This window comes from Papaver somniferum, chromosome 4 (genome assembly GCF_003573695.1).
Source record: "Papaver somniferum cultivar HN1 chromosome 4, ASM357369v1, whole genome shotgun sequence".
In the NCBI taxonomy this organism is placed as follows: Eukaryota; Viridiplantae; Streptophyta; class Magnoliopsida; order Ranunculales; family Papaveraceae; genus Papaver; species Papaver somniferum.
In genome coordinates, this window is record NC_039361.1 from 38,107,547 (window position 1) to 38,179,635 (window position 72,089).

Consider the following 72,089-nt stretch of genomic DNA (forward strand, 5'->3'; position numbering starts at 1 on the left):
TTTTGCTTCACCTACAAAAGGAGGAAATTCATGAGGAAATGTATGTTGTCCCTAATGAAGTGTCTAGTCCCATTCATGTAAATGATGTTGAATATGAACCTAATTTAGAGGAACATGAATCGACTAATGACACCACCACTGTTAATGAGGACCAATATGCATGCTACCATGATGATTATTATGATGATTATGATGATATGTTAGAAGAACATGAAAATATTGTGGAACCTGTTGGTTAAATAACATATGGCTTCTTGCCCTCGACCTTCATGAATGTTGTTTTTTCTAATACTCATTGTAATTCATATGATTTTGATATTGACATGGGATTCGTACAATTATTCTGCGAAGATGAGCATGACATAGGAATAGTTGAATCTTCTGTAGACACTAATGCTAATATGCATGAAAATATATTTGATGTGTCTGATTCTCTACCTAGGTCACATTGTGATATTTCTCCTGATTTGCCGATGCATGAGAATAAATTTGTTGATGATGTTGATGACTCTGATTGTGATCTGGCCAATTTGTTTGATGATTGTGAGCATGTTGTGACACGTGTAGAAGACTTAGGAGATGTTGATGTGATTAGTAATGATGTGCCTATCGTCCTACATAAGTCACAATCTGATGGCCTTCCACCCAACCTAGATTTGGTTTGTACCCATATTGTCAAACCGACTTTTCTGAGAGTCACTAATCTAGGTTTGGAACTGTGTGCTTCCCAAGTCCTTTTGGACTATTTTGCATATAAGTATAATATCTTTGAGGAGCCACAGTTGGAATTAGCATGTTTGCCCGTCCCTAGCACAGTTCATTTCGAGCTAGACCTTGTGCATGATGAACCCCCAAAACTGCGAGATTTTGTTTCCAAAATTTTGTCCGTTGAAAAATCCAGGTTTGTGGGTAGCTCATTTTGTTTCGCAGTTTCACTTGCCTTTATTTCCTGTTATATTTGTGTGAAGCTGTTGAAACCTCTACACTTTGTCTTTTGGGTTGGTCCTCAACTCTTTAGATTGTTAGTGTATGGTGAATTTTTGTATATAATCCAGTAGATAAAATTTATTAAAACCCTTTTGTTCCTTTTGTATATATTTTGCTAATCCAATATGATCTCGGCTGACATATGTTGGATTCTTGCCTTGAATAACGGAGTTCTAATATTGCTTTCGCCGAAATCGGGTATTCTCTTTCCTTTTTCTCTACTCAACATGATCCTCTTCATATGTTGTATTATAATTTTGTTCATATTTTGAAACATTGAGGACAATGTTTAGTTTAGGTTTGGGGGTGAAAAGTAGATACTTTGATAATATGCCATAATTGAAAACAAGAACTCCTTCTTTTTGAAAAAAAATGAAAAAATCAAAATGAAAAATTAAAAATTGAAAAAAACATAAAAATGGAGCTCATTTACCTTGAAATGTTGACTCTTGTGCATGTATGTAAACATAAGGATTCTTAGTCTAGATATTTAGGCACCCCTGATTCTAGCACAATTCACATAGTGATAAGAAACTTGCACGCGCACGATCTACCAATACATGTATAGCCTCATCCTTGAGGTGTTCTATCGGAAGTTTTAGTTGCCAATCACTTTAGAATACTGAACGAAACTTGACTAGCTTGTTCTTTGGTTGGTTGGGATAGAAGGTGGAGGTTACATTAAGAAAGACAACCATCGAATTTAACTGGGTGCATCAAAAAGGGCTACCTCTTGCAAAATGTCATGTAATTTTTTTTGTTTCTTTTTGCTTATGTATCAAAAGTGTTTCCTTATCAAAAAAAAAAAAAAAAAAAAAAAAAAAAACGATGTATATATTCAGAAAAAAATCAGAAAAATTCAGAAAAAAAAAATCAAGTATTTATCAATTCCATCCTCTCTTGTTCCAAAAATAAAAGAGAGTAGTCTATGTAAATAAGAGTCATGTAAAGAGTCATCTTTTGTTGTATTATAATAAGAAAGGAAGGGTGTATGTCATTGATATACAACGCGAGTAATTGTGAAATACCTCCAACTCATTCACAATTCTCGTAAAATCCGGACAACTAGCTAGATTTCGACCTCGGTTCTTAGCCTGAGAAACTATCTCTTGGTGATTAGTAGTCATAACATCCGATCTTTCTTTACACATGTGTAGATACACTTTACACTCTTATCACATGTCTTTATTTGTTATCAGTGCTAGGATTGTGCCTTTGATAGCTAGATTGACATCTACATTTTGCTGTGAGCTTCTACTATCTTGCACATGTCACATTTCATGGAATCTGAGCTTATATTTTATCCTAGAAATTTGTAGGTACGTTCTAAGAAAACCTTCACGAGAATTCACTCGTCCACTAGGGACACTTAGTGGTTTAAAAGGCTTATTGCATTCGCTAAATGCAATCGAGAGACCAGCGACAGTGGTATAGGTAGGATTTCCTTAGTTTTGTTTTACTTAAGGACAAGTAAAATTCAGGTTTGGGGGTATTTGATGAGTGCTAAAAAGTGCATATTTCTATATATTTTTCTTGGCATTTAACTCATCTTTTGTGCATTAATTCTACATTTTATCCCATATTCTGTGTTTTCGTTGTTTTCAAGAATAAATATTTTTATTAATTAATTTTGCATTTTTAGGTTATAAATAAAGTTTGGATGGAATTACGGAGCGAAAAGAGCAGAAAAGTGGTGGAAGCCGAGAGGAATCACGCAAGGAAGTTGCGAAGAATGTTGTGCGCAAGACCAAAAGGCTAGAAATGGGCTTAACAAGGAAGAAATTGTTCTTAAAGAAGATATGGGCTTGGCATACCCAAGGCCCAAAACCCTTACCCAAATCCATTTCCATTATCCATACCCACTTCTCCTGTAGCCGTCATATTGGATCCTCAGCTGAATCCAACGGTCGCTTCATCGCCAATACATCAAATTTGCTACAACCGCTTCACACCACAACACCTAACTCCATCTTGGACCGTCAGTTTTGATGTATCCATCATCCAACGGTCGCTCCACATCCATCCCCATTGCGCCTTTGGATTATTCCCTCATTTTTCCATCCAACGCCTTTCCCTCACAAAACATCAAATACTGATGCGTCCGCTAACACCCTAGTATCGAATACCCTATTCCCAAAACAAACAGACCCTTTCCTCTTCCCCATCGGTTCTTTCTTCTTTCCCCAAATTCTCTTTTCCTCTGCAAACCAGCTCCTCCTTCCACCCGACCATGGCAGCCTGCAACTGCTGCTCCTCGAGCTTCACTACACTCCTCTCTGCCTCTACCAAAACCCGTACGCACCACAGTTTTCTCTTCCTAGCCTAGTCGTTTCCCCAAACCCACATCTCTCTGACCTAGGTGTGGAGTTGATGAAACAACTCGAGCTAGGGTTGCAGTACATCAATTGGAGCAGAAAGAGCATCAGAGGGACATCAAGAAGCATGGGTCGAAGCCAATTTACACATGGGTATGTCGAATTTGATTTTCCCCAAAAGTTAGGGTTTGCAAATTTTAGTGTTTTGTGAAATTAGGGATTTTGTTGTAAGCTATAAAAGGGAAACGATGTAGTATGTTTAGGGTATGCCTGGATTAGCCAGAGCACAACCCATTAGAGGCCTGGACTAGCCAGTGCTCTCTACTATCACTTCTCAATCTACTGTTAAATTCTGTTCAATTTCAATTCAAGTTCATAATTCAGTTAATTTCAATTTCAAATATTTATTATGTTAAACATGTTCTAAATCCACAACTAGGGTGAGAAGACCCTTAAGCCATGTTGGTTATCCTTTAGGTTGATTCTTGTAGAACTCAAAATAGTCTAGGCTAGCTAAATTCCTAAAAGCCTCACTGACTTGTGATTAGTGGTGCTGTAAAAAGACCACTAATGCTAGGGGTTAGTGGTAGCTCTAAGGGATTAACCAGCCATATTAGTTAGAGACCTAGAAACCTAAATGACCTGTCATTGTTTATGCTTTAATCAGATAGGCAATGCTAGGGGTTAATCTAAGGATTTTAGTTTAGATAACTTGCCACATGAATTGCCCTGGCCAAGAGACTAGCTTGAACTAGACCCTCTTGTCCATTAGGGACAAGGATTTAACCTAGGTGAACTAGCTAGGTGAAAGGGAAATCTTAACCCTAGAATCACACCTTCATTCCCACTGCCACTGTTACCTTTACTTTCTGTCACTATTTCAGTTACACCAAAACAGCTCAGTTGTGTTTCAACACAACAGAAAAATCATTATCTGTCACTTTGTCACATAGAATCAGTTAGTAAAGACCATTAGAAGCATCAACTTACACCCACCTTGTCCCTGAGGATCGACCTGTGCTTTCCCTGTGTTACATTGTGACACTGTGCACTTGCAGTTATAGTTGTAGGCATCTTTCCAAGCCTTCCATGGACCATAGCAGACATTAAGGGTATAAGTCCTACTGTTTGTATGCATCAGATCTATTTAGAGGAAGATACCAAACCTTCTAGGGAGATGCAACGTCGACTAAACCCCAATATGAAAGAAGTAGTTCGAACTGAGGTTCTTAAGCTATTAGATGCAGGCATTATCTACCCTATTTCAGACAGTAAGTGGGTCAGCCCCGTTCAGGTTGTTCCCAAGAAATCTGGTATTACTGTTGTCCAGAATGATAACAATGAGTTAATCCCGACCCGAGTGACCACGAGTTGGCGTGTTTGTATTGACTATAGGAAATTGAACAAGGTCACTAGGAAGGACCACTTTCCCCTTCCCTTCATCGACTAGATGCTAGAGAGATTAGCTGGACATAGTCACTACTGCTTTTTTGATGGCTACTCTGGATATAATCAGATCGTTATTGCCCCAGAAGACCAGAAGAAAACCACTTTTACCTGTCCCTTTGGTACCTTTGCGTATAGACGCATGCCTTCCGGGCTATGTAATTCCCCTGCGACTTTTCAGCGTTACATGATGAGCATATTTTCTGACATGGTAGAACGGTTCTTAGAGATCTTTATGGATGATTTTTCAGTGTTTGGTTCGTCTTTCGATGAGTGCTTGCATCATTTGTCATTAGTTTTGACTAGGTGTAAGGAAAAGAATTTAGTGCTTAATTGGGAGAAATGTCACTTTATGGTTCGTTCAAGAATTGTTCTAGGGAATATTGTATCTTCAAAGGGTATAGAGGTAGATAGAGCCAAAGTTGACCTTATTAAAAGTTTACCGGTCCCAAAAAATGTAAGAGATATTAGGTCATTCTTAGGGCATGCTGGTTTTTATCGTCGTTTCATTAAGGATTTTAGCTTGATGTCTAGACCTCTTTGCAATTTGCTTGCAAAAGATGTTAATTTTTTCTTTGATGATGCTTGTTTAGAGGCTTTTGAGAAGCTTAAGACATTACTCACTACCGCCCCCATATTCCAGGCACCCAACTGGAACCTACCCTTTGAGATCATGTGTGATGCTTCAGATTATGCTATTGGTGTTGTGCTAGGTCAGCGAGAAAATAAGTTACTTCATGTGATTTACTATGCTAGCAAAACTCTGAATGATGCCCAGTTGAACTATACCACTACCGAGAAGGAACTATTACCATTGTGTTTGCCTTAGACAAGTTTAGACCCTATCTCTTAGGTTCTAAGATCATTATATATACTGATCATGCTGCTTTAAAATATCTTTTTTCTAAGAAGGATACTAAACCTAGATTGATTAGGTGGATTCTGTTGTTGCAAGAGTTTTCTCCAGACATTAGAGACAAAAAGGGTGCCGAAAATGTTGTAGCAGATCACTTGTCTAGGCTAGTTGTTAGTTCCCCAGATGATTCCCTTCCTATAAGGGATAGCTTTCCTGATGAAAAATTGTTCTTTGTTACCCAATTACCTTGGTATGCGAATATAGTGAACTATCTTGTTACTGGTCGAATGCCCCAACATTGGGGTAAACAAGATCATTCTAGATTTTTAGCTGAGGTTAAGCACTTCTTTTGGAATGATCCTTATTTGTTCAAGTATTGTCCAGACCAGATTATTAGGAGATGTATACCTGAGAGTGACCAGTCCAATATTATTTCCTTTTGTCATGATCATGCTTGTGGGTGTCACTTTAGTGCTAAGAAAACTGTTGCTAAGATATTGCAGTGTGGATTCTATTGTCCTTCGTTGTTTAAAGACTCCCACAGTTACTGTGTTACTTGTGAACGATGCCAGAAATTATGAACCATTTCCCGTAAGAACATGATGCCCTTGAACCCTATTTTAATTGTTGAGGTCTTTGATGTGTGGGGTATTGACTTTATGGGTTTGTTTCCTAATTCTTTTGGTAACCTATACATCCTTGTCGTCGTAGACTATGTCTCTAAGTGTATTGAGGTGGTTGCGTGTAAAACCAATGACCATAGGGTTGTGATTGAGTTCTTGAAAAATAATATACTTACACGTTTTGGTACACCACGAGCTATAATTAGTGATGGAGGGTCGCACTTTTGTAATGGGCCTTTTAAGCTTCTGATGAAGAAATGTGGTATTACACATAAGATAGCTACCCCGTATCATCCACAGACTAGTGGTCAGGTAGAGGTTTCCAATAAGGAGATAAAACGTATATTAGAGAAAACAGTTAATCCTAATCGGAAAGACTGGTCTTCTAGGATTACTGATGCCTTGTGGGCTTACTGTACTGCGTTTAAGATCCCCATTGTAATGTCGCTTTATCGGCTTATTTATGGCAAGGAATGTCACTTACCTGTTGAGTTAGAACATAGAGCTTATTGGGTTGTTAAGCAGCTAAATTTTTCACTTGACGAGGCAGGAGCCCATAGGAAACTCCAGCTCAATGAGTTGGACGAGATTCGTATAGATGCTTACGATAGTGCGAAGGAGTATAAGAACAAAATGAAACTTGTGCATGATAGAAACATTTTACGGAAGTCATTTCTCCAGGTCAAAAAGTTCTTCTGTATGATACCCGCTTGCATCTTTTCCCTGGGAAGTTACGTTCTCGGTGGACGGGTCATTTTATTGTTCGCATTATTTTTCCTCATGGACCTGTTGAGATCGAGACACCGGATGGTAGTAGTTCTTCAAAGGTTAACGGTCAGAGATTGAAACCATTTTTAAAGCCCTTTCCTACAGGTGATGTTGAGGAGGTCCCTCTGGAGGACCATGTTTACCCTTGATTGACCATCGAGGCAGTTGTATGTTGTATATTAGTTTTTGATTTTCTTCACCCAGGTATTATCTTTCCAACTTCTCCTCATGTTATTTTACTTTTGGTAATGCTCTTTAATTAGAAACATTGAGGACAATGTTAGATTTAAGTTTGGGGGTGGGGAAGAAACTTTTTGTTAGCTTTTAGTTGCAATAAATAAACTCCAGAGCCTAGAAATTTATGCGTATTCAGGATGGAACTAACTAATCTAAGTGGATGGAAGCATCTTGGTTGTAGGAGTTGAGGAACCAATCTGATTAGATGGAAACATATATAGAGTCTATTCATAAAACACAGAGCTCAGGTGTTAGAAATAACATGATAGTTGCACCATATCTCGTTGAGTCCTTTTCATTTTTTTTTATTTTTTTTTTTCATTTTAAACTATGTTTCTCTAAGTGATTAGGTGGGGCACACGATTCAAGTTGTTACCACTGCTAGGGTGAATTAGAGTGACTGAGTTACTAAAAAAAAAAAAAAAGACCGGACCAGTTAGACCCATCGTAATAAGTATTAACACTTGGATAGCAATATGCGTGTGTTCTCCCTGTTTCCGTCGCCTAAGCAAGCGTGGAATGCAGGACCCGTGGGAATTATCGTGTAATCTGCTGACAAGAAGATCAAAAAGATCTATTCATGCCGTTAAGTTAAAAAAAAATGGTTATTGTTCTGTGTAGTCAACTGCTAGTTCCATTGTATTTGCCAGTTTGTTGATCTAGATTTAAGTTATTGACCACTAGTTCCCTTGTATATGCCAGTTGTGTTGATATTAGTCAGACCGGTATCTCAGTCCATTAGGATAGGTTCATTCTGGCAGTGGCCTTCAGACAGATATGTGAAACATCGATCATTTGGTTAACATCAAAACCATCTACATTTTTCTATTTCCATCTCCTTTTTCTATCCATATGATTAGTTTGACTCTGAATATGATGTCCATAGTGCAACTATCTGAGTAGAGCTCTGTCACTTTATATGAATTTTAGTATGCTTGAGTGTAAACTCGTGTACAACAATTGGAATTTCGCATCAGGGTACTTCCTCCTGTAGTCAGTGATTGTAAGCCAACCAAGGAGATTCTTTAGTGCCTTCCAAGGTTCGACATAGATAGCTAGGGTCTGGATGGTTTTGTGGGTACACTTCTGGTAAACCCTCCCGAGATTAACTCGGTTTTATTTTTTATTTTTGCTCGAGGACTAGCAAATAATAATTTTGGGGGTATTTGATAAACGCATTTATGTGTCTAATTTGTCCTCAATGTTTCGTATTGTTAGTACTTATTTTCGTCCTTATTATGGTGTTTTGTGTGTTTGTAGGTATTTTTGGAAAATAATTATTATTGGAAAATTCGGCTCGAAAAGTTGCACGGAGCACCTCCGGAGGACAAGTGCTATTCGGACTCTCGCTTTTGGATAAGGGGTAACCTAATTACTAAGGGGCACCCCCAGGTCACCCCCAAAGCAGCTGCTATTTGCACCCCAGTTCTGGTTAGGGGGAGGACATCTTCTTCCCAAATTCAAAAAACCAAAAATTGGCGGGAAAAAAGTACTATCAACTGGCAGATGTTTTGTTGGAATTTTTGAACGTGTTCTAGGGCGATTCAATGGATGATTTTTGGTAGGAAGTTGTGATATGTCCTAGCAAACACGTTTTGGGCTTTTGGTTCGATCAAATTTGGCCAGAATTAGCTGGATAATTCACGGAATGCAAAACAGGGAAACACGGGTTGGACACGGGATTGGAGAAGATTTGAGCGTGTTCTGCTCATGCATGAGGGCTATAGCAACATTGTGGGTCGTGTGTAAACATTTCTAGAGTGACCAGGATGGAAATATACGCGTGAGAATCTAAATGAGGGAAGAAAATATTCCCAGAATATTTTTTCATCAAACCGAGTTAAGAGAGAATTATCTCGAGTTATAGCGAGACTTCTTGATCCTGTGGAGTATATATAGAGTGCTTGGGACTCATAGAAGAGGGGAGAGAGAATTGGGAGAGGTTTAGAGCACTACAGAGCAAGAAAATTGAAGTTGCAGAGATTCTGGTTCTGCTGCTGCTGCTGCTCGAGGAGGAAGAAGAAGAGGAAGAACAGACTACCAAAGGCAGTCGTTTACCAACAAAGACAACGACTGTCGCTCGTGGGTCATAGTTTTCCAACGACAACAACACTTCATCTCTATCGTTGATTCTGGACGCCTTATGTGGGTCGCAGAATCCTGTTTTATATCATTTTCTTGTCTTTCTCTTCATTGTAAAACACTTTTGAGCATCAATGAAATATTTTGAGATGTTTTTCATCATGAGTATCTAAACCCAATCCTAGGGGTGACAGAGGAAGCCATTCTCACAATAATTATGTGGTAATCTCTATTTTATTAATTTATGCAATATTTTTATGTGATTAATTGCATTGATAAAAATGAATTAAATGATTTTTATTAATCAACTGTGTTTTCCCTTGATAATGCATGCTTAGTTTTAGACTCTTGATGCATTATACTTGTGATTAACATTTGATATTTTGGAAATCTGCTTTTGGCAATATTTTGAATCAAACCAATTATTTAAATTGCATAGTAAAAAAAATATTAGATCATATAAGTATTGTTGAATGGTGGAATCTTAAAACCCTATTTGTCCATAAAATTTCACATCACTTTGCTATTTAATTTTGCTACATTCTTAAGTTTTAAAAAATCTAAAAATTTTATTCCCTTCACAAATCTGAAAAGAACCTATTTTTACCACTATAACTACAACCATTTGAAAATACATCAGTTGTTTGTATTCCAATTAGATTAATTATAAGTTCTCTTGTAATTAGTCTAGTTGAGTTTTCATATATTCCACAAATTCTTGTGTTGAGTATATGAACGCCTATACTAATCATGTTTTATTGGTTGATGTAGTCGTATATTCCGTAAGGTTTTCCTTATGTTGAGTATGTGAACGATTAAGCTAGTCATCTCCGTATGATTACCTTAGTTGTAGCTCCGTAAGTTTACTTATGTTCAGCACCTTCAATTAAATTGATCACTTTTGTGGTTTGATTTAGTTGCGTATTCCAATTGAGTTAATCATGGGTTTACTTGTGATTAATTAGGTTGAGCTTTGGATATAGAAAATCATTTCTATGGTTTTTGGTGTCCAATTTAAAAATCCTTCTTTTCTTTCGAAATTAAGGTCGTTCTTGTTGTTCTTTCGGGAATGACATCAAATGGGGGAGAGTTCTTTTGTACTTGTGCTTAATGGTAATATCTTGCGGGGTATGCGGCTGTGGAATTTTATAGGGGTTATCTTGTATCTTAAAACTCCTTGATGAATGCATTTAGCTTCGGATTTATGATTGCATCTAAATTAAGTTGGTATGTATTTTTCTTTTAGTATATGAAATGTCTCTTATGGAAATTTCATTATGATCCCGTTCTTGTACCTTTGCCAATTTTATTGACAAAAAGGGGGGGAAATAATGTAGTTCACACTACAAATACATATGGTTTTCGGATCATTGTGTAAGGGGGAGTGGTTTCCATGATCGAGATGGAGTATTGACTAAGGGGGAGTGATACATATCACCGTAGTATTATTGTTAAAGTCGTGATACATTGGACTTTAATGTTACATAATAATTCTATGTCACTGTATAATGATGATCGAGAATCTCTATTTCTCTCATTGTTATAGCTACGGAACTTCAACAATGGTGATGCTAAACTTACAACCTTTGGGATCATTGAAGTACTTGGAAGGACGAAGATTTCAGGGAACATTGAAGATTAGACTATGGAATAGAAGCCACTAAAGTTTATCTTTTTTGTATTCCATATGTATTAATAGTTTTGTCACTAAAATTGACAAATGGGGAGATTGTTAGAGTCTTGATTTCTAGCCTACATATCTATCTCAAGCATGTTTGTCAATGTTAGTGATCAAAACTATGAGTCTTGATTTATAGCCTACATAGCTAAGTCTCAGACTAGGATAGAAAAGTGTAGTTGAGATCAAGGACTTCATGGAGATTCATCATACAACGACGAAGATCTATACAAGGAACCGTGGAACTTCATCAACAAAAAGGTATGTGGAGACTTGAACTTATCTATCACTCAAAAGTCTATCTCTTCTACCTCCTAATTCTTATGAGACAAAAGTCGTATGCTATATAGACTAGATCATACACATTTGACATTTCGATCTGAGCATTCATTGCTTATCTTTTTCTCGAAATCGTGTGTTGGTAAAGTGTTTCGCTTTGATCAAGTTTATCTTCACCTAGTGACGAAAGTCATGAAAAGTTTCAATCACTTTGAGAATTGCTCTGACGTGAATCGATCTGAGAATAACGGCTACATAGCTCCTCTGAGAATGTCTCAATGATTGAAATGAGAGTTTAGATTACATAACCATGTATTTCTTGAACCGTAGTTTTCCAACTTTGTTGATCAAGAGAAACCGAAAGGATTGTGGAATTGGCTTGCCAAGTCCGAGAACTGTCGGAAGCTCTCGACCGACAATTTCTGCTGGATTTTCCAAAACTCGTTTGTTTGCTCAGTCCGCGAACCGGCGGAAGTTCTCTTTCCGAGAATTTCTGCTGAGTTTGGAAAACTCAACCGGTTTACTTAAGTCCGCGTACTTGTTTGTGAACTTAAGAGGTTATGATCTAAAGATGTGCTCTGAACATGAAACTTAAATTACTACTGAATTTTTTATGCAAACCGTGGATACAAAGTTCATGAGCCGATTCAAATCGAATCGAAACATCTTTGTTTCAATTGTGTCTTGTGTAGTTACATAAGATCTCATAGAAATTGAACAACTCTTTAACTAGTTCATTTGAGTCACTTGAACTAGTTATGGTGAAGAATAACAAGGTTAATATGAAATGCTCATATGGTTAACCTTTTGGGTTACTATGTTGAACCAACATACACATACACGTTTGGGCATGGTTTTCGCAAACCCAGTAAACGTCTACCCAAGTGTGTGTGACAAGCTAAGTTTTCGATCTAACGGTTGATAAATATTAGCTTGAATCTAAATCTGGTTTTCATCTAACGGTGAATATGGATTCCTTTGTAACTAAGACAAAACCCTGATTTGAGGGCTATAAAAAGGAGACATCTAGCTTTGAGCAAAACCAATCCCCACACGTCTGTGTGATATTAGTGCTCTCGCTAGAGTCGATCTCCTTTAACCTTTGGTTTTCTTCTCTAAAACTAGGTTAACAACTTAAAGACTTTATTTTAATTGTGAAGCCAGACCGATACTACTTTTATCGTAGTTGTGTGATCTGATCTTGCATCTTCTATCGTACGAGTACAATCGATTGATTGTCTTGAGATCGTGAGAGTTCTCCGATAGGCAAGATAAAGAAGTCACAAACATCTTCGTCTCACTGTTTGTGATTACTCGACAAACCACTTGTGTAGTCAAGAAGGATTGTTGAGAGGTGATTGATTAATCTATGTTGTTCTTCGGGAATATAAGACTGGATTATCAATTGGTTCATGTTCACCTTGATTTTATATCTTAAGACGGAACAAAACCTAGGGTTTTTCTGTGGGAGACAGATTTATCCTTTTGATAGACTTTTTTGTGTGAGACAGATTTGTTTATTATCAAGTCTGCGATTTTGGGTTGTAGCAACCCTTGGTTGTGGGTGAGATCAACTAAGGGAATCAAGTGTGCAGTATCCTGCTGGGATCAGAGGCGTAGGAGTACAACTGTACCTTGGATCGGTGGGAGACTGATTGGGGTTCCACTATAGTCCAATCCGAAGTTAGCTTGGAGTAGGCTAGTGTCTGTAGCGGCTTAATACAATGTGTATTCAATCTGTACTAGGTCCCGGGGGTTTTCTGCATTTGCGGTTTCCTCGTTAAAAAAATTCTGGTGTCTCTGTTATTTCTTTTCCGCATTATATTTTATATAATTGAAATAATACAGGTTGTGCGTTCATGATCATCAATTGGAAATCCAAACTTTGGTTGTTGATTGATATTGATTGATCCTTGGACATTGGTCTTTGGTACCGTCCAAGTATTCCTTGTGTTTGATTAGGACTCGCTGATTTCTATTAGCTTGAGTAAAATCAAATCAAGAGAGAGATATTAACTTGTTGAGATACTTTTATCTAGATTGAGTCTGACTGTCTAATTGATTCTCTAGCAAAGTATTTCGGAGTTAGTCTATACAGATTGCTAAGCGAAATATTGGGTGGTGTTGTTAGACCCCCGCTTTTTCAAAATCAAGTGAGAGAGATATTAACTTTGTGATATACTTTTTATTAAGATTTCGTATGACTATCTAGTTGATTCTCTTAAAAGTATATTAGAGTTAGTCCATACAGATTGCTAATCGAAATATTGGGTGAGGTTGTTAGACCCCCCCATTTTCAATTGGTATCAGAGCAGGCAAACACGTTCAAGACCTCAAAAGTATGTGTTTGTAGCGATATGACTCTATGGACAGAGGTGTTATCTCTATTAATGTACCACCAGTTTTCGATGGCTCTAATTACTTATGGTGGAAAATTGCTATGCGAGCGTTTCTTCAAGCGCGTGATTTTCAATCATGGGTATATGTTGTTAATGGCTATGATGCTCCGGTTGTTGCAGTAGGTAACGTTAATGTTCCAAAAAATATAGGCGAATACGATGTTGCTGAGATACTTGCTGCAAAGCAAAACTCCGACGGTTTGAATGCCATCATACATGCCATTACCCTAAATCTTCAGCACCATGTTTCAAATTGTATTAGGTCTAAAGATGCGTGGGATATCTTAGAAACCGTATTCGAAGGAAATACCAGTGAAAATGAAGCTAGGCTTCAAAACCTTAATTCTGATTGGGAAAACCTTAGTACGGCAGATGAGGATTCATTTGATGAGTTTAATCACAAAGTGTCTGAAATTGTTAATGCATCTTTTGCACTGGGTAAGACTATTCCTGAAAAGGACATGGTGATGAAAATTCTCAGATCGCTGTCATCTAGGTACGATTCTAAGAAGCATGCTATCGTTGAGGGAAATAACCTTGATAAGCTCTCCAGAAATACAGTGGTTGGGAAGCTTAAGATCTTTGATAACGAACACTCGTCCAAATCTAAGGATGTTGTGTTCAAAGCACTGAAAGACACAAAATTACTTGATAAAGGTAAAAATGTGTATATCTCTGAAGATGATCACTCTGAGACAGATTTATCAAATGAAGATCTTGACAAATCAGTCTCGATGATCACAAGACAGTTTAGAGATCTTATGTTGAAGAGAAGTAAACGGTTCTCCAGAGATAAGCCAAAAGCATTAGTCAAACCTCATAATCATATTCCTCCTAAAAACAGGGACACTAATGAGACTGATGACGAGGATATGCCTCACTGCTTTAAGTGTAAAGGATTTGGTCATTTTGCAAATGAGTGCCCAAATCGTAGAAAATACACTGGGAACAAAGGTCTTGCTGCGACACTTGACGATACGTCTGACAATTATGATTCTGATGAAGACAAGAAATCAAGTGTTGCTCTTCTGTATGAAAATATTGATTTTGATAATTGTATCAATACATACATCAATCTTGATGATCTTTTAGAAGAGAGCCCAATCAAGATGGAAGAATCAATTGACCGTCTTTTGGAAACCCTTTGCTTAATGTTTCAGTATCTAATTTGTGCCTAGCAGCTTGCGTTTCAAAGGCCCCTGAACCATCCTTTGCGTTGATATTATCCTATTATTCTCTCAAGGGACATGAATTTTCAAAGTGTTTCAAGTACAAACACAAGATGAGATATGTCAACAAACTTCAACGAAGAGCAGCTCGTCTAGCCAATAAGCTTAAACTCGCGGAGAAAACAGCCAAGGTACGTAAAATCTTGTCCTCTTCGAAAAGACTAGTTTCCAAAGAAAGATATAGACTATTAGAGAGGAAAACCTGGTCTAAACATGCGGAAAGGCATAGTTCCATTGATTCCGTACAAAAGGGTCATGGTGGACAAATCATTGTTCACCACAGCACAACCTGATTGTGTTGTTTTTGTGCATATTGTCTCATGTGCATGTTCAAAAGAGACAAGATCTTGCACACCTCAGGATTTAAATTTAAAAAATTAATATAATATATTTTTTTAGCTTTGAGTTGTTTGGCCTTGAAATTTCTTCATATCACTATTGATATTGGAAGGGACCGATTTGCCAAAAGAAGAGGGTTATTATCGACAATTCCGCTCTTTATAGGGTTGTGAGTTGGACGTGTACGAACCTGTTTAAAGGTTTCGAATCCCTACATTCCTTTTTCCTTCTCTGACATTATTTATATCTTAAGACTGCTTGTTGAAGTTGAATTGTGAACTCCTCTCACACAACCGTGCTTTATGGATACTCCAAGCATCATGTCTTCAGATGGAAAAGATATCAATATGATTTTTAAGCCATCAATCACCAAGGAAAAAGAAAAATCTCTGGTGTCTCCATCCTTGAAAATAAAAAGAAGGAATGTGAGGAAGCCAAGGGCAGTTCCTTCTAACTCTCATAAATTCTCTAATGTTCTTGATGAGTTGAAAGAGACAAGAAAGGATATTCGACAAATAAAGGCTTGTGTGTTAAGATCTTTGGAAATTCAGAAGGCCATGGTTCGACATCTTCAGCCAAGACGGTTTGTTGGTATTGACTCCTTCCTCCACGAAACCTATGTTCCAATGGCTGTTGACGACAAGGAGTTCGGGAACGATGCAGAATTTCTCAAAGATATCAATGTCTAAAAAGTCTTCTTATGAGAATTTATTTCTTATGTTGTAGGAATAATAACTAGAATTTGGAATAGCCATTATTGTGAGTACACATAGCTATGTCCAACGTTTTCATCTTCATGTTTTTAGGTTTATTTATTTAAATTCTAAAATTGTTTGGAAGATGATTTTTGCAATATTAATCCTTATGGTTTTATATATTGCAATATGTTATGGGATATGTGTGTTTGCATCCGTGAACTATTATTGTCCCATATGATGTCAAAAGTTATCTCTTTTATATGTCGATATGCATGTATTGATACAAGATCGATGAACTTTTGACAAACAAAAGTTAAGCCTATTATGTCAATTATTGATGGAAGATAGGTTAAAATCTTTTGTTTACAAGGATTATGTCTATTGTATGTCATTGTGCAAATAGTGATGGAAAATAAAATGAATCCTTGTATATGCCGCAGTATTGATCATTCCCTGATCCATATTTTATGTGTATACTGCAATGCTCCATAAGTTTTTCTTGTGTTGAGCATAAGAAGACTGAGTTAAACATTCTTTTATGGTGAACTTAGTCGTAGCTCTGTAATCTCTCTTATGTCGAGCATTTCCAACTAGATTAATCATAGATTCGTTTGTGGTTATTTTGGTTGTGTATTCCGATTAAATTAATCATGGGTTTTCTTGTGGTTAGTTTAATTGAGAATTTTGGATATAGAAGATCATTTATCTATGGTTTTTGGTGTCCAATAAAATCCTTCTTTTCTTGTAAAAGTAAGGTCGCTCTTGTTGTTCTCTTGGGAATGACATCAAATGGGGGAGAGTTCTTTTGAACTTGCGCTTAATTTCCATATCTTTGTGGGAAGTGCGGCTGTGGAATTATTTAGGGGTTATCTTGTATCTTTATAAACTCCTTGATGAATGCATTTAGCCTAGGCTTTATGATTGCATCTAAACAAGTTGATATGTACTTTTCTTTGGTCTTGAAGTGTCTCCGTGAAAATTCATTAGGATCCCGTTTTCGTACCTTTGCCAATTTTATTGACAAAAAGGGGGAGAATTAATGTGTAGTTCACACTACAAATACATATGATTTACGTGCTTTATGGGTCATTATGTAAGGGGGGTGGTTTTCATGTTGAGACGAAAGTATTGACTAAGGGGGAGTGATACATATCACCATAGTATCGTTGTCGAAGTTGTGATATGAGAACTTTGATGCTGTTTAATAATACTATGACATTGTATAACAATGATCGGGAGCTTCTGTTTTCTCATTTTTATGGCTACGGAACTTTAACAACTATGATGTTGAATTGAACATCTATGGAATCAAGAGAGTACTTGGAAAAGACGAAGTTTTCAAGTAACGTTGAAGCACCAAGGAGATCAAGCATGTGGACGAGAAGCTACAAATTTTTATTTATTTTGTCATCCATATGTATTGATAGTTTTCTCATTAAAATTGACAAAGGGGGAGATTGTTAGAGCATTGCTCGTTCGAACTTGCATGTGTTGCTACCTCAAGCATGTTTGTCAATATTAGCGATCAAAACTATAAATCTTGATTTCTAGTATAATTATGACTAAGTCTCGGTCTAGGATAGTTAGGAATAGTTGAGCTCAAGACTCCATGGCGATTATCTTGCAAAGACAAAGAACTACTCAAAGAACCGGTGGAACTTCATCCGACCAAAATGTATGTGGAGACTTGAACTCATCTTGTCACTCAAAAGTCTATCTACTATATTTCCTACTCTTGAGACTAAAGTCGTATAAGTATGATAGTTTTCATACATACATATTTGCTATTTCGAGCCGAGTTTGCTCGCCTATCTTTTTATCGAAATACGTGTTGGTAAGCTTTTGCTTTAACCATCTTCATCTTTACCCGTGACGAAAGTCATGATGACATTTCAATCTTGAAAATAGCTTTGATGACGATAGTCGATTTTTTATGTCTAACAACTCTTATAACATTATAGAAGAATGTTTTAATGATTGAAATGTAGAGTTGAGAATATGTAACCACCTATGGATGTAAGCATATAGTGTGTTCACACATTAGTGTATAAATCCATGTGCCGGAAACCAAGTGCTTGCATATGTGTGCATGCGGTATTGGTGAAGGAGAATGTTGGGTACGCGTACCCGTACGCGTACTGGCGGAAGTTTTTCACCCGAAAAAGTCTGCTGAGTTTGGAAACTAAAACCAACTCAAATCCGGTAGCTAAGATACGCATACCCGTACGCGTACCCAAGCTAGTTATTTCTCAAATCGGTAGTTCATGGACTTAAAACAATAAATTATAAGGAATGCAATCTTTGCAAACCGTGGGTATATTGTTCATGAATTGATTCAAATGAATCAAACTGATTTTGTTTCAATTGTGTCTATGTATAAAGACCTAAGCAATTGAACAACTCTTGAACTAGTTCTTATGAGTCATCTGAACTAGTTATGAGAAAGATGAATACAGTAATATGAAAGAACTCATATGGATAACCATTGGTCAACCATTTGTGAACCAACCAATGTACACGTTTAGGTACGGTTACTCAAACCTAAATGAATACATTTCATTTGTGTGTGACAAGCTAAGTTTCGATCTAACAGTTGAAAGATATTAGCTTGAATAAATCAGGTTTTTCATCTAACGGTGAATATCAAATGCTTTGTTACCAAGGTAACTTAGATTGCAAACCCTGATTTAAAAACTATATAAGGAGATGTCTAGAAACTGTGCAAAACTAATACCCACACCTCCTGTGTGATACTAGTTGGTTTGCTAGAGTCGATTCTCCTTTAATCGTAGGTTTCTTCTCGAGACCCTGTCGATTAACGACTTAAAGACTTTATTGGGATTATGAAGCCAGGCGAAACTACTTCTCTTGTAGTTGAGCGATCTGATCTTGCCATTTTCTATCGTACGAGTTCGGTTGAATAATTGACTTGAGATTATATCTCCGATAGGGAAAGATAAAAAGAAATTACAAACATCTTCGTCTCATCGTTTGTGATTCCGCAATATCTAGTTTCGTTACCATACGATTTAGATTATTGTGAGGTGATTGATAATACTAGGTTGTTCTTCGGGAATATAAGTCTGGTTTGTCAATTGTTTCTTGTTCACCTTGATTTTTATCAAAAGACAGAACAAAACTTTTAGGTTTATATGTGGGAGACATATTTATCTATCCTTGTAGACTTTTCTGTGTGATACAGATTTGTTTACTAAAGTCTTCGACTTTGGGTCGTAGAAACTCTTGGTTGTGGGTGAGATCAGCTAAGGGAATCAAGTGCGTAGTATCCTGCTGGGATCAGAGACGTAAGGAGCGCAACTGTACCTTGAATCAGTGTGAGATTGATTAGGGTTCAACTACAGTCCAGACAGAAGTTAGTTTGTAGTAGGCTAGTGTCTGTAGTGGCTTAATACAGTGTGGTGTTCAATCTGGACTAGGTCCCGGGTTTTTTTTTTTGCATTTTTGGTTTCCTCGTTAACAAAATTTCTGGTGTGTGTTATTCCTATTACACATTATATTTTGTTATATAATTGAAATATCACAGGTTGTGCGTTGTATCGATCAATTGTGAAATCTAACCTTTAGTTGTTGATTGGTAATTGATTGATCCTTGGATATTGGTCTTTGGTACCATCCAATTTTATCATCCTTGTATTTGATAAAGACTCGCGAATTCTTATTTGCTTGAGTAAAGATCAAATCAAGTGAGATAGATATTAACTCCGTGATATACTTTTTATTAAGATTGAGTCTGACTGTCTAGTTGATTCTCTTAAAAGTACATTAGAGTTAGTACATACAGATTGTTAATCGAAATATTGGGTGAGGTTGCTAGACCCCCGCATTTTCACAAACCCTTGTGTCTTTTGAACCAGTCACATGAGACAAGATACACAACCAATACATTTAAGTTGTGTTGGGGTAAACAATAATCTGTCCACCATAACCTTCTTGAATGGAATTCTTAAAACCCTGTTTCACAAACTGTTTAGACCATATTCTTTTCTCTAGTGGTCTAATTTTTTCTTTGGAAATTAACTTCATCGGGGAAGAGATGAGATTACATACCTCAGACGACTTCTGAATAAGTTTGAGCTTGTTTAATAATCGAATTGCTCTTCGTTGAAGTTTGTTGACATATCTTATCTTATGTTTGTACTTGAAACATTTGGAGAGTTCATGACCCTTGAGAATACAATAAGAACATGTCAATATGGAGGATGGTTCAAACGTCATAGCTGTGCAGGCTGCTAGACAAATGGTAGAACCTGAAAAATTAGAAACAGAATTTCCAGTAGACAAAGAGAAGTCCATTTTATCCTCCAAGGTGGTTGAAGTTTCTCCCGGAAGAATATCGATATTGATGTACGTATTGCTCCAATTATCAAAATCAATATTTTCACAGAGGAGTGCAACACTTGATTTTTCGTCTTCATTAGAATCATAATGATCAGACATTTCATCAAAAGTTGCAGCAAGACCTTTGTTTCCAGTGTATTTTCTACGATTCAGACACTCATTTGAAAAATGACCAAAACCTTTACACTTGAAGCATTGTGGCATATCCTCATCATCAGTATCGTCAGTATACCTGTTTTTAGGAGGAACACGATTATGAGGTTTAACTGATGACTTAGGTTTATCTCTAGTGAACCGTTTACTTTTCTTCAAAAGAAGATCTCTAAACTGTCTTGTGATCAAAGAGACTGACTTGTCAAGATCTTCATCTGATGAATCAGTCTCAGAAGGATCATCTTCAGAGATGCCAACACTTTTACTTTTATCAAGTAATTTAGTGTTCTTTTGTGCTTTGAAAGCAAGCAATATCCTTTCCAGATTTGGATACATGCTCATGATCAAAGATATTTAACTTCCCAATGAGAGTATTTCTGGAAAGCGAATCAAGGTTATTTCCTTCAACGATGGCATGTTTCTTATAATCGTATCTAGATGGCAATGATATGAGAATTTTTATCACAATGTCCTTTTCAGGAATTGTCTTACCCAATGCAAAAGATACATTAACAATTTCAGACACTTTGTGATTAAACTCATCAAATGAATCTTCATCTGCCATACGCAGGTTTTCCCAATAAGAATTTAGGTTTTGAAGCCTAGCTTCTTTTTCACAGGTATTCCCTTCAAATATGGTTTCTAACATATCCCACGCATCTTTAGACCGAGCGCACGTAGTCACATGGTGCTGAAGATCTGGGGTAATAGCATGGATGATAGCATTTAATCCGTCATAATTTTGCAAGAATCTCAACAACATTATAATCAGTGATATCCTTTGGAACAATTACATCGCCTACTGTAACAACCGGAGAAAAATAGCCATTAACAACATAAGTCCATGATTGAAAATCACTCGCTTCAAGAAAGGCACGCATAGCAATTTTCCACCATAAGTGATTCGATCCATCGAGGAATGGTGGTACGTTTATAGAGATAGCACTTCTGTCTATAGAGTCAGATCGCTACAAACACAGACTTATGAGGTCTTAAACGTGTTTGCCCGCTCTGATACCAATTGAAAAATCGGGGGTCTAACAACCACACCCGATATTTCGCTTAACAATCTGTATGGACTAACACCAATATACTTTCAAGAGAATCAACTAGACAATCAGACTCAATCTTAAGAAAAGTATATCAAAGAGTTATATCTTAATTTCTCAATTCAATCTGCAATCAAACAAATACTACCTCCGTCCCACTATTAGTTGACCTACTTTATAACTAAATTATTTATAAAATAGGTCAACTAATAGTAGGACGGAGGGATTAAGAATTTGCGAGCCCGATTAAATATAAGAAATAACTTAGACGGTATCAAAAACCAATATCCAAGTGTCAATCAATTTAATCAACAACCAAAGGTTGGATTCACAATTGATTGAACTTACGCACAACCTGTGATATTTCAATTATATAGAAAATATAATACGGAAAAGAAATAACACAGATGAAAAAGCGGGTGTCTAACAACCTCACCCAATATTTCTCTTAGCAATCTGTATGGACTAACTCTAATATACTTTTAAGAGAATCAACTAGACAGTCAGACTCAATCTTAATAAAAAGTATATCAAAGAGTTATATCTCAATTTATCGATTCAATCCTCACTCAAACAAATAGAAATTTGCGAGCCTGATTGAATACAAGAGAAGTCACTTGAACGGCACCAAAGACCAATGTTCAAGGATCAATCAATTTCAATCAACAACCAAAGGTTGGATTTACCAATTAATCGATACAACGCATAACCTGTGATATTACAATTATATAACAAAATATAATGCAGAAAAGAAATAACACAGACACCAGAAGTTTTGTTAACGAGAAAACCGCAAATGCAGAAAAACCCCGGTACCTAGTCCAGATTGAACACACACTATATTAAGCCGCTACAGACACTAGCCTACTACAAACTAACTTCGGTCTAGACTGTAATTGAACCCAAATCAATCTCACACCGATCCAAGGTACAATTGCGCTCCTTACATCTCTGATCCCAGCAGGATACTACGCACTTGATTCCCTTAGTTGATCTCACCCACAACTAAGAGTTTCTACGACCCAAAGTCGACTTTAATAAACAAATCTGTCTCACACAGAAAAGTCTACAGGAATAGATAAATCTATCTCTCACAGAAATACCTACGAGTTTTGTTCCGTCTTTTGATAAATCAAGGTGAACATGAACCAATTGATATACCAGACTTATATTCCCGAAGAACAACTTAGAAATATCAATCACCTTACAATAATCTTAATTGACTAGCGAAACAAGATATTGTGGAATCACAAACGATGAGACGAAGGTGTTTGTGACTACCTTTCTATCTTGCCTCCCGTAGATATTAATCTCAAGCCAATCTTACGATTGCACTCAATCACGATAGAAACAGCAAGATCAGATCATGCAACTACAGAGAAAATAGTTGGGTCTGGCTTCACAATCCCAATGAAGTCTTCAAGTCGTTAACCTACACGGTCTCGAGAGAAACCTTAGGTTAAAGGAGAATCGACTCTATCTTATACAACTAGTATCACATAGGAGGTGTGGGGATTAGGTTTCCCAGTTGGTAGAGTTCTCCTTTATATAGTCTCCAAATCAGGGTTTGCAATCTAAGTTACCTTGGTAACAAAGTATTCAATATTCACTGTTAGATGAAAACCTGATTAGATTCAAGCCAATATATTTCAACCGTTAGATCGAACTTAGCTTGTTATACAAAAATTAAATATAACTTCATTTAGGTTTGAGTAACCGTACCTAAACATGTACACCTAGTTGGTTCAACAATAGTTAACCAATGGTTAGCCATATAAGCACTTTCGTATCAACCTTATTCATCTTCACCATAACTAGTTCAAATGACTCAAAAGAACTAGTTAGAGGGTTGTTCAATTTCTTAGATCTCATAGAAGTATACAAGATACAATTGAAGCAAAAACGATTTTGATTTACTCGAATCGATTCATGAACATTATAGCCATGGTTTGTGTAGATGGGGCAAAACGAGTTATTGGTTTTTACGGAATTGAGGGGACGACCGTGCGGAGGAAACTCCTTGAACCGAGCGAACTGTTAAACTCACACAGATGCACTGAAAAAAGGGAGTGCTTTGAATTCAAGAGATCAATCTGTAGGACTTTGGCCTAAACCAAGACAATGGTCGTTCCAGAGTCAATTCGGTCACAAGAGAGGATGGGTCGATCTGTAGGAGGGAAGATGAGAAATGTGTGAGATCAATGGTGATCGAAGATTGTAGGTGTGTTGTGTATTCTGTGTAAAGAAATAAAATAAGCTCTGATTGATTGAATTTGCTCTGTTGAGAGTAAATGCTCAGACGTTGAGTTGTTAATCTCGTGTTGTCTGTTTGACGAAAGATTGTCATATTTTCAATCATGATTCAAAGACTTATTTATATTGCTAGAATTGTAAACACCTTGATCCCATGAAGTGTGACAGTTGCTGGGGTCAAAGAGTGGGGAAGTGGAAATCGTGTTAAGAACCAGTTTCTCATCGTGCGGAGACTTGGTTGATTTTCTACCCACTACTTTGCTAACTCCTTCAACTGATTGCATGAATTTCTCACATTCTCATCGTGTGTATGAACACACGTGATGTAGACCGCCAGACCAAAACCCTAGTTAATATCCCCCCATGTAACACAATTGATGTCTCGTGATTGTGGAGTCTGCAAGGCAGACGTATATTCAGTTAGGCAGTTGCTGACTTAATGAGACGATGAGTCCTTGTATTGCTGAGTCGAACGTGATTTGTAAATGTTCTGAAACTCACGAATTGAACGTGTTTGTTGAGACAAAGGTATGATTCTCAAGTAAATTTTGATAGTTAAGGTGAGCAAATATTGCTCATTCGATGGATTGTTGAATATTGATAGTTGAACCAATATTCTTTAGTCTGAGCAAATATTGCTCATTTGAGCAAATGTTGCTCGTTTGATGAATTATTGGTAGCAGGACCAAATATTAATTTAAAATACTGGCAACTGAACCGAGTATAATTGATAAAGAATGTTGATCATGGGATCAACATAAAATTATTAGCGTTTGAATCTGGAATTATGAATCTTGGACTCGAAACCCTAATTCTGATCAATTGATGATTTATTGAAAATCAACCACGGAGTGAAGGAGGGACCGGCTACATGGGATGACGGATCGACCATGTAGCGCCCAGATGCTCGAGCGAACAAAATACCAAAGTCTCTTGAAGACCAGTTGGTGAAAAGATGATTAAATGCTGGTTTAATCATTTATTCAAACAATGTTCGTCTGAAACTTAGGTGATAAAACCTAATAAATTATGAAGAGATGAAGAACCGACCAAGGGGTCATGAAACCAGCCCTGGTTAGTCACGGGATCGACTGACGATCGTTTTATGAAAATTCCAAAATTGTTTGGAAGAGTTTGAACCTAATGTGAACAAATTAGGTCAGATGATGAAAGTACGTGGGACCGGCCTCTTGCAAGTCAAAGAGCCTACCTTGGTCGGTCAAGGTAATATGCTCACGTCGTCAAAGTGTCTGTGTCTCAGTCCTGAGAATTTTGATATTTTCTGATGTGCGTTTGAGCAACATTTTGAGAAAATATGAAGAAATCAAGGATTTTGATGAAACTGAGAAAAATTCATAAGCTGAAGGAAATAATAATAATAATAATAATAAATTAAGGAATCATGAAGTATGGGACCGGCTATGGCCAAGGCATGGCCGGCCGGCCAATGAGCCCGGTCCCATGGCACTTTTCCTAATTTTATATTATTTTCATGATTTTAGGGAAATATCATGAAATCAAGGAGTTTGTTGAAATAAAGGAGTTTTCCTTAAAGTGAAGGAGTTTTCATGAGATGAGGGAAACAAATAAAAATAATAATAATAAAATAAGGGCGTGTGGGACTGGCCGACTATGGCATGGCCAGCTAGGGCCCGGTCCCCTGAGTTTTCCCTAATTTTATGTAATTTTATGTATTAGTTCCATGATTTGAAGGAAATATCATGAAATCAAGGAATTTCATGGGATGAAGGAAACAATAATAAAATAATAAGGAATGCAAGGTGCGGGATCGGCCACAACTAGGGCATGACCGGCCGACTAGTAGGCTTGGTCCCACACACCTTTCCTAATTATTTATTATTTCCTTGATGTGAAGGAAACACCATAAAACTGAGAAGTTTCCTTGGAACGAAGGAATTTTGTTCAAATGAGGGAATTTTCATGAGATAAAGGAAAATAATAAAAATATGATAAAATATAAAATTGGGCGTGGGACTGGGACTGGGACTGGCCACGGCACGATCGGCCGACCGGTGGGCCCATTCCCCCAATGCATTGATTAATATTTTATTATTTATTATTTTCTTCCTATTTTGCATAGGTTCATCGTTCCTTCGTGTTTTGGAATGCTCGTTCGTGCATTCAGGTGCTCGTTAGTGCATTATTGCTGAGTACACTTGCACCATTTTAGTCGAGGCTTATTCAATAGTGGCTTAGATACCCGTGTGTTGAATATTTATTACTAACCCATGGAATTCTGCTGGGAAGAACCATGAATTGAAGTAACGAAATATTATGAAATACGTAGAATATTTTCCAGGGATTCAGTTAATGAATCTAATGCTTTAGGAATAATTAATTGATGGATTTATACTAGTATGATCGTCTAGGAGCATTAATTATGAGTGATATGAGCTTGTTGAAGCGTCATATTTCTTTTATATAGTCAAGGAAAACATTGTTACATCCTGGAGACATTATTGCTCTATACTAGCAGACAAGTTGTCTAGGAGCCGTCCAACCTTTCGATTATATATAGAAGTAATTACTGAAATTGCTCAGTATTCGTGAGATATGTTGTTGCCTCAGCTGAGAGACTACACATCTACATATACACTCCGAGAAACAGTATTCTCAGTCAGAGATTCTTGTGGCATGAGCTTTCACGCTTCAATGAGAGACATGAGTCTCAATACTCATATGATTGCTGGATCAGGAGCATTATAATCATGGTTTTATGATTTTATCCCTTGTCGAAAATCCACCATCTATAGTTTGCAAAGATTGCATTCCTTAATTTATAAATGTCTTAGTTCACGAATAAACCGTTTTTAGAAACTAACCCACTTAAGTACGCATACCGGTACGCATACTTAAGTATCCGGATTGAGCTTGTTTTCAATTCACAAACTCCAGAAGAAATTCACGGGATGTGAACTTCCGGCAGTACGCGTACAGGTACGCGGACTTAGCTCTGGACATCCTAAACCAGTAAAGTACGCATACTTTGGTTCAAGGATTTTGGACTTACACAAGTATGAGTTCACATACAATGTTTATATCCATTCATGGTTATATATTCTAAACTCTCGTTTCAATCATTGAAACATTCTTAGAGGATGTTATATAGTTGTTATTCACAAACTATTTTTCATCAAAGCGATTTTCAAGTCATTGAAATGATCAACATGACTTTCTTCACGAGTAAAGATGAACTTGTCGAAAGCGAAAGCTTACCAATACATATTTCGAGAAATAGATAAGCGAGATAAACTCGGCTCGAAATAGCAAATGTGTATAATCAAAGTCTATATAGCAATACGACTTTTGTCTCAAGATAGGAGATAGAATAGATAGACTTTTGAGTGATAGATAAGTTCAAGTCTCCACATACCTTTTTGTCGATGAAGATCCACCAGTTCCTTGAGTAGTTCTTCGTCTTTGCATGATGAACTCCGTGTAGTCTAGAGCTCAACTACACTTACTATCCTAGTCCGAGACATAGCTATAAGTAGACTAGAAATCAAGACTTATATATAGTTTTGGCAACTAAACTTGACAAACAAGATTGAGATAGCAACGCTTGCGAGTTCGACCGAGCAGTGTCTAACAATCTCCCCCTTTGTCAATTTTAGTGACAAATATTTCAATACATATGGAATACAAAATAAATAAACTCTGTAACTTCTCATCCACATGCTTGATCTTCTTGGTTCTTCAACATTACTCAAAATCTTCGTCACTTCCAAGTACTCCAATTATTACAAAGATATTCAATACAACATCATCGTTGTTGAAGATCCGTAGCCATAACAATGAGAAAACAAAAGCTCTCAATCATTGTTACATAATGTCATAGTATTATTACACAACATCAAAGTTCAATTGTATCACAACTTTGACAACAATATTATGGTGATATGTATTACTCCCCCTTAGTAAATACTTCATGTCACATGAAAATCACTCCCCCTTACATAATGATCCAAAAACCATATGTATTTGTAGTGTGAGCTACACATTAATTCTCCCCATTTTTGTCAATAAAATTGGTAAAGGTACGAAAACTAGTGGGATCCTACTGAAATTTCCATGGAGACACTTCATGACCAAAAGAAAGTACATGTCAACTTTTTTTGATGCAATCATATAGTCGAAACTAAATACATTCATCAAGGAGTTTATAAAGATACAAGATAACCCCTATAATATTCCACAGTCGCACTCCCCACAAAGATTTGTCAACTAAGCACAAGTTCAATTAAGAATTCTCCCCCATAAAATGTCATTCCCGAAAGAACAATAAGAGCGACCTTACTTTCAAAAGAATAGAAGGTGTTCTTTGGACATTAACAAATCACATAATGATATGAACTTGTATCCAAAAATCTCAATTAAATTAACCACAAGAGAACCTATGATTAATTTGATCGGAAATGCTCACATAAGAGAACTTACGGAGCCGCACAGTATTTACATAAAAATATGGATCAGGGAAGATCAATACTGTGGAATAAACAAAGATTCATTCTGTTCTTTATCACTATTTGCACAATGACATATAATAGACTTAATCTTTGTAGACAAAATCTCATCATATCTTCCATCAATATTTACATAATGACATAACAGGCTTAACTTTTGTTTGTCAAAAGTTCATTCAATCTTTTATCAATACTTGCATATCGACATATGAAAGACTTAACTTTTGACCACGAATGGGATAATCATAGTTCACAGATGCAAACACACATATCCCATAACAAATTGCAATATATGAAATCATAAAGATTAATATTGCAAAATCATCTTCTAAACAAACTTTAGAATTTAAATAAATAAATCTAAAAACATTGAAGATGAAAACGTTGGACATATCTATGTGTAATCACAATAATGGTTATTCCAAACCATTATGACTCATGAGTATGACAGGATGGTTCTAGCCAGCGCTATGAGTCAGAATGTTAATTTCGAATTGTTGTGTAAAAATTTACGCAGATTTTTTTAGAGAAATTGGGTCATTTGTCCAAATATTTTTAAAACATGGTTTAAATGGACGAGTAAAAATTAGTATGGGTGAAATGGACACCAAAAAAATAGCAAAGATGAATCTGGATTCATCCTGGTTTAAACTGAAAAATAATAAGGATGAAACTGGATGCATCCTGATGTAAATTAAAAATAAAAAAAAGTATTTGAAAATGGGTAAGATGAAACTGTTTACATCCTGACTATTTTTACATTCTCGTCCGTTTAAACAGTATCAAATTTTATATGTCTTTTTCACCCAGGAATTGTCATTATTGGGTTAATTAATCAATTTTGTGATTTTTTTACTCCATGCGAAAAGACGCAGAGAAACTAAACTAACTTCACTTGCATAAGATAGATTATAAGCAACACAACTGCTACAAAGCTTCAATGTCAAGAAGAGATACACCCCCTGTTGTAAAATCAAGTTCACAAAAAAAAAACCATTTATTCATTTCACAAAACAGTAATACAAGCTAGATAGCTTATGCACACAGGGCATATTGCGCTACTCCGACATCTCGCCAGAACCATACTACTAGTAGATTCTAAAGGAAACCCTTCTCTTTTCAGCTTCGAATTGCATCACCAAACATCTCCTCCAAATTATATTTGAACTGAAATCCCATACTCAACAGCTTATCTGAGGACAGATGAACTGGCTTTTCTTCCTCAATTTCCTTTAGTAAACTGATAATTCAGTAATAAAAAACAATAAGATTAAGTACCCAAAGTAGAATAAAAAAGAAGATGGTGAAAAATAAGAAGAAAACTCACTCAGTTGGTAATTGAAATTCCGGATACTTCTCGGCTATAAATTTAGCCACATCATGTATTGTAAAATCAACTGAAGAACAAATATGTCTTCCTTTTGCACTTTGGCATTCAAAAAGAAATATCTATGCTGAAGCAACATCATCTATATGTACTGCATTTGTAGGTTTAAGACGGATCATCTTCGTCCTGTCACCTGGTCATATAAACAAAACACGAAGTATAAATTTGTGCACATGATAATTGGACAACTCTGACTGCACAAGTTCGGAGGTTTACAGAAAAATCATACCAAAAACGAAAACATGCACGTTATGTAGGAATGTAAGTGCGTAATACGTACCCAAAATTACAGAAAGGGCCAGAGAAACACTCTCAGGAAGGTTGGGAATGATAAATGGACCAACAATCATAGAAGGAAGTATAGTAACAAGATCCAATCCATGTTCTTCAGAAAATTTCATGGCAGCTCTTTCTGTCAGAGTCTTTGAAACCACATATGCTAGACCAGCAGGAATGACATTTTCGGGTTTGCCAATGAAATGGTCAACTTCGGACCACATTGTCTCGTCAATTTCTTTTACAACTTTGAGATTACTTACCATCATTGATGCAGCTGAAGAAGATGTGTACACAACTTTTTTCACTGTTTTAGACTTCAAGCATGACTTGAGAATTCCAAGAATTCCTTCCACAGATGTCTTGAGTAATTTTTCTTGAGTGTAGGCTTGTTCAAGACCAATTCCTTGAGCAACGAGAAAGACACCGATACACCCGTCAATTGCAGCGTCAAAACTTTCGGGGGTTTCAAGATCTGCTTCAAAAATTTGGAGCTTCTCTGCAGCCTCAGGAAGGGCTTTCAGGTGGCTTACATCTTCCTTAAATTCTGTCAAGACAGAAAAGGATGGAAATGAAATTAGGGACTATCACTTTTTTTGTACATCAGCACTTGGTGCAGCAGCGGCAGTAATACCAATTCTTTTATTCAATTAAAATGAAATTTCACCAGAAATTAGCTACTTAAATTACTACCTTAAAGGAAGGTCTAATCATTTTTAACTTTCAGTATAACTGGAAATGAAACAATGAAAACAATGAATTAGAGATGTTGATTACATACTGGGGTCAGACCGAATGGTGGTCCGAACGGAGCATCCACGTTGAAGCAATCTCATGATGAGCCAAGATGCCAAGTATCCAGCACCACCTGTTACACATACTATCTTCCCATTTCCTTCCTGATCATTTCTGTGCTCTCCTTCCATCTCTATGAATCTCTGGTATCTCTTGTCTGGGTTGTGCTTTTTTTCATTTGTTTTGAGGATTTATAAACACAAGAAGTATGCTCTTTGAAATTTCAAAGAAGTTTCATGTTGACCAACAAATAAGATTTAATGTGGGCCACAGACTCACGATTAGACTTCAAAATAGCAAATTCATTGCAAGTTTTTCAAAGTTGGCGGCTGATAAATCATCTAATCCATATTATGGTTGAATTGACCCTTTGAATTAGATTCTGGACACAAGTTTCTGAATAAAAAGTAAAAAAAAATGTGACAATGTTGCAAAATAGAGGGCATTTAGCTAGAGTGAGGTTTACATCCCGGACCCTTTTGAACATCATTACCATTTTTCTATATAATTTCGTGTTTGAGTGTATCGATCAGATTAAAAAAATCCGAAGACACTGAATATACGAAGTTCTGCTCATACAAATATGACTGATGATAGCAAGTGATGAATGAAAATTCTAACAAAATAAGATGAGCTTGTTTATGCCTCTTGATGTTTATTTATACACGTAGATAAAGATGTTCTTAAAGGAATCCCTTGTCTTTGCAGCACTGGATTGCATCAGTGTACATTTCCTCAAAATTGTACTTGAAACTGAATCCACAGCTTGTCCGACGCCAAATGAACTGGCTTTTCTTCTTCTGTCTCTGCCAATAATCTAACAGCAATTTTGCACATCAACAACAACAAAAAAATCAGAGATGAAGAGTTGCAACAAATGCAGGAGCATTTAGAAATTGAGATGACTTCTTTGTACAAACTTACTCAGTTGGTAACTGAAGCTCTGGATATTTCGTGGACATAAATTTAGCAATGTCATGGATAGTAATATCAGCTGAAGAGCAAATATATCTCCCTTTTGCATTTGGGCATTCAAAAAGAAATATATGCGCTGATGCTGCGTCGTCTATGTGTACCGCATTATTGATAGTGCTCAATAGGTTGCAGTGTTCTTTATTGCCTGGACAGAAAACCCTTCGACTGTGAGGGAAATTCAATGTGAGACGAAAGATTAAAGAGTGTGTTTTAATGTGCTTACCCAAAACCAAAGCTTGAGAGATCTTCAAACTATAGGGAAGAGAGGAAGTGAGAAAGCGTCCGACAATCATTGAAGGAAGTACACTAACAAGATCTAAACCATATTGTTCTGCAAATTGAAACATTGCCCTTTCTGTCAGTGTCTTCGATAGCGGATACCATTTACGGCTCTCTCGTAAGGTTTCAACTTCGGACCACATGTTCTCGTTAATCTCTTCAACATCTTTCTTGTTGCTAATGAAGAGAGCCGCAACTGCAAAAGAAGTGTAAATAACTTTTTTCACCGTTTTGGATTTCAAGCATGCCTTTAAAACTCCTATGCTTCCCAACACAGAGGTATTGATCATTTTGTCTTGCGGCTCCTCATTTTTTCTTGTAAAATCAATCGTAGGATGAGCAACATGGAATACACCAATGCATCCATCAATGACATCGTCAAAACTTTCTGGTCTTTCGAGATCTGCAATGAAGACTTGCAGCTTATCCCCTGATGCTTCTGGCAGGGACTTCAGGTGGCTAACTTGTCCTTCAAAAGCAAATAAAACACAAGTTGTCCTATAAAATTGAAGCCTATCCTCAGACCAGTTATCACACTCACACACCATTAAGACAAAGGAAATGAGGATGAGAAGAGGCTGAGAGAGTCATATATGTACCGGTGTCAGACCGGACGGTGGTCCTAACAGTGTATCCATGTTCAAGGAGGCTCTTGATGAGCCATGCCGCAAAGTATCCTGCTCCTCCTGTAACACATACTATTCCTTTGTTCTCCTTTTCCATTGATACCTCTTATCTTATCTCTTGTCTATCTTAAGTTTGATTTCAGTTCTTAATTTCATCTCTCCAATTAAACAAAAACTCAAATAATTTTAGATAGGCATCTCTCATTGAAATGCACTTTACCCTCGTATTCCACCTTTGTTAATTATTCTCCCCACTCACTTTTTAATAAAGACAGTTTAGCTTATGATAACAGGCATTAACTGAAATGGAATCCCATAATTGATTTCAGCTTTGCCACTAAATTATTTTGAAAATTACTACATAGATTAATCATGAGTTACTCAAATTTTGAGACGACTTTATCCAAATTTTGCAAGATGCAGGAGGAGGTCAATGTTGACAAACATCGGCATTCGTCAACTTATAGTACAATACTTTTGCTGTCAATCCAAGAAAGAAGATCCGTATTAAGATCTGGCTCGCAAAATAAGAGTTGCATATTTCACAAGATAGTGATACAAGCTTAGTACAGCAGAGGGTGTGCCGTTGCTGCTACTTCGACACTAGGCCGGTACTGGAAACACAACTTTTTCTTTAGAGTAAAAGATCCGAATTCTATTGAAGCCAATTTTGGGAGAACTGCGTTTGCAAGTAATCATTTCAACCCCTAGACAATTGAAATTTCGTTGACTCTATTTTCTGCTTTGTGAAACAATTCAAGGAACTAGCCAACACTGATGATAGGTCTAGTCACCTAGATCACTAGTTGCTAGTAACAATATTGTATGTACTAACTATCAGTGTCGTCCATTCCAAGTGGGTGCCAATATTGGACCCTCTCTTGCTAAAATCAGGCAAGCCATAGGCTTGTGTCAGATTCAAAGCCGACCTAGTTTGGACCAGCCACAACCTAAACAACTTAAATGATTTTGAATGGCCCGTAGGAGGTTCTACAGATGACCACCTGAATTCATATGCATCCTAATTTACAGATCATAAAGAAAGATGAACCTCAAGAGATTTCGGGACACAAGCTCATAATTCTTTAGAAATGGCTCGTAAACGGAAAAAAAAAATAATACTAACAAGCGAAAGCCGAAATATTATTACAAGCAAACCCAAAGTAGACCAAAAAAGCAAGAAGATTAAAAACTCTGATTCCTATAGATTCCAGTTTCTAGTATGTTGATTCTTGAGTGTTGCTATACCTGCAAATAACCTTGCATTTAACCACATTATTATAAACATAGAAACCGGGTGCAACCATAATACGAACCATATCTGGAACTAATTTTCGAGCTTTATCGCCACCCATATCCTCCATATAAAGCCCATCGAATTTAACATCTTTATCCACTCTAAAAATTGGCAAACTTGGATGCACGGAACAAGCCAATAAGTGTACCAACCAAACACTTTTCGCCGCACCGAAAAACGCTTGCAATAACGGTTCCGGCCACGCTCTATTCCAACCCAACATCGCCACGATCTCACTCATTTTACGATCACAAAACCGGCTAAAATCTTCACTAAAATGTCTTGTCCCTTTAGTCAAAACCTCATCCCAGCACAACCCTTGTAAAGCCGTAAACGATGCGTAATTCCCTTCACATTTTTCAATCGGGTTCAGAATCGGATCCGAACCGTTTTTCTGAAAACTAGTTCCTTCAAAATCTTCATAAAAAGCTCTGTTTAAAAGGGCTTCTAAATAAAATAACAGACTTCTGGGGTTCTTAGTAAAAGAAATATTTACATCGTAAGGCTGTAAAAGTAAAGAAATCCTTTCGTAGATTTTAACCCCCATTTGCCTGAGTTGAAGAGTTAAAGATCGGCTTAAAACTCGTACTGATGATCTAGATTCTGCAACTGAGTTAACAAACGATTCAATAACCTTATCATGATGATCACCTCTTTTCATTATCGTGCGGTTCAGAAAAGTTGAATTCGTTGCTGCCGCTGCTGCTGCTGTTGCTGTAGCTGTTGCAGTAGTACTGTTACATACGTCGAGCCCTGTTTTCAATTCATTACAATAGATCTCAAGCTTATTAAGCTTCTTCTCTAACTCATTCATGGAGTATTTTAATCTAGAAGCTTCTAGAATAGCTTCATCTCTTTTCTTAGTAGCTTGAATAAGTTTATGAGAAAGTTCCGCAACTGCAATCTTCCATTCTTCTTCTTTGATTGTTGTTGTTGATGATGTTTCAGATTTAGGACTTTTCTTGGTCAAATTTGAAATAATTGATTTGAAAATACCTCCATTAGGACTAGGATTTGCTGATGACGATGAAGATTTGTTGTTCATATCATATGGAATTACAGAGATTTTATCTCTAGATGTTGGACGACACTTGTTACATGAAACAGTACGATCATCCGGGTCAATATCTGGGTGTGGATTGTTCTTTTTTCTAGTTGAGTTTTTCTGGTGAAGTGGTGTTGCTGTATGTTGAAATGCTGGTGCCGGTGATGGTGATGACATATTATTTTTTGGTCTTGGTGGTTTCGGTTTATCTTGTTTCGTTTGAGTTTCAGGTTTCGAATCTTTCGATTTCATTTCTTCTTGATGTTTCGTTTGAGTTTGATTTTCTTCGTCTTCTTCAACAACTTCAGGGAAACAGAGAGGAGTTTGTGGAGGAGGTGGTGGTGGTGAAACAGAATTTGAAGATGAAGAAGGCATGGTGGTTGTGGTGGTTGTGCTGAAGAAATGAAGGAGTTAATGTGAATGAAAGAGAAGGAGAATGGTAGATGAAACTGAAAGAACAGAGTTAGCACCACTGAATATGTAAATGGGGAATTTGGGTATTTGATTTTTTGAATTTGGGGTTCAGTTTTTAATTTCATGGGCTGTTTTTCGTCGTGTTGTAATTATGATCTCACCATCCCTGGGGAGTTGATTCTTCCTTTTTCTTCTTAAATTCTGAGTTTGTTTTCTTTCTTTTTGTGATTTTGTTTCTTATTTAACTGAAAACTTTTTCCATGTACCGGTTCCAACTTTTCTTGGTTCCCGTTTTGGATAATATTGATTTGGATAGTTCAAACTTTCAAATCATCAACTAACTCAATTAGCTAACAAGTAACGAAAACATAGTTGATAGTTTATGTTGTTAATACTCGGTTTCTAGTTCTGGTTAGAAATTTTCAAAGTTCAGCATTGTCTAGTTTTGGACACTTTCATATCGGTTTTTCAATCGATACGGCTTTCTATCTTCGAAACTAATCAAGAGATGATAATGGAAAATATATGTTGGGTAGAGCAAAATTGTCGTAACGAAGCCTCTTCGGTTAGGTCACCGGATGATCTATATAATACTCTTGTAAGGTACATTTGAGTTGGCCGATCGAGATATATAAGTCCAAGAACACCGAGTTGGCCGATCGAGATGGCGCATATATTCAAGAAGACCGTCTACCAGTTATCTACACTATAATCTCCTTCTAGAAAACAAAACCAATTGATAATTTATCTTTGAGCAACATATATGCACGCACAAGACTAAATTTATTAGTTGGTCCAACCCAATGTGGTAAATGACTAATTACACCCTTAGTACCAAATTGTATAGTAACTCCAAAGAGTAAGACGCATACATTTTTGTGTTGGTTATCGATATAGACCTCACATGCATACATCACTTGTGCATATGACTTAGCTATCAAAAACTCTGGCCTGCCTCTTCCTTCCTGCAAAGTCAGCTTGGAGTGTTGCATGTTTTCTGTATCAATATAAGGCACTCAAATATAAAGACAAAATCTCATACCCGACCAGGAAAGTCCGTGAAAGACACTCATCTCTGAATCACACCATTTTTACTGTACACTTCCGCAGTAGTTTCCAATTTTCCACTATGTTAACCTTATTACTAATTAGGTTTGAAAACAAATAAGAATTAGTTAGCAAGGGTTAATGAACTAGATGATTGATGGTCTCAATCACCAACTTCCCGGTTCACATTCGAAATTGATTACTAGTTCAAATAGTTCGTGACTCGGTACGAACAGGTAGGATCTATCTCTCATTAAATTGGGCTTCTCTATCAGTGGGGCCCAAGTCAAGTACATCCAGACCGAAATAGACCCTACGGAGTAGTTTCCTTGGGGGTGCAAACAATGTCCTCTTCATTTAATCACCTAAAACACGTTGTATTAATTGCAGATTAAAAGGACCATAATCAAACACTACTAACAAAGGCCAAATGGAGAAGGATATTGCCGTAGATCATTAGTCAGTCGCCCTTAGCAGCAGGGTCACGCATCGTCATCGCAATATAACTCAAAAATGCTAGAGCAACGTGCGAGCAAAAAAAAAAAAAATTCCGATCCCAGAATACTGATTTTGTTTGCATTTAGCCCTTTGACAGGGATATGTTTATTTTCGGGACAGATTGCTAAACAAGTGTATTGGGTAGAAACATCTGTGTGCTAGCTCTGTGAAGAGGAACGTATCAAAAGGGGTAAGCATTAAAGAGGGGCATTAAAATCTGTCATCAAATCTCAGCTGCCCATATTAGTGGGATGAGACCCATATTTAATACAGAGAGGGAATAAGAAGAACAAGGCATTAGGAATGAGCAAGGGAAGCTAAGCTAAGATCGGTAGTTAAAGATAGTATGGCGTAGTACATGTGAATTCATTTAATATTTGAAAACCAAAATTTGGAATGGTCAGGGAAAAGTCAGTCATGGTCCAAGTTTATCCTACCCCAGCACAATCAACTGGACACCGTGCATCTTTCTCTCCTGCTCTTAAGTTTTCACTTATCTCTCTCTCTGGCACTGGCACCTTACATTACCGTGTGCCTTCATCCCATATCTCTATCAAGGTTTTTGACGTGTCTGGATCGCAATTGCCTCATCAGTACTGGTGGCACATTTTGGACCCAATTTAATCATATTCATGCAGGTGAAAAGAAATTATGATAACGGCATTGGAAATACCAAAGATGCAGCCAACATGAAATATGCAGTTGTAAAACAATTTGAGCTGTTAAGTCTTAAGTGAGCAAGCATTTGACGGGTGTTAGGTGGAAAGAATAGTATGCAATGCTGACATGCGTACTAGTGTACCACTACTGGGACGCACAATAACAGAGACACGAATACACAGCGGCACCAAAAGTAGGAATCGAAGCAAGTTGACATGTATTTGGATAACTAGTGCGTTTTTTTGTTTTTGGCGTTGTAGGGTTGGCGTTTGACCTTTTAGCCGTTACATAATTTGCTGTGTCTTTATCCCGAATCAATCCGCAATGAAATCTGGTACGTGGGCCTATGCAAACAAAATAGTTCCAAATTCCAAGTTTGGCTGATTCTGCTGCTGTTGGCCATGAGAAAATTTTTGAAATTTGCACGAAACTTAGCAGGAAATCAGGTTGATATCGGTGAGGAAGGGTGGCTTTTAAATTTTTACTGCTAAAACAAGAATTATTGAACCATGGGAAACTGTAAATTTGTGCGCCAAGTCCAAAACGTTGTTCTCTGGCCCGGCATTGTTATCTGGCCTGATAATGCTAGTGGTCATCTTATAATCCTCAAGTCAACGCTAACAAAAATAAAAAAATGAAAAAAAACTACTAAAATGTTGGTTTCTTATGTCATTTGGTACGTCAATGCCACCATACAACATTTATATGTTGTTTAATCTTCTAATCGAACTCCACTTAAGAAGCAAGTATCCGCAGTGCCAAAGCAGTTGAAGTGGCCAACAGATGCACAATTAATTTGAGAGTGTAATGTTTGGTTTTTGAATCGATCGAATTGACCATCACAAAAAGCGGCGAGCAAGATAATAGGCCGTGATCTTTATTAATCAGGAAAGTTAACAAAGTAAACCCTGAAAACAAAAGAAATTGGGAGTGAAAGGATAGATGATTTTATCACCTTAGGGAATCTACATATTCTTTTTTTCCCACTTGTTCGATATCTTCAAAAGGATGTATTTTTGTTTGAATAGATATGTCTCTGCCAATAACCACCATTAATGCCTCTTTAAGGTGTAAGTTGGTGATGAACGGATATCTCTAAAGGATGTGAAACCTATTATAAATATGTTTTCTTTGAAGTGTGTTATTGGATATGAAACCCCTCGTAAGGTGTATTTTGTTTTCTTCCTCTATAATGGTATCATTAGAATCATATAAAGTGTGTTCTAGGTCGGGTCAAGTAAGTACCATCCTTGAATTAGATTACGGTGTTAGGGTTTCATTTAATCATAAAGGCATAATTCATTAACTTGTCATACTCGTCAACTTATTTGGGAAAGGTCGAATTATATTGTCTAAAAAAATCGAAAGATCCTTGAAGTCAGGGATACACCATTCTTCCGTGTGTTTTTCATCCTCTAGTTTTAACCCAATTTTCCAACACCACTACCTACGATATTATACGGCATCCTAATCAATACCCCCAAAGTATTATCGCTATAATGAACAGGGTTTTATTTTCCAGGACCTGAAGGATTTTCAACGGGTTTTTACAAGTCTCAATAGTCTACATTTGGTAGAAAATAGTGTCAGATTATTAAGCAGTTTCTCTAGTCGATGCATATATGCTCAAGCTGATGAATAAAGATTTCATCTTTCCGATTCGAAAAAATAAAAAAATTATGTAATCCAACTAATATGTTCCTATAGGTACCTCATACAAATCGATTTTTAAAGATTATAGGTCTATGTAATATCCCACACAAATTGATTTTTAAAGATTATAGGGGCATCTATATATGTCACGACTAATGATATTATACACACTAAACTTTGTCACATCCACTTTATCCATGGTGAGCCTAATACTAGCCTTAGACAATCTTTTTGGGATAGCCAATGTAATCTTCCACCCATCCCCTTGATGCATCTTCCTTTTTAGGAGACTTTAACGTTCTTTTAGGTACTGAAGATAAAAAATGGTGGTTTAGATGTTGTTGCTAATGAATTCAATAACCTTCAGAATTTCTGCATCACCTTTGAGCTCCATGACCCTGGATTTTCAGGACTTAGGTTCACTTGGTCTGACATGCAATATGGCCTAAATCAAATTCTTGAAAGACTTGATAAATGTCTTATAAACTAATCGTTTAAAGTTATGTTTCCAATTTGTGTGTTAATAACCTGCCTAAAGATTCCTCTGATCATTGTCCAATGTATATTGGTTCTAACTCAGAAGGCATTTGCATGCCTAAACCTTTTCATTTCATGGCCATGTGGATTGAAGATCCTACTTGTAGAGATATTATAGTTAACTCTTGGATTATTAATATTGTGGACTCTCCAGCTTTTAAACTGAGATGATGAATACTAAGAAAGGTACTTAGAGACTGGAACTAATCTTCTTTTAGTAATATTCAAACCAATATATCTACTACTAGAGATGATTTAGCTGATATTCGAACTTCTGATCCAACTAAGCCTATCTCCATTTCTAGACTTACAGCCAGATTGGCCTATTTGTATAACCTTGAAGAGTTATACTGGAAGGATAAATCAAGAGAGATATATCTTATGGAAGGAGATAAAAATACTCCATATTTCCATAGAGTTACCTATTTTAGGAGAAAGAGAAATGCTATCAGCTGGAATGAAGACATTACAGGTATAATTCTAACTGATAGAGATAGTATTAGTAATTTTTTTGTTGATTATTTGAAACGCCTCTACTCTTCATATCCACGGCATTTTCTAGATGAAATTTATAAGAGCATCCTGTGATTTTTTTGTATAGAAGATAATAACCATCTCAACACTTAATTAACAGCTTAGGAGATAAAAAAAATGTTGTTTTCCAAATGGGAGGTAAAAATGCTCCAGGTCCTGACGGTTTCACTGGTCTATTCTATCACAAACATTGAGATATTATGAGAGAAGTTGTTGTTGACAGGACACAGACTTGTTTCCGAACTAGGCATATTGCTAAAGTGTTCAATCACACTCGTAATGTTCTTATTCCTAAAGTTCCCTTGGATGAATTAATTTCTCTGTATAGACCTATTGTATTATATAATTTTGTTTACAAACTTCTGTCTAAAACTTTGGCCAATAGACTTAAACCTTTCATGGATAATTTGATTTCCCGAAACCAGCGTTCTTTTGTTCCTAAAAGAAGTATATCTGACAACATACTTCTAGTTAATGAGGTAATTTGATTTCCCAAAACCAGCGTGCTTTTGTTCCTGAAAGAAGTATACCTGACAACATACTTCTAGTTAATGAGGTTATCTACAATGTTAACCATCATAAAGGTAAAAAAGGCATAGAAACCATCAAACTTGATATGTCCAAATCTTAGGATAAATTGGAATGGTCTTTTTTACAAAAAGTCCTTATGAAAATGGGTTTGTCCAATCATTGGATTAAGCTGATTAATCGGTGTCTTTCTACTGTGTCTTACTCTGTGTTGTTGAATGGAGTCCTAACTAGAGATGCTTTATCTCCCAATCTCTACATTATTTTCTCAGAGGCTCTATCTGCTTATATAGACTCTTTGACTAGTAAAGGTTTGGTTGATGACTCTCTTTTGTTCTCCAAAGTTACTGTTAAATATTTTCATATCAAAAGACTATTTGCACTAGTACTGCTTAGCATCTGGTCAAAAAAATAAATTTTGATAAGTTTGGCATCCTATTCAGTAAAAATATCCCAGGAAATTTGATGAACCAATTATCTTGCACTCTGAACATGTATATTCATGACTTAGAATAAAAATACCTTAGCACCCATGTTGTTAAAGTGCAATCTTTGAATTGTGACAAATGCATGGAAAATGAAATCTAGCTTTTAAATCTTCTAAAATTCAAACTCATATGAGTATTTTCCAACCTGGGGATGCTAAAAAATTTACTTGGTTTCATAGATTTTTATCTCAGGCTGCTAGAACTACTTTGGTTAAACATATTGGTCAAGTTATCCCCTTATACCAGATGAGTGCTTTTCTTATTCCTAGTATCTCTGTAGGAAAATGGATTATCATCTCTGTAAGTTTGGGGTTGGGGGGGGGGGGGGGGGGGGACTTCTCTCTGATGGCTTCTCTAAGGACTCTCTGCTCACCTAGCTTTGGTGAACATGAAAGGCATAAAGAATGAGAAAATGGGGGAAATTTAGATCCTAAATATATAAAACTACATTTGTTGGGTTGGGATATCATATGTTCTTCTAAGTCAGAAGGAGGGTAGGTTTTAAGAAAGCTGAGTTAAACAATTTGGTCATGTTGGCTAAAAATGCTTGGAAAATTATCGAGAATCCTAATTTTTATGCTATGAAATAACCTCAAAGCCAAATGGTTTCCTAAAACTGATCTCTTAAATGCAAAATTCCCTAGTAGCTACTCCTAGACTTGGAGATGCCCGCACACCATAAAAGAGCTTATCAAACCTTTTATCTCCTGGATCGTCGGAGATGGCCAATTCATTGACCCTTGGTGTGATAAATGGATACCAAACTTGGGATCTGCTACCCTTAACCTTTTGGTCCCTAAGGACCCTAGTATGAGAGTTTCTTACTTTATTAATCATGATACTAGAACTTGGAATATTAGTAGAATTAATACTCATTTTGATAATGCTTCTGTTGAGAATATTATTTGTTAGAGCGTTGCCCAGTTGAACCCACCAAGAGTTGGTATGTCAAGGTTGGTTGTCATATTTTAGTTTCAAAACTCATAAGTCGCTTGATTAGATTACTAGAGTCAACTTCGTTAGGTTAGACTAGGAAGTCTAGAAATGTTTAGACATACAAGTATTACTCTAAAGACCTGAAAATTCCGAAGACGTATCAACAACGACGATAACATCATACTTCCACTTGAGGTTAGTAATACATGACTTGACTTGTTTCCAATTCTATATCGTTAGCTTTCAAGTCGTTTTGATTAAAAACATAACATATGGAGTTATATATGTGAAACTATTGTACAATAGACTTGATCATCATATCGTGATTAAAGTGTCAAGGAATAATATATCAATAGTGATAAGTGCTTTATATTGGTATATTTATTTACGAAGCATAATGCTTATCTTTTGGACTTCGTAATTGCGACAACGACATAATCTTCATAACTCTTTACTAGATTATGTGGTGAACATAGGTTTGATTTCATACCTAGAAAACTATGTTTAATTACATAAGTTTAAAGAAGTATACGTACGAATTAGTTTCATAGTCGAAAGGAAATTATGAGGATTATGGTCTCGGTTTTCACTGAAGATCTTAAGTATGGACCGATCCTAATCTATATAGGAAATCAAGGTAGAACCGATCCTAGCTTATGTTGGGATTCAAGGTAGAACCGATCCCTACTTATATTAAGAGTCAAGGTAGAACTGGTCCTAACTTGCTTTATGTATCATGGTAGAACAGGTCCCAATAGGAATAACCGTTTTCCATGAGTCACGTACACTGTAGGGTTTGTGTGAATTGGAAGTTGGGATTCCAAAATAGAAAAGTTCAAGATGTCGACATGATGAGTAATTTGAACATGTGCTAAAAAATAAAAAATTAATTGTTCAAAGATATTCCTTGATACTCAAGGTGAGATCCCAAACCGAAATAGTAGAGAATCCTTTTGAGATTTTTGAAGTTAATATGTTTTGTTTTACCAACAATCAAAACATATATCTTAAAATATATATTAGTTAAGTGCTAGATAATATTGAGTTGTCCATGGAGATTTTGGTTATACAGTTGGATATTGATTGGAATTTATAAAACCGAATTTAGGTGCTTTATTGCATATCTTTTAAATATCTTTGGTTATGGAAATTCTTTGGTGTCCAAACTACCCTTGTCTATAAATAGTGAAGTTTGTTCTTCTTACAAACTTATCATGAGCCAGGAAAACTTCATCTTTGTTGTTTCTGGTGTATTCGACTAATAGTATTCTCGTAACACTATCTTGGAGAGGAGAGTAGCCTATTTAGGTGAAATCTCTTACTTCCGCTAGTTTAAATACTTTTTTGGGATCAAGAAATGTCTACTAGTACCGTTGGTACGTGGGAACTAGAATTGTATTGTTATTTTAGTTTTTAATCATTGATTTGATTAAATAACGACAATTATCTCATGATTTCACCTAGTTTGATTATTCTTGAGAGCCTTCTGAAAAAAGCGGGGGTCTAACAACCACACCCAATATTTCACTTAGCAATCTGTATGGACTAACTCCAATATACTTTCAAGAGAATCAACTAGACAGTCAGACTCAATCTTAAGAAAAGTTATCAAAGAGTTATATATCAATTTCTCAATTTAATCTGCAATCAGACAAATGGGAATTTGCGAGCCCGGTTGAATATAAGAAATAACTTGGACAGTATCAAAAATCAATATCCAAGTTTCAATCAATTTAATCAACAACCAAAGGTTGGATTTACAATTGATTGAACTTACGCACAACCTGTGATATTTCAGTTATATAAACAAATATAATGCGGAAAAGAAATAACATAGACACCGGAAGTTTTGTTAACGAGGAAACCGCAAATGCAGAAAACCACGAGACCTAGTCCATATTTAAACACCACACTGTATTAAGCCGCTACAGACACTAGCCTACTCCAAGTTAACTTCGGACTGGAATGTATTTGAGCCGTAACCAATCTCACACTGATCAAGGTACAGTTGCGCTCCTTACGTCTCTGAATCCCAGCAGGACTCTACGCACTTGATTCCCTTAGATGATCTCACCCGCAACTAAGAGTTGCTACAACCCAAAGTCGTAGACTTGATAAACCAATCTGTCTCACATAGAAAAGTCTATCGAATGGATAAATCTGTCTCCCACAGATAAACCTATGAGTTTCATTTCGTCTATTGATAAATCAAGGTGAACAAGAACCAATTGATATACCGGACTTATATTCCCGAAGAACAGCCTAGGAATATCAATCACCTCACAATAATCTTAATCGTATGGTAGCGAAACAAGATATTGTGGAATCACAAACGATGAGACGAAGATGTTTGTGACTATTTTTTATCTTGCCTATCGGAGATTAAATCTCGAGAAAATCTTAGAGAAGATAGTACTCAATCACGATAGAAAATAGCAAGATCAGAACACGCAACTACAGAGAAAATAGTTGGGTCTGGCTTCACAATCCCAATGAAGTCTTCAAGTAGTTAACCTACAGGGTTTTGGAAAAACCTAAGGTTAAAGGAGAATCGACTCTAGTCGCAACTAGTATCACACAAGAGGTGTGGGGATTAGGTTTCCCAGTTGCTAGAGTTCTCCTTTATATAGTCTTCAAATCAGTGTTTGCAATCAATGTTACCTTGGTAACAAAGTATTCAATATTCACTGTTGGATGAAAACCTGATTAGACTCAAGCTAATATCTTTCAATCGTTAGATCGAACTTAGCTTGTTACACACAAATGAAAAGTGACTTCATTTAGATATGAATAACCGTACCTAAACGTGTACACCTTTGTTGGCTCAACAATAGTTAACCGAAGTTAGCCATATGAACACTATCATATCAACCTCATTCATCTAAATGACTCAAATGAAACTAGTTCTAGAGTTGTTCAATTGTTTATATTCTCACTGAAGTATACAAGACACAATTGAAGCAAAATCGATTTTGATTCACTCGAATCAAGTCATGAACATTATAGACATGGTTTGCATAAGATTTCGTTCCTTATTATATAAATGTATTAGTTCATGAACAAACCGATTTTAGAACATAATCCACTCAAGTATGCAAACGGGTACGCATACCTTAGTGGTCGAACTAAGTTTGGGTTCGCCAGTATGCGAACGGGTACACATACCACCAAACTTAGTAAAGTCCTGGAACTTGAACCTCACGCTAGTCTGCATACAGGTATGCATACTTAGTTCCCGAACCTCTACTAAACCAATCAGTACGCATACGGGTATGCATACCATGGTTCTCGGACTTGGATCACACATATGCAAGTACACATACTGTGCTTATATCCAATTGTTCTAAACTCTCATTTCAACCATTGAAACATTCTCGGAAGACGACAATAGTTGTCTCACACAAACTATTAGCTTCAAAGTAATTTTCAAGTGATCGAATGATCAATACGAAACATTCCGAGTCTACATCAAATGACTGTCTCACACAAATAATCTAAGATGTTACCAGGCGATTTTCACATGATCATCTTTTGACTTTCGTCAAGAATATAAGATGAACTTAGTTAAAGCGAAATCTTACCAACACATATTTCTCGAAATATGTAAGCGAGTTAAACTCAGCTCGAAATATCAAATGTGTATAATTGAAGTCTATATATCTATACGACTTTTGTCTCAACTAGGAGATAGAGTAGATAGACTTTTGAGTGATAGATGAGTTCAAGTATCCACATACCTTTTGTTGATGAAGTTCCACAAGCTCCCCTTAGTAGTTCTTTGTCTTCAATCGATGAACGTCGTGAAGTCTAATGCTCAACTACACTTCTATCCTAATCCGAGACTTAGCTATAAGTAAACTCGAAATCAAGACTTATAGTTTTTGCAACTAAACTTGACAAACAAGCTTGAGATAGAAACGCTTGCGAGTTCGACCGAGCAGTGCTCTAACAATCTCCCATTTTGTCAATTTTAGTGACAAAACTATCAATACATATGGATTACAAAATAAATAAACTTTGTTGCTTCTCATCCAAATGCTTGATTTCCTTGGTTCTTCAACATTAATCGAAATTTTTGTCACTTTCAAGTACTCCAGTGATTCTGAACGTGTTCAACTCAGCATCATAGTTGTTGAATATCCATAGCTATAACAATGAGAAAACAGTAGCTCTCAATCATTGTTATACAGTGTCATAGTATTATTACAAAAAATCAAAGTCCAATTGTATCAAACTTTGACAACAATACTATGGTGATATGTATCACTCCCCCTTAGTCAATACTTCATCTCTCATGAAAACCACTTCCCCTTACATAATGATATGTAAACCATACGTATTTGTAGTGTGAACTACACATTAATTCTCCCCCTTTTTGTCAATATACATTGGCAAAGGTACAAAAAATAGTGGGATCCTAATGAAATTTCCATAGAGATACTTCATGACCAAAAGAGAACATGTCAAATTTGTTTCGATGATTTCACATAGCCGAAACTAGTGTATTCATCAAGGAGTTTATAAAGATTCAAGAAAACTCCTACAATATTCCATAGCCGCACTCCCCACAAAGCAATTAAGCACAAGTTCAATTAAGAACTCTTCCCCATAAAATGTCATTCCCGAAAGAACAACAAGAGCGACCTTACTTTCACAACAAAAAAAAAGGATTTCAAAGAATACTTTGATACCTAACAAAATTGTTATTTACGTAGAAACAAATGTGAAATTGAAACAACACTACACTAACGTTTTAAGCCTTGATTTCCCAAGAGATATGAATGAGTCCAGGAGAAAAAGAACCAAAACAACACCAATAGACTGCTGTAAGCATTGAAACGTAGCAGTATCTAAAGGTTGGTGAGAATATCATCCAATTGTTATTCGGAAGGCACAAATTCCATATTGATGATGTCATTTTCATAGAGATCTCTAATAAAATGATACCTTATGTCAATGTGCTTAGTTCTTGAGTGCTCAACAGGATTCTCGGTGATGCGAATCGCACTTGAGTTATCACAAAAGATCTTCATTACACCAGTGTCAATTCCATAATCAGCAAGCATTTGTTTCATCCATAGAAGTTGATTACAACATGAACCTGCAACAATGTATTCTGCTTCGCATGTAGACAGGGATTGTGAGTTTTGTTTCTTGCTATGCCATGCCACAAGATTCAACCCAACATAGTAAAATCCCTCTGAAGTATTCTTTTTGTCTTCTACACATCCTGCCCAATCTGCATCTGAATAGGCAGTAAGATCAGTGTTAGTATCAAAAGTATAGGATAGACCATACCCGCTAGTATGTTGGATATATCGCATAATCCTCTTGTTAGAGCACTGTTCGGTCGAACTCGCAAGCGTTGCTATCTCAAGCTTGTTTGTCAATGTTAGTGATCAAAACTATAAGTTTTGATTTCTAATCTATTTATAGATATCTCGGACTAGGATAGATTGTGTAGTTGGGCATTATACTTCACGACGTTCATCATTGAATACGAAGAACTACTAAGGAGAGTTTGTGGAACTTCATCAACAAAAAAGTATGTGGAGACTGAAACTCATCTATCACTTGGAAAGTCTATTTCTACTATATCTCCTAATTGAGACATAAGTCGTGTTACGATATAGTTTTCTATTATACACATTTGAGATTTCGAGTTGAGTTTAACTCGCTTGCATATTTCTCGGAATATGTGTTGGCAAGCTTTCACTTCGACCAAGTTCATCTTGATCATGTGAAAATCGCCGAGTAAAATCTTACATGGTTTGTGTGATACAATCATTTGGTGTAGACTTGGAATGTTTCGTTATGATTATTTCAATAACTTGAAAATTGCTTTGATGCTAATAGTGTGTGAAAACGACTATTGTCATCCTCTAAGAAAGTTTCAATGATTCAAATAAGAGTGTAGAACACTTAACTATTATTGGATTGTGACATGTTGTGTACTCTTGTACATATGTAATCCATGTCCGGGAACCTTAGTATGCATACCCGTATGCGTACCTGTTGGTTTGAGAAGTCCGGGAACCTAAGTATGTGTACTGGCGTAAGGTTCATGTCCGAGATTTTCTGCTGAGATTGGTGGTATACGTACCTGTTCGCGTACTGGCGAAACCCAATTTCAGTCCGGGCATTTCAAGTATGCATACTTGTTGACGTATTTGAAGGTTAAAGTTCTAAAACCGGCTTAGTACATGAACTATAATACATTTATATATTAAGGAATGCATTCTTTGCAAACCGTGGTTATAATGTTCATGAATTGATTCGAGTGAATCAAACCGATTTTGCTTCAATTGTGTTCTTGTATACTTCTATGAGAATATAGCAATTGAACAACTCTTTAACTAGTTTCATTTGAGTCATTTGAACTAGTTATGGTTAAGATGAATAAGGTTGATATGAGAGTATTCATATGTCTAACCTTGGTTAACTATTGTTGATCCAACATGTTGTACACGTTTAGGTACGGCTACATAAACCTAAATGAAGGTACATTTCATTTGTGTGTAAAAATCTAAGTTCGATCTAACGGTTGAAAGATATTAGCTTGAAACTAATCAGGTTTTTATCTAACAGTGAATATTGAATGCTTTGTTACCAAGGTAACTTAGATTGCAAACCCTGATTTGAAAACTATATGAAGGAGAACTCTAGCAACTGGGAAACCCAATCCCCATACCTTTTGTGTGATACTAGTTGCATAAGATAGAGTCGATTCTCCTTTAACCTTAGGTTTTTCACGAAACCCTGTAGGTTAACGACTTGAAGACTTCAATGGGATTGTGAAGCCAGACCCAACTATTTTTTAGTTGCGTGATTTGATCTTGTTGTTTCTATCGTGTTTGAGTTCGATCTTCTTTAAGATTGGATCGAGATTTAATCTCCGATAGGCAAGATAAAAATTAGTCAGAAACATCTTTGTCTCATCGTTTGTGATTCCACAATATCTTGTTTCGCTACCATACGATTAATATTTTTAGGCTGTTCTTCGGGAATATAAGTCCGGTATGTGAATTGGTTCCTGTTCACCTTGATTTATCAAAAGACGGAACAAATCTCGTAGGTATTTCTGTGGGAGACAGATTTATCTATTCCTATAAACTTTTTTGTGTGAGACAGATTTGTTTATCAAGTCTTCGACTTTGGGTCGTAGCAACTTATGGTTGTGGGTGAGATCAGCTAAGAGAATCAAGTGCGTAGTATCCTGCTGGGATCAGAGACGTAAGGAGCGCAATTGTACCTTGAATCAGTGTGAGATTGATTAGGGTTCAACTACAGTCCAATCCGAACTCATTGGTAGTAGGCTAGTGTCTGTAGCGGCTTAATAAAGTGTGGTATTCAAATATGGACTAGGTCTCGGGGTTTTTCTGCATTTGCAATTTTCCTCGTTAACAAAATTCTGGTGTCTGTGTTACTTCTTTTCCGCATTATATTTTGTTATATAATTGAAATATCACAGGTTGTGCGTTGAATCGATCAATCGGGAAATCCAACCTTTGGTTGTTGGTTGAAATTGATTGATCCTTGAACATTGGTCTTTGGTACCGTTCAAGTTATTTCTCTTATATTCAATCGGGCTCGCAAATCCCTATTTGTTGATTGCAGATTGAATTCAGAGATAGAGATACAAAAACTCTTTGATATACTTTTCTCTAGATTGAGTCTAACTGTCTAGTTGATTCTCTTGAAAGTATATTGGAGTTTGTCTATTTAGATTGCCAAACTAATTGTTGGGTGTGGTTGTTAGACCCCCGTTTTTCACCTCTTCGCAGCTGCAAGATGAGATTCCTTTGGATTAGCCTGAAATCTAGCACAACAACCAACACTAAAAGCAATATCAGGTCTAGTAAATGTAAGATATAAGAGGCTTCTTATGATAGATCGATAAAGATTTTGATCCACATTTACTCCTTTCTCATCTCGATGTAGTTTACCAATAGTGGGCATAGGTGTCAGTTTTGGAGTTGCCTTATCAAGACCGAACCTTGTCACAAGATCCTTAGCATATTTTTCTTGAGATAAGTAGATTCCATCCTTATGTTGTTGAATCTGTAATCCTAAAAAGAATTTTAATTCACCAACATTGCTCATTTCAAACTCCTTTCCAAGAGAGACTTGAAAATCTTTTGCAAGTTTCTCAGAAGTTGATCCATAAATGATATCATCTTCATAAACTTGAGCAATGACAACATCTTTCCCACTCCTCTTGGTAAACAAAGTTTTATTAGCTCCACCTCTCGAAAAACCTTTCCTGAGAAGAGAAGTAGTTAATTTTCGAACCAGGCATGAGGTGCTTGTTTCAACCCATATAATGCCTTTTTGAGTTTAAGGACATGATCTGGGAAGTCAGGATTTTCAAATTCCTTTGGATGAGCAACATAGACCTCTTCCTTTAAATTTCCGTTTAGGAACGTGGATTTGATATCCATTTGAAACAGCTTAACCTTAAGAAAACAAGCATGAGCTAATAGTAACCGTATGGAATCAAGGCGTGTCACAGGAGCAAAGGTTTCGTCAAAGTCGATACCTTCAATCTGTGAATATCCTTGAGCGACAAGTCTGGATTTGTTTCTGAGAATGGTTCCAAATTCATCGGACTTTTTCTTGAATATGCATTTGGTACCAACAATATTGATATCTGTGGGACAAGGTACGAGCTATCATACATCTTGTCTTTAAAATTGATTTAACTCTTCACGCATATCATTCACCTAGAAGGGATCGCTAAGAGCTTCATCAATATTTCTAGGTTCAACCTGTGAAAGATAACAACCAAAATTGCAAATATTTTGAAGGTGCCCTCTTGTCTTAGCAGTAGAATCTTTTCCTCAAATAATACTATTAGTATCATGATTCCTTTGAATCCAGAGGTGTCTTGGATGAACACGTTCTTGTTCAACAGGAATAGCCTGATTAGTGCTCTTATCCTCGTCACTGGAAATATCAGGATCAACGACTGTTTGATCAACTTCAACTGATTCTGGGATTTCCTTGACATTCTCAATTGTCTCGGTTGGAGGCAATTCAGCAGGAGGACTATCATGAGGAAAATTGCTCAGATCATCAATGATGACATTTGCAGTATATCCAATAAAGATGCTTGTATCCCTTTTAGAATCAAATTTCTCTTTATGTTCTCGTTCTTTCATAATGTAGCACTTACTTCCAAACACTCTGAGATAATGTAATTTGGGCTTCCTACCGTACCACAACTCATAAGGAGTGTTTAGGTTTTTAGACCGTAGGTAAACACGGTTGATCAAATAACATATTCTGAACACGGCTTCTCCCCAAAACCTTAACGATAGGTTTTTGTTGTAGAGCATTACCCTGGCCATTTCTTGAATGTTCCTATTCTTCCTTTCTGCAACTCCATTAGCTTGAGGAGTAATGGGTGGTGAGTATTGTTGAATAATCCCCAGTTTGTCACAAAATTCAAACACCTTAGTATCCTTGAATTCAGTTCCACGGTCGCTTCTATTTTTCTTTAGCTTGCGACCTTGTTCATTCTGGATTCTATTAACAATAATCTTGAATTCACCAAGGGTTTCATTCTTATGAGCTAAAAATGCCAAACAAGTAAATCTGGTGTAATCATCTACCATAACTAAAGCATACTTCTTTCCAGCAACCGTAGGTTGTTGAATAGGACCGAAGAGATCCATATGAATTAAATCAAGTGGAGCTTTAGTGAGAATGTCTCAATATGATTTATATGGAACTTTCGTTTGTTTACCATTTTGGCAGGCACCACAGACACCATCAATCTTTGCATTGATTTTGGGAACACCTCTAACAAGTTCTTTGTTAATGATCTTAGTTAGAAGGCGATAATTGATGTGACCAACTCATGCCAAAGATGTGTAGATTCCACCTTAGTCAAATAGCAACAATTACTAAACTGAGTATCAAGAAGATAACAATTATTTTTACCACGAGTTCGCTAAAAAATTACTTTTCCATATTTGTCTACAACGTCACATCCATTCGCATTGAAGAAAACTTTATGGCCTTTGTCACAAATTTGACTAATAGAAAGAAGATTTACAGTCATACCTTTAACGTATAGTACATCATGGATTTCAAGAACACCGGGAAGTTTGATCGTCCCCTTCTTGCTTATGTAGCAACAACTCCTATCTCTGAATGTTACAGAATCTCCGGTCATATGTCGGCTACATCCACTGTCAAGAAACCATTGAAAGAGTGTTGTTAATTTTAGAGTAAAAGCTCACATACTAACACTACAATCCCGTTTGGGATTTCTTATTAGATTTATACATATTTTTAGAGAACTAAACAGTTGTACAACTTTCTTATGAAGATTACTAGCAACCTTTAAATTTTTCCTGAAGGATGTACATGTATGTTGAAAATGATTGTGAGAATCACATAATATACATGGCCCAACATCTTTAATCTCACCTGAGTGGTTCTGAGTCCTATCAGGTTTTACAAAGCCTAAACCTCGCTTATCTCCTGACTTGCGACAATTCTTCAAAGAAGAATTAAAGGAGTTATTCAAAACAATTGAAGGAACTTTGACAAACTTCAAATCCTTATATTTTGTAATTTATGCAATAAGATCAGAATTGATCCGGATTTGTTCATCCAACTTCTTCTGGGGAATAACCAGCTCTTCAGAACTTTCTCTAAGATCACAGTTAAATTCTGGTGAAGCGTTTATTGAGACTTTACTATCCATATAGTCAGATCGCTACAAACACAGACTTATAAGGTCTTAAAACGTGTTTGCCTACTCTGATACCAATTGAAAAAGCGGAGGTCTAACAACCACACCCAATATTTCACTTAGCAATCTGAATGGACTAACTCCAATATACTTTCAAGAGAATCAACTAGACAGTCAGACTCAATCTTAAGAAAAGTATATCAAAGAGTTATATCTCAATTTCTCAATACAATCTGCAATCAAACAAATAGGAATTTGCGAGCCCGATTGATTATAAGAAATAACTTGGACGTTAACAAAAATCAATATCCAAGTGTCAATCAATTTAATCAACAACCAAAGGTTGGATTCATAATTGATTGAACTTACGCAAAACTTATGATATTTCAATTATATAAACAAATATAATGCGGAAAAGAAATAACACAGACACCAGAAGTTTTGTTAACGAGGACACTGCAAATGCAGAAAAACCCCGGGACCTAGTCCAGATTTGAACACCACACTGTATTAAGTCGCTACACACACTAGCTTACTCCAAGTTAACTTCGGACTGGAATGTAGTTTAGCCCTAACCAATCTCACATTGATCAAGGTACAGTTGCGCTCCTTACGTATCTGAATCCCAGAAGGACTCTACGCACTTGATTCCTTAGCTGATCTCACCCACAACTAAGAGTTGCTACGACCCAAAGTCGAGGACTTGATAAACCAATCTGTCTCACACAAAAAAATCTATTGAATAGATAAATCTGTCTCCCACAGATAAACCTATGAGTTTTGTTCCGTCTTTTGATAAATCAAGGTGAACAGGAACCAATTGATATACCGTACTTATATTCCCGAAGAATAGCCTAGAAATATCAACCACCTCAGAATAATATTAATCGTATAGTAGCGAAACAAGATATTGTGCAATCAAAAACGATGAGACGAAGATGTTTGTGACTACTTTTTATCTTGCCTATCGGAGATTAAATCTCGAGAAAATCTTAGAGAAGATAGTACTCAATCACGATAGAAAACAGCAAGATCAGAACAAGCAACTACAGAGAAAGTAGTTGGGTCTGGCTTCACAGTCCCAATGAAGTCTTCAAGTCGTTAACCTCAGGGTTTTGGAAAAACCTAAGGTTAAAGGAGAATCGACTCTAGTCGCAACTAGTATCACACATGAGGTGTGGGGATTAGGTTTCCCAGTTGCTAGAGTTCTCCTTTATATAGTCTTCATATCAGGATTTGCAATCAATGTTACCTTGGTAACAAAGCATTAAATATTCACTGTTAGATGAAAACCTGATTAGACTCAAGCTAATACATTACAACCGTTGGATCGAAATTAGCATGTTACACACAAATGAAAAGTGACTTCATTTAGATATGAGTAACCGTACCTAAACGTGTACACCTTTGTTGGCTCAACAATAGTTAACCGAAGTTATCCATATGAACATTTTCATATCAACCCCATTCATCTAAATGACTCAAATAAAACTAGTTCTAGGGTTGTTCAATTGTTTATATTCTTATTGAAGTATACAAGACACAATTGAAGCAAAATCGATTTCGATTCACTCGAATCAAGTTATGAACCTTATAGCCACGATTTGGAAAATATTGCATTCCTTATTATATAAATGTATTAGTTCATGAACAAACCGATTTTAGAACATAATCCACTCAAGTATGAAAACGTGTATGCATACCTTAGTGGCCGGACTAAGTTCGGGTTTGCTAGTATGCGAACTGGTACGCATACCACCAAACTCAGTAAAGTCCCGGAACTTGAACCTCATGCCAGTACGCGTACCGGTATGCGTACTTAGTTCCCGGACCTCTATTAAACCGACCAGTATGCAAACGGGTATGCATACCATGGTTCCCAGACTTGGATCACACATATGCAAGTACGCATACTGTGCTTATATCCAATTGTTCTAAACTCTCATTTCAACCATTGAAACATTCTCGGAAGATGACAATAGCTGTCTCACACAAACTATTAGCTTCAAAGCAATTTTCAAGTGATCGAATGATCAATACGAAACATTCCAAGTCTACATCAAATAACTGTCTCACACAAATCATGTAAGATGTTACCAGGCGATTTTCACATGATCATCTTTTGACTTTCGTCAAGAATATAAGATGAACTTGGTTAAAGTAAAAGATTACCAACACATATTTCGAGAAATATATAAGCGAGTTAAACTCAACTCGAAATATCAAATGTGTATTATTGAAGTCTTTTTAGATATACGACTTTTGTCTTAAATAGGAGATAGAGTAGATAGACTTTTGAGTGATAGATGGGTTCAAGTCTCCATATACCTTTTGTTGATGAAGTTCCACAAGCTCGCCTTAGTAGTTCTTCGTCTTCAATCGATGAACGTCGTGAAGTCTAATGCTCAACTACACTTTCTATCCTAATCCGAGATTTAGCTATAAGTAGACTAGAAATCAAGACTTATAGTTTTGGCAACTAAACTTGACAAACAAGCTTGAGATAGCAACGCTTACGAGTTCGACCGAGCAGTGCTCTAACACCTTCTTTTCTGACATAAGGTCACTCAAACTAGATCAAGAATATAATATTTAATTTATTATCATCCATTGTTAACAGTCTTCATTCTGTGCGTGATCGACCACAAGTCAGTAATCAAGTTTGTTATTATGCGGGTACAGAAGACTATTGAAGACTGAAGATAAGAAGGTTTTTCTTATTGGTTTTGTAACTTCGTGATTTGCTTTGAGACAAAATTGATCGACTGGGATCTTGTTTATATTTTGATAGACTGATTATTGACTAGTCGTATTTAGATCGACAAGCTATCATTTGTTGGTACTCTTCAATATCTGAATTTGGTAGTTCTGTTTGGCTTGATCTGATTAACTTGTTTATCCAGAAAAGAGAAGTATTAGAAAAGACTCCTCTAATAAAGCCTCATTTTGTGTTGCAATGGTGTTTGAAGTTTCTTTTGCGGTTGAAGATGAAGCTATAGCTAACTAGGCATTCCTGAAGAGAGTTGTGGAACAAAAACTTACTCATATCATCATTAAGAGTAGCGTAAAAGAATATGTTGACCACTTTTTTGTTGGAAAGTTTGATGGTGATGAAAGAACGTATTATATCTTTAAAGACATCTCTTTTTTCTCTTCTCAGTTAGTTCCTTGTCTTTGTACTTTTCAACCGCACTTATGTAACTCTGTAGCCCATGCTTTAGCTCATTGGGCTAAAGTAAACTCTAATTTCATGTACTGATCTGTACCTCCAATCTGGCTTAGGCCGATTCTTGAGGAATATCATTATCCTTTTTGAAGGTTGTAGCTTATAAAAAAAAAATCAAGATAACATAACTTCAGATCCAAGCAAAGACTCACTCACTTTATGTAAAATTCTTATTAGGAATTCATATAAGCATCTGATAAGTCCACCTTGAAATTACACTGAAGAATATGCACTATGGTCCAGGGTTCTGGAACCATGCACAATGATGGTTTATAGTGGCTCAGTAGCCTTTGAACCTACAAGCAAAATATGGTGTCCAGTAACACTTAAGACTAATCCATGATCCACAACCACAAAGTAATTTAGTGAATAAATTTAACTTAAAAGTTTTTATGAGAATCATAGCAAATTCGAACATAATCATATAGAATAGTTTTTTTTTACTTCTGTTAATATCGGAACTGGGCGGGTTTGCAAACCTTTGAAAGTTCACGAAGTCAGGGAAAAAAGGGCTTGCAAACCTCGGAAATTCGCAAAAGTCGGGCCACATGGGTTTGTATGACTTGGAAGTTTGCGAAAGTTAGTTGGTAATGGTTTGCAAACCAGGGATGCTAACCTACCTAATTTCCGAACTTCAAATGTAAAGGGTTTGCAAACCCGGACTCGCATTAGTAAAACATACAAATACGTTTACCTAGCGCCAAACAGTTCTTTTTCTCACATAACTAATTTGAAACATTCTTATTGGAGCATTGCTCGGTAGAACTCACAAGTGTTGTTATCTCAAGCTTGTTGTCAAATTTAGTTGATCAAAACTATATCTTGATTTCTAGTCTACATTTAGTCAAGTCTCGGATTAGGATAGAGTGTGTAGTTGAGTACCAGACACCATTGCGTTATATTGTTTGAAGGCGAAGATCAACCAAAGCTTTTGGAGAACTTCATCAACAAAAGATAAGTGAAGATGGAACCATATGTTACTCAAGTTTTTACCTTTCAATCTATAAGACTAAGTCGCATGACTAAAGTGGACTTTACATGCACAACGGAAATTTCGAGTCAAGTTTATCTTGTTAATTATTCTCGACATATGTGGACTAAGCTTAAGTACATTTGTTTATACTTGATGAATTTGGTTAAGAAAAATTTATTGTTTATGACCTAAATCATGATTCAGGTAAATCATCTGAAAATAGACTGGAACAGTGATATGTGTCATTGATGTTATTCGGGAATATATCAAATTGATTATTAGAGAGATATATAGAACTACTGTATATATGGATACATGATAGTACACGTACTCGCTTACATTCTGGTGCAAATGTTATAGGTCCGGAGCCGCAGTACATGTACCCAGTATGCGTACCAGCGTAGCTATAGTTAGGCAACAACTTTTGGTACACATGCCCAGTATGCAAACCCAAAAAAGTATGTTAACTCGTGAACCAGGATGGTAAACATACCTAGTATGCAAACCGAAAAAGATCTGTTGACTCCTAAACCAGGATGGTACACATACCAAGTATGAAAACAGGAAAATATCTGTTGACTCCTGAAACCGTTTTTATCTTAAAGGTATACAAACCCGGTACACGTACCATGACAAAAATACTCACGAACTGGAAAATGGTACACGTACTTACCCAGTCGAATATTTCCAGATGCATCAGAATTATGTCTATGAGATAATCGTCATTTGAACAACTCTTTAAAAACAAATCTAGACATATTTTATCACGCCATAACCTATAGTTGTGACTCAAGATTAAACTCTTAAAGTGCTAAATGAAAATGGTTAAGCTTATAGTTCGTCTGGCTAGTTTCAGCTAACCTTTCATGAACAAGTTATTGTATACGGTTGGGTTACGGTTCATCCTAACCATATTGTATATTTTGTTGTTCTAATCTCAAATCAAAGATTCATCTAACGGTGGATATTGATTGCTTGATTCCAAAGCTAACTTAGCTAAAATCCAAAGCAACCTTTGATTTTCAAAGTCTATATAAGGAAAACCTCAAGCAACTGGGATCTTTGAATCCCCGACACTTTTCTTGTGTGTCCTAGTTATAAACTAGAGTCGTCTTCTCCTTTAAACCTTTTTAGGTTTAGCGACTAAGAAGACTTCTCTTAGGGACTCATGAAACCAAGTCCGACTATCTTTATCTTGATAGTTCGAGTCCCGATCTTGCTACTGATTGTTGAGTCTTACTATGAGCAGGAAAGATAGATAGAAATCGCAAATTCTTCGTCTCAGACTTTGTGACTCCATAAGTATATTCATATATAACGATTCTTTGTTGAAATCGGAGTAGGTTTTACTTGTGAGGTGAATAATAATCTAGGCTGCTCTTAGGGAATCGTAAGTACCGGATTTTGAGGTTTGCTAGAATTTTTCTATTGTAAACGATTTCCTATCTCACCTTGATCTTTTGATCAAAACGCAAATCACATATATGCTTATCTGTGGGACGCAGATTGGTTTAAAGTCTTCAATTGAGTTGAAGCAACTCTTAGGTTGTAAAGGACGTCAGCTAAGAGAATAAATTGCGCAGAGTCTTGTGAGATTTAAGAGGCGTAAGGAGCGCGATTGTAACTGAATTACTGTAACGGTGGATTCGCTCTCAACTACATTCCAATCCGAAGTTTTGATAGTAGGCTAGATCATGTAGCGGCTTAATACAATTTGGTGTTCAAATCTCGATGGGTCCCGGTTTTTTTTTCTGCATTTGCGTTTTCCTCGTTAGCAAATTTTTTGGTGTCTGTGTTATTTATTTTTCCGCATTATATTGTTTATCGTTATAATTTGAATATCACAGGCTGTACGTAAATCAATCAAAGTAGATGTGTCCATCATAATTATTGGATACGACTTGATTGATCTTGGATATTGATCTTTGGAATTTTCCAAGTACTCTCACGGCATAATCAGGTTCACGGACTTGTCTCCGGTTACATATTGATTGTGAGATAAAGAGATATAAACTCTTCTTATAATTACCCTTTGAGATTCATTAATCTCTAACTCTCGGAATTGTAATTGAGTTTAGTTCATACATGTTACCTAAGAAAAAGTTGGTGGTTTATTTTGGCACCCCCACATTCTCAATTCTCAATAGTCATATACAGTATATACTGTTGCTTGGGAAATTTCCAAATGATCAACCTGGGATAAAAATAGTTCTTGAACAATAAATTGTTTTAATTAAGATTGTTAAGGATCTATAACATCCAATTCTTTAATCATATTTCTAAAGTTTAACCAAAACAAGCTTGAACTCGAAAAAAATTCTTTGCAATATTAAATCTACTAAAATCATACGACTTGGTCTCACAAGATAGATGGGTAAATGTCGTGAGTAAATATGATAAGTCATTCTTCACATACCGTATTGTTGATGAAGTTCTCGCAAATGTCTTTATTTGTTCTTCAATCTTCGAGGATTATTCCATGATGTATGATACTCAACTACCATGCTCTAATCCTAATCTAATACTTGACCATAGTATACTAAAACTCAAGATATAGTTTTGTACATCTAACATTAACAACAAGCTTGAGATAACAAAACTTGCGAGTTCGACTGTACGGTGCTCGAACATTTTGCAGTTGAAGTATCTTATTAGGATCAAAAATACTAGAAGTACCGTTAGTGGGAAACTATACTTGTGATTAGTATTTTGGTTGATATTACTTCTTATTGAACTAACTCGTATAGTTATATTTTTCATAAGTTCTTCATTATTATGGTCATTGTCTTTTGATATAAGGCCACTCAAGACTTGAAAGATTTGACTATTGTAGATCTAAATGATTCTAGATATGTTAGGGTAGAACTATCGAAGGTGGACTTGGTCGAGCTCTGCGAATCGGTACTTCGACTCGGCGACAAAATTAGCGACGGAATCAGTTCTTTTTCACATATATTCTAGTTTTCAACGTTAATTCTCTTCATTAATTCAGGTGATTCTTCATTATTTCAGGTGATTTTCAATTAGATCAAATGATTGGTGCTTTCAAATACGATTTGTTTTACTAAATTCTATGTCATTTCAAAATGTTACTAACCTAGAAAATATTGAATCATCTGGGGATATTAATTTTGCAAAAAATTCAGAATCCATCATGGATCCACCATCTCTATTCATCCCTGATGAAGTTATTGATGATAGTTCAAGTGAATGGAGATTCAATCTGATAGGTAGACTGGATTTTGTCAATCTGAAAATTGAAAAAACTTAAGTAATTTTGAAGAAACAATGGGTTTTGAAAGGTTCAGTACAATTGATTCCTCTGGGAAAAGGATTTTTTATAATTAAGCTTGATTATGAAGATGACAGAAGTTTCATATAGAGGGGTCTCTGGATGGTTGAATCACAAACCCTGAAACTTAGAGCATGGGAGCCGAATTTTTAACCCAGAAAATCAAAAAACCTCTACAACTTTCGTTGTAACTTTCCCTGGTTTAAGTATTGAATATTAGAAGGAAAGTATTATCTTACAATTAGGAAATAAAATTGGCAGAGCAGTGAAGGTTGATGAAACAACTCTAAAACGTGAAGTGGGATACTATGCAAGTGTGTTGGTGGAAGTGGACTTATCTAAGTTAATTCCAAGTAAAGTGATTATTGAATCAAAATATGGTAAAATTGAACAAACTGTTCAAATTTCCAAACGACCAAAATTTTGCTTCCACTGCAAGATCATAGGTCATTTAGTAGCTGAATGCAGAGTTAAAAGAAATGAAGGACATACTAAAGAAACACCTCAAGTGGTTCAAGTTAAGCTTCCAAAGAAACAATAGAGACTAAAGAATCCTTCTGCAGTAAAAAGTTTTGATATCTGCTTTCCTTCTAAAGATACTGATATAGAGCATATAATTGTTGATATTTATGAAGCTTTATTAAGTGATAATGAAACTATAGATGCTATAATTCCACCAGCTCAGAAATAAAGGGTTTTTGAATAACCTTTGTGCACGAAAAAGTAAGAATACTCGTATCAGAGAGGGTACATCACACGGTTTAGATGATGAACACTAGTTTAATAATCTTATGTTTTTAAATTGAAGTTTTCAACCATGCAGGTATATTGTATCACTATAAAATTTTAATTCTAAGTTTTAAGCTTTCATCTAGAGAGAAAATTCCCTCATTATATAAAAAAGGGTGTCAGGGAGGCACGATACATGGGTGTAACCATTTAAACGTACTTTTTTCTGGAAAAAACCCAGATATTTTTCAAACCTAGATATCAACCTATACGAACACACCTTATATAATAATACAGAAATAATAACTGCCAAATATTATTTCAACAAGGTATAACTTGGTAAATAGTCTGAGTTCGAAACCGAACCAACTATGGGATCGTTAACCAAGTGGATTAATGTACGAGTTTATTTACTTTGTTATAAATATAAAAATAATTATAATGCGCTAAGAAAGTGAATCACACATACGCGCGCGCACACACACACAAGATTTTTTTAACGAGGGAAACTTCATGGCAGAAAAACCTCGGAACTTAGTCCAGTTTTGAATATTCTCATAATTAAGCTGCTATACAAATTGACTATCGCAACTTCGTATAGTTGTGACCAAGTAAACACTCATTGGATACTCAATTCCTTCAGTATCCTTGCGCCCAGAACCAATCTGGTATGTGCATGTGAATCTAAAGACATAGTCCAATATATTGAGTTGCTTCATTGATGTCAAGACTTCTGCTTTCAACTCTTTTGGATCATAACCCAAAATAACAAAACTAAGTATGTCTCAGTAACCAACTCACTTATCAATCTCTCAAATCAAAATTCCGATCATAGAAAAAATAGAGTTAATGATTATCTACTTATTTAATATATACTCCTTCGATCAAATCAATCTCAGTGAACAAGCTCTATCCAAGCAACTTAACAAGAATAATCAACTACACAGTTTGTTTCGATCTTTCTTATGTCTATCGAAATAAACTGCTTGTTAGATCCTAGAGAATCAAGTGTGCAATAAGTAACAAAAAGATCAGAAACCAAAAAAATAAAACTCTTTAGTCTACAAAGCAACTGCGCACAAACAACTTGACTTCACTATTAACCAATAGACAGAATGAAGTCTGTTAATGTTGATTAATCAACAGTTCCATCTGTAGTAATAGTCAAATCCCCAAACAAAATTTATTAGCCTTATATCTGAAGAGAAAGAGCATAAAATAAACAAGTTTGTTCCATCAAGGATAACTATACCGTTAGTTCTTGATCAATCAAATAAACAATAAATCAAAAAACCTAAAAATAATACAATGTTTTGTTGAGAAACTAAATCATATTGTTATTTAAGTTTTCGTTGAATGACAATATAGTTATCTTAAATGGATCAAATTTTTTTTATTCTACGGTCATTTTTTTCCAGATATAAGGCCGCTCAAGTTTGTTTGAGGATTGACTAGAACAAATCAAAGTAGTTATAGGTATGTTGATAGGACTTTTGATCAATCATTGTTAACAGATTCTATTTTGTGTGATCAATAGTTTTGGTTGCTAACGCCTATAAATACACACCTTCCCTTTTTATTTCTTCACAAATTATCGTATCCACTTACTTAAAAATCTTTCAGTTGAACCTATTTGTCTCCATTTTTTTTGAAAATGAATCCAAGAGCAAAAGAAACAGAAAAGACAAATGTATAAGAATAAAAACAATGAGTGGATTAACCTAAGATTGGAACAAAGAACAAGAGTTCGACATCCCTAAACAACAATCTGTTCCTGGTGTACTCCCTAAGCATACAACCAAACTAAGAGGTGGGTGCTCTGAGTTGAAAGAAGTGTTTGATTTCTTCCCCCCTGCTGTTAAAGAAAGAGCCTGACTATATACTAGGTGGCATATGTTAGAGCACTTCTCGGTCGAACTCGAAACCGTAGCTATCTCAAGCTTGTTTGTTAAGTTTAGTTGCCAAAACTATAAGTCTTGATTTTTAGTCTACTTATAACTAAGTCTCCGCTTAGGATAGAAAGTGTAATTGAGTATTAGACTTCACGGCATTCATCGATTGAAGACGAAGAACTACTAAGGGGAACTTCATCAACAAAATATACGTTGAGACTTGAACTCATCTATCACTCAAAAGTCTATCTACTCTATCTCCTATTTGAGACAAAATTCGTATAACTATATAGACTTCAACTATGCACATTTGATATTTCGAGCTGAGCTTAACTCGCTTACATATTTCTCGAAATATATGTAGGTAAGGTTTCGCTTTAACCAAGTTCATCTTATATTCTTTACGAAAGTCAAAAGATGATCATGTATGGTAACATCTTACATGATTTGTATGAGACAGTCATTTGATGTAGAATCGGAATGTTTCGTATTGATCATTCGATCACTTGAAAATTGCTTTGAAGCTAATAGTTTGTGTGAGACAGCTATTGTCGTCTTCCGAGAATGTTTCAATGGTTGAAATGAGAGTTTAGAACAATTGGATATAAGCACAGTATGCATACTTGCATATGTGTGATCCAAGTCTGGGAACCATGGTATGCATGCATACTGATTGGTTTAGTAGAGGTCCGGGAACTAAGTACGCATACCGGTACGCGTAATGGCGTGAGGTTCAAGTTCCGGGACTTTACTGAGTTTGGTGGTATGCGTACCCGTTCGCATACTGGCGAACCCAAACTTAGTCCGGCCACTAAGGTATGCGTACCCGTTTGCATACTTGAGTGGATTATGTTCTAAAATCGGTTTGTTCATGAACTAATACATTTATATAATAAGGAATGCAATCTTTTGCAAACCGTGGCTATAATGTTCATGACTTGATTCGAGTGAATCAAAATCGATTTTGCTTCAATTGTGTCTTGTATACTTCAACCAGAATATAAACAATTGAACCACTCTAGAACTAGTTTCATTTGAGTCATTTGACAAGTTTTTTTTTCTCTACCCAAAGTTAATTAAAGTGATGTAGTTTTTTTCTACTATCCCTTTACTGCACTGTACCGCCTTTCAGTGTGCGAATCTTGACTATCGAACGCTTTAAGAAATCCTGCTTTCCTTTTGCGGGTCGCGGTTCATGAACATGTCCAAGCCCATTTTTGGGTATATAAGAAATATGGTATGCGTACCATTGTTCTTCCTTCTAGTCCGCGTACGTGAACTTTTCTAGGGTTCATGTATCATCTCCATTAAAATTCATCTTTGGAGATTCAAAAGTAACTAAGGCTTTTATTCATCGTCAAGGAGCAAATCAAGTAAGTCCTTCCTTCTCATTGTACTCTTATTTTCAAGGTCTCATGAGAAATTTCAAGGTTTCAAAGAAAGTTTCAAAAAATTTGGATTCATCATCTTCTAGCATGACTATACCTCAAAATCAAGATTATATTAGAATTAAATTTGTCAATGATTCTAGTAGTAAGATATTTGAAAGGATTTCTTTTAGTGGTTTCATTCTAGAAAAGAAATTGGATATGGTTAGTGGTCATAAAGAAGATTTGGTTTGCTTTGAAAAATTTAATCTTGGAAACATCTTTAATGGTCTTGGTGAAGGTTTTGACACTCTCACTAGAATCTTCTATGCTAACATCCACGATGTTGATCTTGATGACATGGAATTAAAAACCATGATAAATAGAGAAATGATTCTTGTTAATAGAGGGTTGATTTCAAAGATTACTAAAATCCCTTTGGGCAATTTTCGAGTTCCAAGACCAAGTGGATAAAGACCATCCTATAAAACCATTTCTAATGGCCTTTGTGGTAAGAGTGTTGATTGGATTGAAGGAAAATTTTTCTACTAATTATCTTAGCTTCGCATTGATGTCGTTTGGAAAACTTGGTATATCTAATATTTGTCCCTCCACAATTGAGAATTCTTGGTGGAGTCGTGAGTTTGCAGAGTTAGTCTATTTCCTTGAATGGGGTACTCCAAGTCTCGAAATTTGTGGATTTATCATTCTTCAAATGCTTTCGATGACATCTTCCAATAAGAAGTTAGGTTATCCTTGTTTGATTCAGCGAATTTGTCAAACTCATCCCATTTCTCCTATTGGCAACTCAATTGGAACTCCCAAGCTTGTTCGTCCTTGTACCTTCAAACGTATGAAGGAGAATGCATGCAAGAGACAAAGATGTGATGCCCTTGATGGTTCTTGTAATCCTACCACCTTGAGTCTTCTTAATCAAATTCACAAGGGTGTATATAAGATTAATTCTAAGGTAAAATGTGTGCAAGAACAACTTTGTGTGATTTCTACCAAGTTTCCTGAAGTCAAGGAAGACAATCCACTTTGATGATCTCCGATGTTGAAGATGATGATTAATTTGTCTTGTCTTATCTATTTTTGTCTATGAAACTTCTTATGAGAATTTATTCTTGTGTTTTAAGAAGGACAACTAGGGTTTGGAATAGCAATTATTGTGAGTACACATAGCTATTTCCAACGATTTTCATCTTGCAATGTTTTTAGATTTATTTATTTAAATTCTAAAGTTTATTTAGAAGATGATTTTGCAGTATTAATATTTATGGTTTTATATATTGAAAATTGTTATGGGATATGTGTGTTTGCATCCGTGAAATATGATTGTCCCATATTTGCTCAAAAGTTAAGTCTATCATATGTCTTTATGCAAATATTGATAAAAGATAGATGAACTTTTGACAACAAAAGTTAAGCCTATTATGTCATTATGCAAATATTGATGGAAGATAGGATGAACTTTTGTCTACAAAGATTAAGTCTATTACATATCTATATGCAAATATTGATACAAGAATGAATCTTTGAATATTCCGTAATATTGGTCTTTCCCTGATCCATATCCTTGTGTAAATACTATGCGGCTCCATAAGTTATCTTATGTGAGCATTTCCGATTAAATTAATCATGGGTTCTCTTGTGGTTAATTTAATTGAGTATTTTGGATAGAAATTCATGTTTCATGTGATTTGTCAATGTCCAAAGAAATCCTTCTTTTCTTCTGAAAGTAAGGTCGCTCTTGTTGTTCTTTCGGGCATGACATTTTATCGGGGAGAGTTCTTAATTGAACTTGTGCTTAATTGCCAAGTCTTTGTGGGGAGTGCGGCTGTGGAATATTGTAGGAGTTTTCTTGTATCGTTATAAACTCCTTGATGAATACACTAGTTTCGGCTATGTGAAACCATCAAAACAAAGTTGATATGTTCTCTTTTGGTCATGAAGTATCTTTATGGAAATTTCATTAGGATCCCACTAGTTTTCGTACCTTTGCCAATTTATATTGACAAAAAGGGGGAGAATTAATGTGTGGTTCACACTATAAATACATATGGTTCACGAATAATTATGTAACTGGGAGTGGTTTTCATGAGAGATAAAGTATTGACTACGTGTATTGTTGTCAAAGTTGTGATATAATTGTACTTTGATGCTGTGTAATAATACTATGACACTGTATAACAATGATTCAGAGCTACTTATATCTACGGATCTTCAACAACTATGATGCTGAGTTGAACACGTTCAGAATCACTGGAGTACTTTCAAGTGACGAAGATTTCGAGTAATGTTGAAGAACCAAGGAAATCAAGCATTTGGATGAGAAGATACAAAGTTTATTTGTTTTGTAATCCATATGTATTGATAGTTTTGTCACTAAAATTGACAAAGGGGTATATTGTTAGAGCACTGCTCGGTCGAACTCGCAAGCATTGGTATCTCAAGCTTGTTTGTCAAGTTTAGTTGCCAAAACTATAAGTCTTGATTTCTAGTATACTTATATCTAAGTCTCGTATTAGGATAGAAAGTGCAGTTGAGCATTAGACTTCACGGCGTTCATCGATTGAAGATGGAGAACTACTTAGGGGAGCTTGTGGAACTTCATCAACAAAAGGTATGTGGAGACTTGAACTCATCTATCACTCAAAAGTCTATCTACTCTATCTCCTATTGAGACAAAAGTCGTATAACTATATAGACTTCAATTATACACATTTGATATTTCGAGCTGAGTTTAACTCGCTTACATATTTCTCGAAATATGTGTTGGTAAGCTTTCGCTTTAACCAAGTTCATCTTATATTCTTGACGAAAGTCAAAAGATGATCATGTGAAAATCGCCTGGTAACATCTTACATTATTTGTGTGAGACAGACATTTGATGTAGACTCGGAATGTTTCTTATTGATCATTCGATCACTTGAAAATTGCTTTGAAGCTAATAGTTTGTGTGAGACAGCTATTGTGGCCTTCCGAGAATGTTTCAATGGTTGAAATGAGAGTTTAGAATAATTGGATATAAGCACAATATGCGTACTTGCATATGTGTGATCCAAGTCCGGGAACCATGGCATGCATACCCGTATGCATACTAATTGGTTTAGTAGAGGTCCGGGAACTAAGTACCCATACCGGTACGCGTACTGGCGTGAGGTTCAAGTTCCGGGACTTTACTGAGTTTGGTGGTATGCGTACCCGTTCGCATACCGGCGAACCTAAACTTAGTCCGGCCACTAAGATATGCGTACCCATTTGCATACTTGAGTGGATTATGTTCTAAAATCGGTTTGTTCATGAACTAATACATTTATATAATAAGGAATGCAATCTTTTGCAAACCGTGGCTATAATGTTCATGACTTGATTCGAGTGAATCAAAATCGATTTTTCTTAAATTGTGTCTTGTATACTTCAATGAGAATATAAACAATTGAACAACTCTAGAACTAGTTTCATTTGAGCCATTTAGATGAATTAGGTTGATATGAAAGTGTTCATATGGCTAACTTCGGTTAACTATTGTTGAGCCAACAAAGGTGTACACGTTTAGGTACGGTTACTCATATCTAAATGAAGTTACTTTTCATTTGTGTGTAACAAGCTAAGTTCGATCTAACGGTTGAAAGATATTATCTTGAGTCTAATAAGGTTTTCATCTAACGGTGCATATTGAATGCTTTGTTTCCAAGGTAACATTGGTTGCAAACCATGATTTGAAGACTATATAAAGGAGAATTCTAGCAACCGGGAAACCTAATCCCCACACCTCTTGTGTGATATTAGTTGCGACTAGAGTCGAATCTCCTTTAACTTTAGGTTTTTCCAAAACCCCGTAGGTTAACGACTTGAAGACTTCATTGGGACTGTGAAGCCAGACCCAACTATTTTCTCTGTAGTTGCGTGTTCTGATCTTATTGTTTTCTATCGTGATTTAGTACTATTTTCTATAAGATTTGCTCGAGATTTAATCTCCGATAGGCAAGATAAAAAATAGTCACAAACATCTTCGTCTCATCGTTTGTGATTCCAATATCTTGTTTCGCTACCATACAATTAAGATTATTGTGAGGTGATTGATATTTCTAGGCTGTTCTTCGGGAATATAAGTTTGGTAGATCAATTGGTTCCTGTTCACCTTGATTTATCAAAAGACGGAACAAAACTCTTAGGTTTATCTGTGAGAGACGGATTTATCTATTCAATAGACTTTTCTGTGTGAGACAGATTAGTTTATCAAGTCTTCGACTTTGGGTCATAGCAACTCTTAGTTGTGGGTGAGATCATCTAAGGGAATCAAGTGCGTAGAGTCCTGCTGGGATTCAGATACGTAAGGAGGGAAACTGTACCTTGATCAGTGTGACATTGGTTAGGGCTCAATTACATTCCAGTCCGAAGTTAACTTGGAGTATGCTAGTGTCTGTAGTGGCTTAATACAGTGTGGTGTTCAAATCTGGACTAGGTCCCGGGGTTTTTCTGCATTTGCGGTTTCCTCGTTAACAAAACTTCTGGTGTCTGTGTTATTTCTTTTCCGCATTATATTTGTTTATATAATTGAAATATCACAGGTTGTGCGTAAGTTCAATCGATTGTGAATCCAACCTTTGGTTGTTGATTAAATGGATTGACACTTGGATATTGGTTTTTGATATCGTCCAAGTTATTTCTTATATTCAATCGAGTTCGCAAATTCCTATTTGTTTGATTGCAGATTGAATTGAGAAATTGAGATATAACTCTTTGATATACTTTTATTAAAGTTGAGTCCGATTGTCTAGTTGATTCTCTTGAAAGTATATTGGAGTTAGTCCATACAGATTGTTAAGTGAAATATTGGGTGTGGTTGTTAGACCCCCGCTTTTTCAGCATATTTATCTTATGACAAACCCAAAACCCAAATTGTTCAACTTATATTAGAACGTTGTTGGAAGAATACATTACTTGGTTTTCTCGAACCCTTAGAATATTTAGAGCGAGTACCAACACTAGACTAGGGGTCTAGAATTCTAGCTGAACTGAGCATAATCCTCGCTACATGCTCGGGCTTCGAATCAAGCCTAAATGTTTTTTAGGGGAGTTTTGGAGGTAAAAAAACACATTTCATTTCCATTATTTGTTTACATTCTCAAAATGGTATACTTATTTCTGTACTGGTGAACCATCAATTCGCAACAAAAATGATGTTCTTCCAGTCATATAGAAGTACCACATAGATAATTAGGTGATAGGTCAGGTTGATGATGGTCAAAATACCCTAGTTCAAAGGATTCAACAACATAGTAGAACAATCCATAATATTGTTGATCATGTTGTATGTGAACATTGATGATTCCAGTAGTACGGAAGCCCAAAGAATGTTGTAGCTAATCCTAAAGAGGATTGTGTTATTTGGTCTTATTTCTGATGAAAGTGTTTGATACTTCTGCAAAAGACATCTTCTTCAGCTACAAGGCAGAAAAGTAACATCCATCAACCCTCATCCAAACGAGAATATTTCTCGTGATGAATGAATATATTTGTTAAGGAGTGAAAAATCTTGGGAAGAAGATGAATAGTTGATCCGGGTTCCTAGAGATAAACCTGAGTACATTGATTGGTTTAACAAGATTTTCAAGTGTGATATTGCGATGTACCTATAAATTTTGGGTGAGATAGATTTGACAGCTGTATGAGGGTTCTACTTGCTGATAACATCTTCCTTCCCAACCTTCACCACCAACACATGTCGAATTTTCATATCCCAGTAGTCAAAGATCTTCATCGTCAGCTACGCCAGAGTTTCTTGGAATGTACATATTATATCTTCAAGTGGAGACACTTTTACTCTTCCAATTACTTCTCAAGGTCTCGGTCAGACTAATTCATGTTGGGGGAAGAGGGTACAGGCTACACAGGAGAAATATCAGGTCAACTTGAACGAGTTTGAATATTATGTACACAAATTAAAGGCACTTCACTTGCATGAGATTAACCAAATGAGGATAAATTCATATTTGACCTATCTATTCCAGTTTCTTCCATTCATGGTGTGGTCATGATGGTGCAGGTTCTTCTTTTGGTGATGCTATTGGTTTTTCCTTTGAAGGTGGTGCGTCTTAATGGTAGTGCAGGTTATTCTTTTAGTGGTGGAGTTGGAGGCTCCTTCTTATTGTAATCCTAGAATTCATAGAAGTATGAGAATTCATGAAAGTGAAAGAGGGCATCGTTCTAGTCTAAATATTGTGCAAGAGACTCATATACCACCAGGTGATGGATGAGGCTTTGGCATTGAACCAACTCAGCCACAAACTCCTGGCAATGGCTTTGACATTGAAGCAACTGAGCTACAAACTCCTAGTGGTGGCTTGAATATTAAAGCAGCTCGAAAATATGCTCTTTATAACCCAATATCCTGAACAACATCAACATTTCACCAATTTCTAGGACGCTACCCTCCCGCACGAATGATCCCCCGGGTTACTTTTCAAGGTTTTGGAGATGATTCTCTTGAGTTCTATGCTATGTTGAACACCACTCTTGCTCCACAAAACCTCGCCATATGGATCTTTAATGGTTAGTAAAATCAGTAGTTTATAAATGTAATTTAATTTGCAGCATTTGATGTAATTGTTCTTTTTTATTAATGAAAATTATATTAGAATTAATGCTTAAACCCAAACCCGTTTTACATTTCATTACATAACACTTTATCATTATTGAATCCAGATATATGAATCTTAAAAAGATCATAGCATTCGTCATAATTAAACTGTTTGCCGTTGCTTTCAAAAGATTTGGTACATGCCATAGTTTTCAGAAAATAAAGGTTAAACAAATTTGATGGAACTAAAACTGAGTCATTCAAATGATTAATAAAAAAATTTATTAAGATGCTCAGTCGTTTTTCTATAGACAATCAGCGATGGTCATGGTTAAGCATCCATAAAGTTTCCGCATACTTTCTCACATAAGTTCAAGGTTGTTCTTAGATCTTGAATTTTTCATTGCCGATTAATGTCACAAACCATTAAAACACAATGTCCCATAAATTTAAACTGGTAAGAATCATACATACATGTCACTTGAAACGGATATCCAAATATGAATAAGATCAATATCTTCTTCTCGAGCGAAGCAAGCCATTTCGAATGAGAGGTGTAGAGAAGGTATGAGTTAAATTGCATGGGAGATTGAATATTTATAGAAGATTGATTTTCAGACGTTGAATGATTTACCATTAAGCGATGTAGATTACACCGAACGATCAAGACTATACTTGTTGTTCATATAGACTTGGTCGCGCGGTCAAGTTTCTTCCGAGTCGGCAGGTAGAAACAACACCTCAACCGGCTAAGTTGCAAATTTGGCCCAACCTATTATGTTTGCCACTTTGCCATAAGGCCTATACCCATAATGGGTGCGAAAGTGGCAAATTGATTACTCTAGTCAAGTCCAGCCCAGCCCAAACTAACTTTCCGAAAAACACCTTCTGCATTTCCAAGTCTTCACCTTCTCCAATTCACACTCAATTTTTCCCTTTCACTTTTCTTTCTTTCTCCATTGAATCATTCGAGAAAACCCTTTAATCAAAAACCCAAATAACAAACCCTAGTTTTTCTAGGGAGAGATAGTCTCAAAAGGGCACTTTTTGTTTGTACATTATGCATAGATCAGGACCTACAATGGCTTGGAATGTATTCAAATTCTG

At 36.1% G+C, this 72,089-nt stretch overlaps 4 protein-coding genes across 4 annotated transcripts in view; 1 reads left to right on the plus strand and 3 right to left on the minus strand.

The window, feature by feature from the left end:
* Positions 1-29,143: 29,143 nt before the first annotated feature.
* On the minus strand, positions 29,144-30,884 carry LOC113275170 (vestitone reductase-like). Its single transcript, XM_026524613.1, has 4 exons — positions 30,679-30,884; positions 29,902-30,444; positions 29,562-29,754; positions 29,144-29,474 (listed from the first exon to the last, which is right to left on the minus strand). The coding sequence occupies exons 1-3, from the start codon at positions 30,821-30,823 to the stop codon at positions 29,684-29,686; spliced, it is 759 nt and encodes a 252-aa protein (XP_026380398.1). The 5' UTR covers positions 30,824-30,884; the 3' UTR covers positions 29,144-29,474; positions 29,562-29,683.
* A 311-nt stretch (positions 30,885-31,195) lies between these two features.
* On the minus strand, positions 31,196-32,697 carry LOC113273749 (protein BRI1-5 ENHANCED 1-like). The gene is made up of 4 exons (XM_026523371.1): positions 32,546-32,697; positions 31,891-32,415; positions 31,617-31,812; positions 31,196-31,509 (listed from the first exon to the last, which is right to left on the minus strand). Exons 1-4 carry the CDS (start codon positions 32,667-32,669, stop codon positions 31,428-31,430), a joined length of 927 nt encoding a protein of 308 aa, XP_026379156.1. The 5' UTR covers positions 32,670-32,697; the 3' UTR covers positions 31,196-31,427.
* Positions 32,698-33,671: 974 nt separating this feature from the next.
* Positions 33,672-35,543, minus strand: LOC113275171 (IRK-interacting protein-like). The gene has a single exon (XM_026524614.1). The coding sequence runs from the start codon at positions 35,287-35,289 to the stop codon at positions 33,790-33,792; it is 1,500 nt and encodes a 499-aa protein (XP_026380399.1). The 5' UTR covers positions 35,290-35,543; the 3' UTR covers positions 33,672-33,789.
* Positions 35,544-71,907: 36,364 nt separating this feature from the next.
* Positions 71,908-72,089, plus strand: part of LOC113275173 (probable protein S-acyltransferase 14) — a 3,824-nt gene continuing 3,642 nt past the window's right edge. Inside the window, exon 1 of the mRNA XM_026524616.1 lies at positions 71,908-72,089. This exon is cut by the window's right edge and continues 166 nt beyond it. Within this exon, the coding sequence (XP_026380401.1) occupies positions 72,043-72,089 (47 nt within the window). The 5' untranslated portion in view covers positions 71,908-72,042.

Excerpts from the sequence above, each read along its gene's own strand:
- LOC113275171 (XM_026524614.1), bottom strand. The coding sequence starts at position 35,289 with ATGCCTTCTTCATCTTCAAATTCTGTTTCACCACCACCACCTCCTCCA.
- LOC113275170 (XM_026524613.1), bottom strand. The coding sequence starts at position 30,823 with ATGGAAGGAGAGCACAGAAATGATCAGGAAGGAAATGGGAAGATAGTA. Across the intron at positions 30,445-30,678 it reads CACCATTCGGTCTGACCCCA|AATTTAAGGAAGATGTAAGC; the intron begins GTATGTAATCAA and ends CTGTCTTGACAG. Across the intron at positions 29,755-29,901 it reads GGCCCTTTCTGTAATTTTGG|GTGACAGGACGAAGATGATC; the intron begins GTACGTATTACG and ends TTATATGACCAG.
- LOC113273749 (XM_026523371.1), bottom strand. The coding sequence starts at position 32,669 with ATGGAAAAGGAGAACAAAGGAATAGTATGTGTTACAGGAGGAGCAGGA. Across the intron at positions 32,416-32,545 it reads CACCGTCCGGTCTGACACCG|GACAAGTTAGCCACCTGAAG; the intron begins GTACATATATGA and ends TTGCTTTTGAAG. Across the intron at positions 31,813-31,890 it reads CTCTCAAGCTTTGGTTTTGG|GCAATAAAGAACACTGCAAC; the intron begins GTAAGCACATTA and ends TTTTCTGTCCAG.